The sequence below is a fragment of the Aquarana catesbeiana genome, linkage group LG01, assembly GCF_042186555.1.
Source record: "Aquarana catesbeiana isolate 2022-GZ linkage group LG01, ASM4218655v1, whole genome shotgun sequence".
Classification (NCBI taxonomy): domain Eukaryota; kingdom Metazoa; phylum Chordata; class Amphibia; order Anura; family Ranidae; genus Aquarana; species Aquarana catesbeiana.
Genome location: NC_133324.1, coordinates 832416971 through 832489059, shown reverse-complemented (window position 1 = coordinate 832489059; position 72089 = coordinate 832416971). Strand labels below are relative to the sequence as shown.

At 44.6% G+C, this 72089-nt stretch overlaps 1 long non-coding RNA gene across 1 annotated transcript; it reads right to left on the bottom strand.

The window, feature by feature from the left end:
• Positions 1-58069: 58069 nt before the first annotated feature.
• Positions 58070-69711, bottom strand: LOC141124339 (uncharacterized). The gene is made up of 4 exons (XR_012240881.1): positions 68820-69711; positions 68653-68727; positions 68069-68130; positions 58070-60164 (listed from the first exon to the last, which is right to left on the bottom strand). It is a non-coding gene; the product is annotated as an uncharacterized lncRNA (long non-coding RNA).
• Between the last annotated feature and the right edge of the window lie 2378 nt (positions 69712-72089).

Genomic DNA, 72089 nt, shown 5'->3' with positions numbered 1-72089 from the left:
GGGCCCCTGTTCCTCCCCCGGACCACTCTGTCAGGAGGGTCTCACCACTACTTCACTTCCTCCTCTTGTGCATTTCCACTCCTCCAACGGCACACTCTCCCCCACTCAAAATCCCCCCACTTAGTCCATAATTTCAGTTCAAGCCTCAATAATCTCAGCCTTCAATGATTTTATTCTATTGCTTTTATGGAAGTTTTAGCATGTATACATATACACCAAGAGTCCCGTGAGGGGGAGTTTCCAAATAATTTTAGTATTGTATGACATCACTTACCCTCCTTACTAGATAATAGTGAGCCGAGACCTTACCCTACTGCATGTTGCTTACACGTCTCCTATGGGACTCCTGGGGCTTTCACCTGCTGTTGGAGTTCCAAGTTCCATATTTCACCTGTTGTTCTCTGTTCTCGGCTCCTATCCTATGGCCTCTGCCAGGTCCTCTCAACACTGGCTCGTGTCAGTCTTCCTCTTCCCTCCCTTCCCATGAGCCCCGATGTGCACCTCCAGGGAGGCATGACGCCCCTGACCGAGCTCCAAACAGCAGCGATGACAGGCCGCTATAGGCTCAGTCACGGCGTGCCGCTCCCACCGCCTCCACAGGTGCTGCCGACTCCCGCGATCAGGAGGCTGAATGAGAGGACATCTAGGGCGGATAGCGAAGCTTGGCACTCCGGGGGGGGGCGGCCGGGGGCTAGCGCGCTCCTGGCGTGCATCACAGCAGGAGGGACGCCGACCTACCCAGGTTCAGCCACGGCAGTGAGACCTAGCCCACATCCGGCTCCTCCTTCAACCCGTGGTCTAGTGGCCGTTGACTTTGTTCTTTTTACTTTTATTATTAAACATATGTGATTTAACTGTACTTCTGTCTTGGCCTGATTTAATAGTTTCTGACACTCAGAGAGTTCTTTGCCATGAGGTGCCATGTTGAACTTCCAGTGACCAGTATGAGAGAGTGAGAGCGATAACACCAAATTTTACACACCCGCTCCCCATTTACACCTGAAACCTTGTAACACTAACAAGTCACATGACATCGGGGAGGGACGATGGCTAATTGGGCCCAATTTGCCATTTTCACTTAGGGGTGTACTCTCTTTTGTTGCCAGCGGTTTAGACATTAATTGCTGTGTGTTGAGTAATTTTGAGGGGACAGCAAATTTACACTGGTATACAAGCTGTACACTCACTACTTTACATTGTAGCAAAGTGTCATTCAGTATTGTCTCATGAAAAGATATAATAAAATATTTACAAAAATGTGAGGGGTGTACTTACTTTTGTGAGATACTGTATATATGAACTAGACTGTGTATATATAATATATAGATATATATATGTATTTTAATACACTGCCTGCAAGCCACTAACTGCCTAATCTAGCTCAAGTTATCTATAGCTCTGTCCACTCAAACACACTACATACGGCCTCTGTGTAAGAAGCCTTTTATAGTGTGGGATGTGGACTTAGCCCTCTGAGCCTTGATTGGCTAAAGGCGAACGCCCCATAATATTGGGAATTCGGCGAACGGCGAACACCCGTGGGACCTTCCCTAGTTGCAACTATGCCGTTTAAACAACATGCTAACAGGGAATATCTTTACTGCTCTCCATAGGAGTGTTTTTACAGCATTGTACACATCATTTGTCTAAATGCAAGAAGAATGGGCACTTATCATTATTGGACAGAGATCTGCCTGTCTGTGGATAGTTATGAAAAGTCAGATTAAATGAGGCCCTAGACACCAAAACCTTTAACAGTAATCTTTAGACTTTATTTTTGCTTGCACATTGTCACTGCTTAGAATGAGACACACATAAAGCCTTGTTATAAGAGCTGTGCTGCACTGCTCCAAGTACAGAGCAGTTATCTGGATATACAGCTCCAGAGCCTAGCTGTACCTTTTAAGATTCCCAGTTGGGAAACTGAAATGTGGAACTATTCAGGCAAATGCTGAAGTGCTGATTACATTAGCACAGATGACAAGAATACAGAGGGCATCTTGCAGCAGAGGAGGGCCTGTCTCATTGTAAAATAAAGCAGTTGGTCTGCCTGGTACTCCAGGCTGTTTATTTAATTTCTGCACTGACGATAGCCTCTTAGAAACAACGTGTTTCTCATACTTAGAGGCGATTATACCGTGTTTGGCAGGCAGAGACAATAGACCACACAAAAGTTTAATGGCAAATATTATGCGGTTTCTTCGCTGAAAAACAACTGCTGGGAAAGGTGTAGGGTAAGTATTTATCAGCTTCAAAGCTATTTAATGGCTTTTTTTGACAGTTTCTGACTCATACAGTGTAATATTAAGCTTTATTTAAAGGGTTAGTCTACCCAAAACTAATATTTCACAAATGTCTTTATTAGTTTATTTTTTTTTCCTGGTCCCACCCTCACTGCAATTGTGGTCTAGGTCAGAATGACATGCCCAGGTCCTGCAGCCTCCTGGGATACTCGCATCAAATCTCCCAAGAGGCTTTAGGATCAGACACACAGAGCAGTCAGAGGGTAGGCCATCGATAGCTGCCTGTCTGAACCCAAAAGAGGCAACCAACTGAAGAGGACCAAGATGGTGGCACAGGACCCGGGCTGTCACCCATACAGCGGATCACAGCAGAAAATGCTGAACTTGCTGTGTGGGTAAGTAGGTGTTTTGCAAACAAGCCACCAATGTATAGGGGGAGTTAAGTGGCATATTACAATATATGATTTTGGAAAAACTCTTTTGTGTCGGAACTATTCTGCAGCTAGTAGTGGTACATTTAAAATTTGAAATGCCCCTAGCCAGGAGTGATACATTTCTAGTAACATATTTAGTTTACAGCCCTGGTCAAAAGTTTTGAGAATGGCACAAATATACATTTTCACAAAGTCTGCTGATTCAGTTTTTATTATGGAAATTTGCATATACTCCAGAATGTTATGAAGAGTGATCAGATGAATTGCAATTAATTTAAAAGTCCCTCTTTGCCATGAAAATTAACTTAATCCCCAAATAAAAAACATTTCCACTGCATTTCAACCCTGTCAGTGTTGATGAGGGCAAGGCTGGAAATCAATCTGTAATGCTGATTGAGTTAGAATAACAGACTGGAAGCTTTAAAAGGAGGGTGGTGCTTAAAAACATTGTTCCTGATCCAGGTTACCTGCGAGGATTCACAGGCAAGGATATTGCTGCTACTAAGATTGCACCTAAATCAACTATTTATCGGATCATCAAGAACTTTAAGGAGAGAGGTTCAATTGTCATGAAGAAGGCTTCAGGGCATCCAAGAAAGTCCAGCAAGCACCAAGACCATCTACTACAGTTGATTCAGCTGCATCTGCAAGCACAGTAACTCTCTGACGAATCCCCTTTTTGAATGTCTGGGACATCTGTAAAAAACCTTGTCCAGAGAAGAAAACGTGAGCGCTACTATCAGTCCTGTGTCATGCCAACAGTAAAGTATCCTGAAACCATTCATGTATGTGGTTGCTTTTCAGACAAGGGAGTGGGCTCACAATTTTGCCTAAGAACACCACCATGAATAAAGAATGGCACAAAAACATCCTCCGAGAACTTCTCATAACCATCCAAGAACAATTTGGTGGCGAACAATGCCTTTTCCAGCATGATGGACCTTGCCATAAGGCAAAAGTGATAACTAAGTGGCTTTGGGAACAAAAACATCGAAACCATAGTAACATCTGACAAAAAGATGTAAAAACACTCAGACTTTGTGAAAATTAATATTTGCATCATTCTCAAAACTTTTGGCCATAGGCTGCCTTTATTAATAAAGGCTTCAATCAAATTCATATTTCTTCATCTAGATAAGACACTTGTGAGAGTGGTAAGGGGCTGTAGAACTAAACCTGCACCACAGAAGTCAGTCAGTTTAGTCAACACTTACTTTTAAAAAAAGCTAATGATTTGCAACTCATTGGGGGTTATTTACTAAAGGCAAATCCACTTTGCACTACAGGTGCAAACTACAAGTGCAAAGTGCACTTGAAATTGCACTGAATGTGCACTTGGAAGTGCAGTCGCTGTAGATCCGAGGGGGACATGCAAGGAATATAAAAAACAGCATTTTAGCTTGCACATGATTGGATAATAAAATCAGCAGAGCTTCACCTCATTTCAGATCTACCTCTCAGATTTACAGCGACTGCACTTCCAAGTGCACTTTCAGTGCAATTTCAAGTGCACTTTGCACTTGTAGTTTGCACTTGTAGTGCAAAGTGGATTTGCCTTTCGTAAATAACCCCCACTGAGTATCTGTTTGAGGGGCATACATGTTTTGGAAAATACAGTTATCTGTTATAGTGAAACTTTCCTCCACTCTGTGGTCTTGGCCTGTAAGACCAGCTCATTGGAATATGGGATCGGCAGGTGGGTGATGCTTAGGGTTGTGGGTGCCCCAAATTGAGAAGTGTTAACCTCCATTGCAAAGTAAATAAAAATGACAAGACATAGTACATTGTCATAGGGAGCACTTGTAAATTAAGATAATTGAAATGGAGGACAGGTTCACTGTAATGCAATCTAGAAATTATACATGTCTTTTTAGCGAACTTTGTAGTTGGTAATACCTTGGCAACAAAACTGGGATTAGCCCAATGAAAGTGTTACTATCTAACTTCAGTAATTTATCACTGAGATAATTATGCTATAATTCTGACTTGATGCATAAAAACTAAAGATATCACACTGGTATAGCTTATTTTTAGTAATATCCCTGTGTGATGATGTGAGAAAAATATCCTAACAAAGAAAATAAAAATAGAGGTGCTCATCAGAAGTGTAACTAAAAGCTAGAGGGCCCATTTGCAAATGTAGAATAGGGCCCCTCTTATATTATACAACAACTTTAACTATCCTAACCAGAAAAGATTTCCACATTTCTGTCTTTACTAGGGGCTTAAACATCATCAGATAACAGAAAAGAAGAGGGGTGTGTAGAAATGGAAAATCTGGTTTCTTCTTTACACCACCCAAGCAGTGAAGAAGAAGGTATGATTGGCATTCTGACCTCACAGGTCCCATTATGAAGCTTTAAAACAGTTTTAAACCCAAAAGCAAATATATATTATAATATAGCTTACCAATTCTTAGATGTGATAGCTGTATTTGTTTTTTTTTAAGCTTTTTCTTTATTTTCACATGGTCATCCATCCAGCCAGTAAAAAAAATAAAAAACAAAAACAAAAACATACATACGACAATGTGCTTTAGGACCATGCTCTGTGTTTCGCCAGCTTTGGCACTCTAAAGCCAGAACAGAGCAATGTAACTGACCGAATCTTCTATAAATAAATAAATAAATAAAAAGCTTGGAGTAGAGCCCAGTAATGAGATATATCAAATTCACATGACTGGCCCTCTTTCCATCATAGAGCTCGCTCTGCTCTATGGGGGCCTTTACTGGCTACAAACTGAAGTACAATTTTAATAAATGGGATGGGCCATGATGTGCATAGCACAGCTGTGCATATTGAAGTGGAGATATCAATATCCACTCTCTGTTATAAATGAGCCCCTAAGTGTGTTAAGGTTTGATGGTGTTAGGCCCTGACCTTTGTACAGATTAGTTCTTGCCCACCTATATTAGCTTAGCTCCACCCCGATTACTTACCTCATAATGACAAATACAGCTGTAGCGCTGGTAGATATGCGATCTACCATCTGATAGGTAAATTTAGTAAATTGCTCGTTAGGGGAAGTTAGATTTGCCTCTGTTCCAGCTTGGCTGACGTTGCATGTGTTTCCATACTGGGCCGGTGGGTGTCGTTGTTACTATTGGCTAGTGTTCGAAAGGCAACGTGTCAAAGCGTATGGATGCTCTTGTGTCCCGGAGACAACTCGGTGGAGGTGGTCCTCCGAGTGGGATTCTGGGAGAGGGTATTTATGGGACAGACGCCATGTTTTAGGGTCGTTTTACAGCCACCTGCTGGCCCTCCTGGCCGACAGCTATGCGTTAGAGTGCTACCTCGTGGTCCTCCGTTCCGGAGGCCTGCGTCGCTGTGGCGTATGGGTGGGCCCAGAAGCTTGTCTGGGGCCTACCACAGCAGCCGAGGAATGGTCCTGAGCTGTCTATCCAGAGTGAATAAGCTGGACAACCGTGGAGATCCCAGGGGAGGACCTGTCATGGAAGGATCATGCAGAGTGCTGGTCTGGAGAGGGGCCTGGTGACTCGGTTGGGGGACGTATCCTAAAGTAACTTTACAGCATAGTGTTGCCGGGTTTGGCTTAAAGGTTCAAGCACTGTGACTGACCTTCACCACAAAACCAATACATCCTGCGGCAGAGGATCGTACGGGTTCATCTCAAGCAAGTCTGTGGCAGAGACTTTTGTTCGTGCTACGTACTGGCTGCTAGGCAAGTGAGAGAGGCCTATCCAGGCGAGCAAAGAGTGTGTCCCACGAGGGGAGCGCATTCTACTGAAATATTCAACTCTAAAGGACATTTGTCAAGAATCCTACAGAAAGGTATTTGAGCTTTCCCTGCAGTTTCCCTTCTGCCTCTTTCCTGCTACTTCCTTCGTTAATCGTTCAATAAAGCGTACTCAAGTGTTGGTGCTTGTATCGTCCGGAGGTAAACTCAATGGAACCCTAGACCTGGTGCCGGTGAAACAGAGGGAAGGAGAGTGAAGGTAACAAGCCCGCTTTAGACCAGCAGCCCCGCCAAGAGTTATTGCTACTCAGCATTTGAAGTTTACTTCCTCCTGGCTGAAATCTTCTAGAGATGATAGAGACTGCACAGGAGTGGCAAGCATTGATAAAGAGTTCTGCTCAGAGGAGGTAAACTACAAAGGAGGCTGCAGCTCATGCTATGATAGGGAAAGCTGACTAGGGCCCCCCCCCCCACAGGCACAGCCTGTTTTGAAGAAGACAGGCTGAAACCTATCTGTATTGGGCTCAGAAGCCCTGAATCCATCCAAGCTCAGTGTCAGCGTAAGGTGCGTAGTGTCCCCCCCCCCTCCATGGACGGTTTTAGTCAGTTCCTGCCACATCCCCTACAGCACATTTCCATGATGAAGGATAGGAGACCATTCAAGTTCACGATCCCTCAGGCTTTAGACCCTGTTGGAAAACATTCACCCACTTTCATGAGAGGCAATCCTTAGCTGACAATAGTTCCAGGGCTAGTCCACGGGGCTCTTGCAGACCACCACCAGGCAGGCTGACCCTCCTACAAGGCTTCCAATCAGTCTCAAAGTCCCTGATTCCCAGTATAGGCTTGCCCTTAGATTCTATAAGAATAAAGTTGGCCATAGATGATTTTTTTTCAGCTAGCTGGCTGAACAGAAAAGAATTAACTAATTCCTCAATCCAAACAAGCAAAATGGATTGAAGAACCCCCCCAGCTGGGCCATTTTATTCTGTCAGCAGGACTCTCTACTGTCAGAAAACACTGATCAACAAAAGTTTTCTAACAAAAAATTTTGATTCATCTATGGCCAGCTTAAGAAGAAACTCATTCTGATTACATTACATGTTTACTACAACGTTCATGGCTGTACCAGTGCTGATCCATTGCCCACTATAAGGGTTGTTTATGCCAAGTCCTTTTTCTCTAGACTGTATACAGCTATATCACTCAGAAAAATAAGTTCTGGCTGCCCCCAAAGGGAAGCTGCAGGGAGGCCCTCGCAGACCCCAAACTCCTCTCTCGTTAAGCTTCCTACCCACCATCTCTTTCCTACTGCACCAAAACTATACCTATCCCTCAGTGGCGGCTGGTGCTCCATCGGTTGGGGGTCACTACACAACACTGACCACGTTGCTCCGGGGTGAACAATGTGCAGTGAGGAGCTCGCGGTGCTCATTTGTCTATGGATGGAATGAACAAAGCAGGCTAGGATGACACTCTCTGGATGACAGTGCCTTACTGGCAGGCTCTGGTCTCTCATTCTCCTGTTCAGCTCCTCATCTGGGTTCTGTGCTGGGTTTGCTCTCCACATGTTTGAATCCATTGTTGGCAGCAGCTTCCCCCATCCGCCTCCGTGTCCCAGCCTTCACGTCCCCCCTCCTTCTTCTCCTACCAGCCAATGGGGTCTTCAGACTCCCAGCCAATGGGCTAATTGGCCAGGAGGAGAACAGGAAGACATTAGCAAATATTAATTCACTAATGTTACACAACAGGGTAGGCTCAGGGCACAGTGCTCTGCGCCCCCCGAGCCCACCCTTTTTTGAAGCCAACTAGAGCCAGGCTTCTAAAAAAAAAAAAAAAAATCATTGCAATCCATGCGTCTAGCGCCCCGTGCATGGAGATTAGGGGGCCGGATGCATGGACATGGACGGGCCACCACTGCTATCCCTCCTAGCAATGGCTAAACCTGCCTACTTCTAGCAGGCCTTCCAAGTTGAGCAACACTGACATACTGTATTAATAATTAAACATAACATCATGATCAGTAAAGCATTTCAACTGGGAAGCTCTGGTGATAGAAGGCCAAATAGACATTGTGGAGTTGATTTACTAAAGGCAAATAGACTGTGTACCCTGCAAGAGTAGTTGCTTTCATTTTCCTCAGAACTTAGTAAATGTAGTAAAGCTCTGCAAATTTCTATTATCCAATCATGTGCAAACAAAAATGCATTTTTTAAAATTTTCCTTGCAACTGATTGGGTATTTTTTTCAAAGTGAAGCTTTACCGCATCTACATTTACTAACTAAAATGCACAGTCTATGTGCCTTTAGTACATCCACCACTGTACTACTGCAGTGGCCTCCTTACCACATGAAAAATGAGGCCAGTGATAAGGGTCTCAGTTATTAGAAATTAATTGAAGTATGCATAATTTGGGGCTTTTTCTATTTATAATAACTAGAAGGGCTTTGCAACTGAATTAGGTAAAGGAACAAATAATTGAAAAAAACAGTTAAACATTAGATTATTTTTTCCTTTTGCCTGTTTCCGTTGTTTCTTTATATATATATCACAGAGCTGTGAATATATGGCAGACCACAAATTACACTGCTTCTCATGGAATTCTAATGCAGCCTCTCTCTTTCTCTAGCATTTCTCCTAAGACTGAACAGGATGTATAGAATAACATGTAAAGGACAAGGAATAAGGCTTAGAAACTGATCGTTATTATATGCATGGTTTCCATATTAGCCTGCACTGATCAGCAGATAATAGTGTACTGCCCAAAATATGCCAAGATTAAATAATGAATGAAAAGAGTCAAAGAGAATAGAAGGGATTGCAGCCTCATAGCACAATCCAATTATTTACTCCTTGCTTCACTCAGCTTTATTGGAAACAATCATTTAAATGTACCCAAGTCAACAGTAATTTCTGGAAATGCATTTCAGGTTTAGGACCCGCACATTACGATAATTAAGACCGTGGAAGAGAACAGAGATACATGCTACAATGAAAATATGGCAAGCATACAAAGAGATACTTTCCATTATCAAACCCAGAGGTGAAGCTGGCAGGAAGTGGCAATTTATTTTCATTTCCACTGGCTGGTTTTATATCTCACTGCTGACATTCAAATCAATATAAAAAAAGAAACATTACAAATGGTCTTGTGTTTAAGCAGAGCAGCTAGGAGAATAGGTCAGAGAAAGCCTGGGGCATCCTTTAGTGGTCCAACACCAGATTTAAGGGTTGTAATGCAGGTTGACACTGGAATGCATTTTTCTCTGCATCCTATGGGGTAAGAGCAGACAGCAAGCAATTCACTAAATAGCGCTGAATCAGTTTAACTTAAAAGGAAATTATAAATGTTTTCCAGGTATGGATATTTTATACACAGTTGCAGTGGTCCAACTAGGATCAATATGTCTATGCATATACAATATCTGGCTGATGCTCCTGGAAGCTGGAAATAATTGAAATAGACAACACTTCTCTAATGATCTTACCTTGCTTCCGGGTCCCGAGTGGCGCAGCTGCTATGCTGCATTGTGAAAACAGTAGAGCTGCGGCTTGGTGCAAGTGCCATTGAAAGAATGCACAGCATGCTCTGATTGGATGAGGTGGAGAGTTGGAGTGGTGACGTCACGCTCTTCACCTCATCCAAACACTTTGCATTCATTCAGAAAATGCAAAGCATCCTCTAAATGGCACCCATGTCAAGTGGCTGACCTTCTATGTTCACAATGCAGCCACTCGGCGTGGGACCTGGAAGCAAGTGGTAGTGTCTACTTCACTGATTTCCAGCTTCCAGGGACATTGGTCAGGTATGGTATATGCATAGTTGCACAGGTCCAAGGTAGACCAATGTAGCTATGTATATAAAACATCCATAACAGTAACTCTTCTTTAAACACGTCAACAGTGACTTACCAAATATGGAGTCACACACTGATGTTGCCAAAAGTTTATTCAGCCAGCAGAAACACACCAAGTGTCCCCAACAACAGACTGCCCCACTCTAATATGTTTCTGTTAGAGAATTTAGATTCTTATTTTAAAATCATTTATGTTTATTTGCAAAAGATTGCTTAAAAGTAGTAGAATTTCATATTAACCAATATATGTTATTTCGTAGATATAGAAAGTCTTGAACTTTAGATGACCTCTCTGCTTCATGCTGATATTTTTACTGGGTGAAAGTTCATTAGAATAGATTCAAGTTATATATAATTGTCTCAAGTCCTTGAGATGCATATAAATCAAAGAGATAAGATAAGAACATCTTATACAGGTGGTGTAGAAATAATTATGTGGAATATGGGAAAGTTATCTACAGTACATTAAGTTTGACAGGGTCAAACAAAGGTATGCTTGTGCCCTCATTAAATACAGTACTTTTGCACATAGAATTGTATAGCGAAAAACAATGAGACATATAACACATAAATGTGGGGTTATTGACAGTTCATTCTCCCAAAGTCGCAAATCTGTCTTATCAGGACAAGGAGGGTTTGATTTAACACAGCTGGGTGCCTGTCTCTACACAGGTGTTTTTAATTGGACAAAACCAGTTATAAATCACTTTAATGAACATATAGGAATTCTGGGAATGAATAAGTTTGTCTGGTTGTAGAACAGCTGTCAGATTTATAGTTAGTTACATTGACGTAGATCTTAGCAACCGATCATATCTAGGAGAGATGGCTAAGATAAGGCTTGTAAAAGGATATATAAATGCGAGTTCTGCAATTTTAGACAGACAAGTCAGATAGGAGCTCATAAGGCTGAGCTCTATGTATGCTGCCTTATTGCACGGGTCATAGAGGTCAGAACCAGTGGGCAATTATCTGTTCAGATAGGCGTCTATCAGGCTGACTATTTGTCTATGCAGCCCTATAGCATGGGTGACAGGCAGTCAGAACCAATAGGCAAATATCTGTCCTTTTATTGTAACTTGTCTCCTCGTACAAGTCAAATAAAGAAAACTTCTTAACTTGATCCAGAGTATGGTCTCAGGTGAATTTTGCTCACAGTTTCACATTAAAGTGATACTAAAGGTTTGTTTTTTTTTTTTGTTTTTTTAATTATGTTCCTTTAAGGTAGCGTACTGTTGGTTCACTTACCTTTTCCTTCGTATTACTTTTTAAATGCCTCTTTTTGGTGTGTGATTTTGGAACTTCCTGTTCCTCTTCTATAAGGTTGCCCCCTCATCGAAACCGTTCTGCCTGGGGTTTACTATACGTGTGTGCCCCCTCCCTTGGGACTACATGCCTACGGTGAGATGCTGTCTGCGTTCACAGGCACTAGAGGCAGGGGTGTCTAAGATGCTGTAGCTCCGCCTCCCATGCCATCTTAACTACTATGTGTATGGGTGTGCTGGGGAGACGGGAATGGACGTGGCTGCTTGGAGGTGTCCTGTACACCGAAGGCTGTGATAGACATGAGAACAAGGCTCATTCTAATTCTTTCACACAGTGAAAAAGCGGCACTGTGCATGTGCGATAAGCGTCAAGGGATTTGTAGTTCCCATGAAGACGTGACATTGCGGCAGGGTGCACGCTCCAAAAAACGGAAGCCGAGGATATCATACAGAGAGTCAAGGAGGAAGTGCAGAAAAAGAATACTCATATAACAGGTAAATAAAACAATTCAGGAGAAATAACAGCTAGATTATTGATGTATGCAGCATATAGATATGATATTGATTAAAAAAATTTTTAGCTTTACAACCCCTTTAAGGGCTATGAATCTACAATTAGGCCTTTAAGGGTAAAACACATTTCTGAACCTACAAATAAGGTCAATAGTGAAACACTCTTAAATGGGTCTCTAGTACTAAACCTGGTTTTATTACCTACAGTGCTGTCACCAACTAATTCCCTAAACCATGTCAAGGTAATAAACAGTGTATCTGTGAGTACAATGTCTGCAGCTGAAAGGTCTTTTGCTGTAAAGTGTCCAATAAAGTGAAAATACATTGGTTAAAAATAAACCATTAAAGAAGGCTATAAATGCTGCCCATGCCACCAAACTCTGCTGTGCTGTAAAATCCATTCCCTCTAGAAGTCCACTGGGAAACCAACACTTTCAAATATCGATCCTTAGGGTCCCCTGCAGCTCTCACTGGCTTCTCCTGTTAACTTCTATGTCACTGCAACACACAGCAATGATGTGGAAGAACCATTGAGAGCTGCAGGAGACCCAGAAAATTGACACTTACATAAGTGTCAATTTTCCAGCAGACTTTGGGGGATGATTTCAAATCATGTGGAGTTGGACAGACAGGGAGGTAAGTATTTACAGTTCTGTTACATGTAACCCTTTTTAAGTAATGTATTTTTCATGACAGGATCACTTTAAACATGGCCATACATTGCTGTGACACAGTACACACACCATCACTACTGTGCTATAGAGATCCAGATCAGATGTAATTCAGAAGTATAAAACGCCCTAAGGTTGATTTAATAATTGTAGTTTGGGGCAGTAAAAACAGACGTTTAGATATTGTGTTTTGTAAGCAACTATAATGACCTAAAAAAGCAAATATATACATACAGTGAAACCTCGGATTGCGAGTAAAGGGGTATACGAGCGTTTCGCAATACAAGCTATTTTAAAAAAAAAATCCTGACTCAGTTTGAGTTGTCTCGCAAGACGAGCAGGATTCAAGCCACTGGGGTGGGCAGTACTGCATTTAGCCAGAGGTGCGGGGCGCCGGTGATGCTCGAAAATGCTCGGAGACATTCGGAGATGCTCGGAGACACTCCATTCCCGAGTGTCTCCGAGTGCCCCTGCACCTCTGGCCAAATGCGGTACTGCATACACCAGCAGTGACTGTGGAACTAATTATCTGAGTTTCCATTGATTACTATGGGGAAACTCGCCGTGATATACGAGTGCTTTGGATTACAAGCATGCTTCTGGAACGCATGCTCGTAATCCAAGGTACTACTGTGTGTGTATATATATATATATATATATATATATATATATATATACACACACACACACACACACACACAGTTGTGCTAATAAGTTTACATACCCTGGCAGAATTTATGATTTCTTGGCCCATTTTCAGAGAATATGAATGATAACACAAAAACTTTTCTTTCACTTATGGTTAGTTTGGCTGAAGCCATTTATTATCAATCAACTGTTTAATCCTTTTAAATCATGATAGCAACAAACTACCCAAATGACCCTGATCAAAAGTTTACATACCTCAGTTCTTAATACCGTGTATTGCCCCCTTTAACATCAATGACAACTTGAAGTATTTTGTGGTATTTGTGGATGAGGCTCTTTATCTTCTCAGAGGTTAAAACTGCCCATTCCTCTGCATGAACTGCACGTTTGAGATCTCCCCAGAGTGGCTCAATGATATTGAGGTCAGGAGACTGAGATGGCCACTCCAGAACCTTCTGCTGTAGCCAATGACTAGAGATGAGCTGAACACCCCCCCCCCCCCCCCCGGTTCGGTTCGCACCAGAACCTGCGAACGGACCGAAAATTTGCACGAACGTTAGAACCCCATTGAAGTCTATGGGACTCGAACGTTCAAAATCAAAAGTGCTAATTTTAAAGGCTAATTTGCATTGTATTGTCCTAAAAAGGGTTTGGGGACCTGGGTCCTGCCCCAGGGGACATGTATCAATGCAAAAAAAAGTTTTAAAAACGGCCGTTTTTTCGGGAGCAGTGATTTTAATGATGCTTAAAGTGAAAAAAAACGTGAAATATTCCTTTAAATATCATACCTGGGGGGTGTCTATAGTATGCTGTAAAGTGGCGCGTGTTTCTCGTGCTTAGAACAGTCCCTGCACAAAATGACATTTTTAAAGTAATAAAAGTCATTTAAAACTGCTTACGGCTTTAATGTAATGTCTGGTCCCGGTAATATGGATGAAAATCAGTGAGACAAACGGCATGGGTACCCCCCAGTCCATTACCAGGCCATTTGGGTCTTGTATGGATATTAAGGGGAACCCCGTACCCAGATTAAAAAAAAGGAAAGACGTGGGGCTCCAGGCCCTCTGAACAGCATTATACAGGCGGTGCAAACAAGACAGGGACTGTAGGTTTGTTGTTAAGTAGAATCTGTTTGTAATTTTGAACTGGTACATTTTTAAATTGTAGCTCCAGCTAAAAAAATCTATTTTTAAGCTTTTTGGAAAACATAACGAAGGGTTATCACCCCTGTGACATTTGTTTTGCTGTCTGTGCACCTCTTCAGAAGATTTTACCTCACTTTCTGTCCCAATGACAAATGTTTTTTGACAATTTGGGGTTTTTAGTGAAACAAGGATTGGTGATAAAGCGTCAGTGGAAAGTAGACACATTTTTCCCATATTAACTCTTACAGGAGAGAATTTCCCTTCCTAGGGGTAGATTTCATCTCACTTCCCGTTGTCTCCTTCCGTTTGCAAGTAGGAGTCGTTTGTAAGTTGTATGTTTGAAAGTAGGGAAAGTAGGGACCTGCAGAAATTGGGGCCTTATGTGTTGGTGTTGCCACAACACTGTAAGCCCTCACAGGGCCCTGCTGTGAAATATTAGATCAAGAATTGTAATTACATGCACATGTTGAACAGGGGCAGAAAAATTGGGCCTTTGGTGGTGGTGGTGCTGGTGCCACAACACTGTAAGTCCTCAGAGTTACTCTTGGTGGGCGCAGAACCGGGCCCTGTTGTGAAATATTAGATCAAGAATTGTAATTACATGTCCATGTTGAACAGGGGCAGAAAAATTGGGCCTTAAGCACTGGTGCCACAACACTGCAACCTCTCACAGATACTCTATTTGGAGAGCAGGAATGAGCCCTGCTGCCAAATATTGCATCAAAAATTGTAATTACACGCCCCTGTTAAACAGGGGCTGAAAAATTGGGCCTTAGGCACTGGTGCTGGTGCCACAACACTGCAACCCCTCACAGATATTCTAGTTGAGTGCAGCAACGAACCCTCCTTGCAAGATATTGCATCAAAAATTGTAATTACACGCCCCTGTTAAACAGGGGCTGAAAAATTGGGCCTTAGCCACTGGTGGCGGCGGCCAGAACCAAAAATATTCTTACAGGCTATCAGCATGATCATTGAGGAGGAACAGGATAGTCACTCAGCATCAGCATAGGCAGTCTTGAAGGGATCTGACATTTCAAAAAAAGTTATTCGGTTACAGTCGATCGACCGAGTCGGTGGACAGGCGCACCCTGTGATCGGTTACAAAACCTCCAGCAGCACTGAATGTGCATTCCGAAAGAACGCTGGATGCAGGACAGGCCAGTAGCTCAATTGCATACTGTGCAAGTTCTGGCCAGTGATCCATCCTCAAGACCCAGTAACCCAGAGGATTTTCGGTGGGAAAGGTGTCTAAGTCAGATCTTGCCCCTAGGTATTCCTGCACCATGTAAAACAGACACTGGCGATGGTTGCTGGAACTGATAATACCTTGGGGCTGCGGACTAAAACATTTTCTGAACGTATCGGTCAGACGTACACCTTCTCCACCGCTCCTTCTTTGACTGACCGAAGCGTCAGCAACACGTTGTCCAGGAACAGGAGTTTGTAACCTCCCAGTCTCTGGGAACGCGTTGCACAGATTTTTCTGCAAGGCCTCTCAAAGATGTTTCATCCTCTGCTCCCTCTGCGATGGCAAGATAAGGTCTGCAACCTTGCCCTTGTAACGTGGATCAAGAAGAGTTGCCAGCCAGTATTGATCCCTCTCCTGGATACCACGAATACGAGGATCCTTCTGCAGTCTTTGCAGGATCAGGGAGGCTATGCAACGTAGGTTTGCTGAGGCATTTGGTCCAGAGTCCTCTGGGTCACTAAGGACGACATGATCCGCAGCCACCTCCTCCCAGCCACGTACAAGTCCATGGGTTTCTTGGGACTGTAAATGATCCCTTAAAAACTGCTGCTGATGCTGAGTGCCAGGCTCCACCTTCATGCTGACACAATCCTCCTCTTCCTCCTCCTCCTCTTCCTGTGTGATTGGCGGGCATGCAGGAACACTGTCTGGATAAATGGGGCCTTGAGAGCTAAGGAAGTTCTCCTCTTCCTGCCTCTGTTCTGCCTCAAGTGCCCTGTCCATTATTCCACACAGTGTGTGCTCCAACAGGTGGACAAGGGGGACAGTGTCACTGATGCATGCACTGTCACTGCTCACCATCCTCGTGGCCTCCTCAAATGGTGACAGGACAGTGCATGCATCCCTGATCATGGCCCACTGGCTTGGGGAAAAAAAACAAGCTCCCCTGACCCTGTCCTGGTGCCATAGTTGCACAGGTACTCATTGATGGCCCTCTGCTGCGTGTGCAGCCGCTGCAGCATGGCCAAAGTTAAGTTCCACCAGGTGGGCATGTCACAGATTAGGCGGTTCTTGGGCAGGTTAAATTCCTTTTGGAGGTCAGCCAGCCGAGCACTGGCATTATATGACCTGCGAAAATGTACACAGACTTTCCTGGCCTGCCTCAGGACATCCTGTAAGCCTGGGTACCTGCCCAAGAACCGCTGCACCACCAAGTTAAGGACGTGAGCCAAACAGGGCACATGGGTCAGTTGTCCCTGTCGGAGGGCGGAGAGGAGGTTGGTGCCCTTGTCGCAAACCACCATACCTGCCTTAAGCTGGCGTGGCGTCAACCACCTCTGAACCTGCCACTGCAGAGCTGACAGAATCTCTGCCCCAGTGTGGCTCCTGTCCCCCAAGCACACCAGCTCAAGCACGGCATGGCATCTTTTGGCCTGCGTGCTTGCGTAGCCCCTTGAACGCCTATGGAGCACCACTGGTTCCGAAGTCAAATCAGCACAGGAAGAGGCCATGGAGGAAGAAGAAGAGGAGGGGGTGGAGGAGAGAGGTGTGGCAGAATCACCACTAGTAGTATTTTGGAGGCGTGGTAGCAGAACAACCTCCAACACTACTGCACCCTGTCCTGCATCCTTCCCAGCTGCCAGAAGAGTCACCCAGTGCGCGGTGAAAGATAGGTAACGTCCCTGTCCATGCCTGCTGGACCATGAGTCAGTGGTAATATTCACCTTACTGCTGACCGCCCTGTCCAGCGAGGCCAAGACATTGCCTTCCACATGCTGGTAGAGAGCCAGAATCGCCTTCCGTGAGAAAAAGTGGCGTTTGGGAACCTGCCACTGAGGAACCGCACATTCCACAAAGGGGGGCAGAGTCTACCAACTGAAAAGGCAGCAGTTGAAATGCTAGCAATTTAGGCAAGCTAGCATTCAACCACTGGGCATGTGGATGGCTGGGAGCGAACTTCTTTTGGTGGTGCAGCAGCTGAGGCAGGGAAATTTGCCTGGTACAATCTGACGTTGGTGTACCGATAGCAGATTGTCCCCAAGTACTTGGCTGTGACACACCTAATTCTACACCTTCATTCCTCTCAGTACAGGTCTCAGAGAGGACTGAAGGTATAGTGGGGTTGAAGATCCCAGCTGATGAGGAGCAAGGAGAGGTCCTCTTTGTTCTTTGGTTTGGGTCTTTTAGGTACGCTTGCCAACTAACTGCATGGCAGGTTAACATATGTCTGGTCAAGCATGTGGTGCCCAAGCGGGAGATGTTTTGGCCACGAGAGATACGCTTGAGACATATGTTGCAAATAGCAGCGGTGGGATCTGATGCACTCGTCTCAAAAAAGGCCCACACCAAAGAACTTTTGGAATAAAGCGCAGAGACAGCAGCGCCCTGCACATGCGGAGCTCTACAGTGTCATGCAGTCGGTGTGCTGCCCTTAAGCTGGCCCCTGGAGGGCATCCTGCCTCATTGGTGATGTGCCTCCTCCTCCTCTCTCCTATCAGGCACCCATGTGGAGTCAGTGACCTCATCATCTCCTCCCTCCTCATCACTGGAGCAAAGCTGGCAGTATGCTGCAGCTGGGGGAACGTGACTGCCAGATTGCTGTCCTTCTTGGGCACCCCCTCTCTCTGGGCTCACGTTACTGCCTTCCTCTAGCTGGGTACCATCATCGGAGCCTTCAAAACGCTGGGCATCCTCCTGGAGCATGTACCCAACACTGTGGTCAAACAGTTCGGGGGACTCCTCAGGAGGACATGGTGGGGCTAGGGAAGGAGTGACTGATGCCATTGAGCCGAGGGAAAAGGCTGCGTTGGCAGCTGCTTTGCCAGACAAAGTACCCTGAGCCTTGGTGAGAGAGGATGAGGAGGATGAGGACGGCTTGGTCGTCCACTCTACCAAGTCTTCCTCGTGTTGCGGCTCAACGCGGCCAGCTGCCGAAAAAAAGGACAAGCGTGTTACACGGCCACGTGCTGATGAGGATGCCCCATCTCCACGACCAGCACTGTTGCCTCTAGACACAGAGCCTGCTTGCCCTCTTTTATTGACTTGTGACTGTCTGCCTCTCCTTGTTGGCCTTCCAGACATACTAATAATATATATATATATATATATATATATATATATATACTGATACTGCAGCTAGCAGAATCAACTGCCTGCCTGTAGTATTATTAGTATGAGAACACCAGCAATTGTCTTCAGGTAGCTTTAGGTGCACACTGTGCAGAGGACACAGTACACTAACTGTAAATACTGTAGCTGCCTGCCTGTGGTATTAATAGGAGCAGAACAACAGCAATTGTCTCCAGGTAGCTTTAGATGCACACTGTGCAGAGGACGCACTACACTAACTGTAAATACTGTAGCTGCCTGCCTGTGGTATTAATAGGATCAGAAGAACACCGCTAATTTTCTTCAGGTAGCTTTAGGTGCACACTGTGCAGGGGACGCACTACACTAAATTGTAAATACTGCAGCTGCCTGTGGTACTGTACTAATATGATCAGAAGAACACCACAAATTTTCTTCAGGTAGCTTTAGGTGCACACTGTGCAGAGGACGCACTACACTAACTTGTAAATACTGCAGCTGCCTGCGGTACTCTACTAATAGGATCAGAAGAACACCACTAATTTTGTTTAGGTAGCTTTAGGTGCACACTGTGCAGAGGACGCACTAAACTAACTTGTAAATACTGCAGCTGCCTGCGGTACTGTACTAATAGGATTAGAAGAACACCACTAATTTTCTTCAGGTGGCTTTAGGTGCACACTGTGCAGAGGACGCACTACACTAACTTGTAAATACTGAAGCTGTCTTCGGTACTGTACTAATAGGATCAGAAGAACACCACTAATTTTCTTCAGGTAGCTTTAGGTGCACACTGTGCAGAGGACACACTACACTAACTTGTAAATACTACAGCTGCCTCTGGTACTGTACTAACAGGATCAGAAGAACACCACTAATTTTCTTCAGGTAGCTTTACGTGCACACTGTGCAGAGGACGCACTACACTAACTTGTAAATACTGCAGCTGCCTGTGGTACTGTACTGACAGGATCAGAACACTAATTTTCTTCAGGTAGCTTTAGGTACACACTGTGTAGAGGACACACTACACTAACTGTAAATACTGTATCTAATAGGACTAATAGGATCAGAAGAACACCAGCAATTTTCTTCAGGTAGATGTAAAAACTGTAAAAACACCTGCCTGCCTGTCAGTAGTAGGAAGAGAATAACAGGAACGGATCTAGCTAAATTGAATACAGTGTATATATATTTTTATATATATGTATACACAACACCTAGGATGTATATATATATACACAATACACTGTAAGTGCAGCTAACTGACTCACCTGCCTACTTTATCTACCTTAAATCAAATGACACTGTCTCTCTGTCTATCTCTCTCTCAACGCCGGAACACACTACACAGGGCCTCCGTGCAGGCGGCCTTATATAGTGTGGGGCGTGTACTAAACCTCCTGAGCCATAATTGGCTAAAGCCACCCTGGCTTTGGCCAATTACGGCTCTCTGTACAGACGGCGCTGTGAGTGGCCAAGCATGCGGGTCATAGTGCATGCTTGGCCAATCATCAGCAAGGCAATGCACTGTGATGCCGCAGTGAATTATGGGCTGTAACACGCCACTCGAATTTGGCGCAAACAGCCCATATCGTTCGGAATTCGGCGAACGACCGAACAGGCAATGTTCGAGCCGAACATGCGTGCGATTTGAACACGAAGCTCATCCCTACCAATGACAGGTCAACTTGGCCTTGTATTTTGGATCATTGTCATGTTGGAATGTCCAAGTACGTCCCATGCACAGCTTCCTGTCTGATGAATGCCAATGTTCCTCCAGTATTTTTTGATAACATACTGCATTCATCTTGCCATCAACTTTGACCAAATTTTGACCAAATTTCCTTCGCCTTTGAAGCTCACACATGCCCAAAACATCAGCGATCCACCTGTGTTTTACAATAGGAATGGTGTACCTTTCCTCATAGGCCTTGTTGACTCTCTCCAAATGCTCTCGTTTTCCACTTCTTGATTAGAGTTTGAACACTGCTGTTTGGCATTCTCAATTCCTTGGATATCTTTTTATATCCCTTTCCTGTTTTATACAGCTCAACTACCTTTTCCCACAGATCTTTGACAACTCTTTTGCCTTCCCCATGACTCAGAATCCAAAAACGTCAGTGCGGCACTGGATGAAAGATGCAAGGGTCTGTCAGGAGTCTAGAAACTCATTGACCTTTTATACACAGCACACTAATTACAAGCAAACAGATCACAGGTGAGGATGGTTACCATTAAGCCATTCAAACCCCTTTGTTTCAACCTGTGTTGAAAGGCCAAAATCACCAGGGTATGTAAACTTTTGATCAGGGTCATTTGGGTAGTTTCTGTTGCCATTATGATTTAAAAAGAGTAAACACAGTTGATTGATAATAGATGGCTTCAGCCAAACACTAACCATGAGTGAAAGAAATGTTTTTGTGTTATCATTCATATTCTCTGAAAAATGGCCAAGAAATCATAATTAAACTTATGAGCACAACTGTGTGTGTGTGTGTATGTATGTATAATATATATATATATATATATATATATATATATATATATATATATATATATATATATATATATATATATATATATATATATTTAAACTGTGTGCAAATACGTATAAGAAAACAGCAGCTGAGCTGAACACCCAATTATAATCCCACGTGTGTACTAATACAATGATGATGAATAAGAAGTGCAGCGCTTATTCTAATCACTTAATAATTATGCACATCTCCCTGAGGAAGTCACATAATCTAATGACGAAACACATAGGGATGGGGCTGGATGACGTCACGATGCATATATTAACCGGTAAAAACTATCCATAGAGATCACAGTGGTTGGAGTTTGCATTGCTGTATATGTATAAGACAGACTTCTGCATTATGGCTGACTATACTATGCAGTTTAAGCACCTTGTAAATGTTAGAGTATATCGTTTATGTTTTTAAAGGATAAAGCACTGTGTTGTTTTTCTTTCTACTATATGCATTGCTGAGAAGGTGGAGTAGACTGGAGGGTGCTCTTAAAGGGACAGAGTCCTGATTCAATTGAAGGTGGCTGTTTCTTATTACCATGAAAGAAGAAATAAAGTCACATACAGTACTAATGGATCCAATGGGATATTAAATAGTTCACAGAGAAGTACAAAAGCGTTTTTTACCCTACATAGTTTATAAGGTCATTAAGTCAAGGTGAGTGCACAACTGGTGTTGGCCACATGGATTGATAGTGCACAGTGGTGAAGGCATGCAAGACATGGAATAATCACAAACAGACTGCTTGTTATTTATATAGACTATATTGCCAAAAGTATTGGAAAACCTACCTTTACACGCACATGAACTTTAATGGAATTCCAGTCTTTGTCCGCAGGGTTCAATATTGAGTTGGCCCACCCTTTGCAGCTATAACAGCTTCAACTCTTCTGGGAATGCTGTCCACAAGGTTTAGGAGTGTGCCTATGGGAACGTTTGACCGTTCGTCCAAAAGTGCTTTTGTGAGGTCAGGCACTGATGTGGATGAGAAGGCCTGGCTCGCAGACTCTGCTCTAATTTATCCCAAAGGTGCTCTATCAGGTTGAGGTCAGGACTCTGTGCAGGCTAGTCAAGTTCCTCCACCCCAAACTCTCTCATCCATGTCTTTATGGACCTTGCCTTGTGCACTGAGCACTTGTCCACAAAGTTGGGAGCATGAAATTGTCCAAAATGTCCTGGTATGCTGACTCCTAAAGAGTTCCCTTCACTGGAACTAAGGGGCCAAGCCCAACCCCTGGAGAAACAATCCCACACCATAATCCCCCCTCCACCAAATGATTTGGACCAGTGCACAAAGCAAGGTGTATAAAGACATGGATGAGCGAGTTTGGGGTGGAGAAACTTGACTTGTCTGAACAGAGTCCTGAACTCAACCCAATAGAATACCTTTAGGATGAATTAGAGTGGAGACTGTGAACCAGACCTTCTTGTCCAACATCAGTGCCAGACCTCACAAATGCGCTTCTGGATGTATGGTGAAACATTCCCATAAACACAATCCTAAATCTTGTGGGCAGCCTTCCCAGAAGAGTTGAAGCTGTTATAGTTGCAAAGGGTGGGCCAACCCAATATTGAACCCTACGGACTAAGACTGGGATGCCATTAAAGTTTATGTGCATGTAAAGGCAGGTGTGTCAGGGCTGGGCTCAGTCCTTCCTTCTCTGAGCTGGCCGCTCACCTGTCGGCTAATTGCCAGCTCCTTTCTCTCCACAGTGACTCAGCTGTTGATGATCTGCTCGTCAGTCCTGCCTACTTAAAGCCGTCCAGCTCACTTCATCTCTGCCTTCGCCTTTGGTCACATCTCTGAGACTTTCTCCTGCGTTCCTGTTGAAGACTCTACTCGGCTGACGTCCCTTCTGGCTCCTGATCCTGCTTGCTGTACTACTACGTTGATCTCTGGCTCTTTGACAGTGGCATTGGCTGACTAAACGATCTGGTTACTGAACTCTGGCTATGTATTGACTACGCTTACTCTGTTTACCTTTTTATTATTATTAAACAAGTGTGATTAACTGTACTTCTGTCTTGGTCTTGGGAAGACTGCATATAATTCATCATTTAGATATAATAATATATTATATAATTTAGATATCATGAAATGCATGATTTCATGATATCCAAGTTGTTTTTGATATCACTATTTGGTTGTCTTTGGTGTAGACGATTGCAAGTTAAGCTGATTAGAATAAGCGCTGCACTTTTTATTTGTTTATTATTATCATCAGTCAAAACAGATGGTTGAGCCTCATTTTTACCATCCTCCGACCATTCCCTTTATGCAAAGGTAGTTGGATGGGGTTGTATACTTGCCATGGCCACAAAGCTTTGCTTCATGGCGTGGCAAGAACTGTACTCTCTATCGCATATGGCAGGTGGTACCACCCACCAGATACAACTCATTTAAGTGATTTGGGCTGCGTTGCAACCACATGTAATGCAGTTGTGCAGGCTTTTAGGGGGTTAAAGCACCAACTGTCAAACACCCTCTGAAAAGTAATCCACTGTAAACTGATCGTCAGAGGGCAAGGGTAATGTAAACAAGCCTATAGTGGCCTCCTTCTGAAAGCGCTAGTTGGCTGGCACTGTTGCTTGTCTTTTGAGAATTCCCAGTCACTGATGCAGAACAAGCATCCAGCAAGTGAAGCATGCTTGCCAACAGTCCCGATTTCCCAGGACATTCATGGTATTCAGACCGAAATCCCGGTCTTACCATGTCCAGGAAAAATTCACGGGAAATTGGCTTTGTCCCGGTGTCCATGATGAATCGTCTGTCGCCGCCACTAGAGGTCGCCTCCATTTTTGTGAAGAGCAGCTCTCGTGGAGGCTGAGGCAGGGAAGAAACAAGAGGCGGAGCCCGGGTTGGCGGCAGCTCCATTTCTATTGGCAGCCGCTTTCATTGCCACCCGGGCTCCGCCTCTTGTTTGTTCCCCTCGGCAAGGGGGCCTCCACAAGAGCTACTCTTTGCAAAAATGGCGGCGGAGACAATATCACCAGTGCTGACCCCAGACCTCTAGTGACAAGCTGCATCTCTGGTGGCAAGTAAGCAGCATCTCTGGCGGCAAGTAAGCTGCATCTCTGGCGGCAAGTAAGCTGTATCTCTGGCGGCAAGTAAGCTGCACCTCTGGCGGCAAGTAAGCTGCACCTCTGGCGGCAAGTAAGCTGCACCTCTGGCGGCAAGTAAGCTGCACCTCTGGCGGCAAGTAAGCTGCACCTCTGGTAACAAGTAAGCTGCACCTCTGGTGGCAAGTAAGCTGCATCTTGGTGACAAGTAAGCTGCACCTCTGGTGACAAGTAAGCTGCACCTCTGGTGGCAAGTAAGCTGCACCTCTGGTGACAAGTAAGCTGCATCTCTGGTGACAAGTAAGCTGTATCTCTGGTGACAAGTGAGCTGTATCTCTGGTGACAAGTAAGCTGCATCTCTGGTGACAAGTAAGCTGCATCTCTGGTGACAAGTAAGCTGCATCTCTGGTGACAAGTAAGCTGCATCTCTGGTGACAAGTAAGCTGCATCTCTGGTGACAAGTAAGCTGCATCTCTGGTGACAAGTAAGCTGCATCTCTGGTGGCAAGTAAGCTGCATCTCTGGTGGCAAGGAAGCTGCATCTTGGTGGCAAGTACCAAGCTGCATCTCTGGTGACAAGTAAGCTGCATCTCTGATGACAAGTAAGCTGCATCTCTGGTGACAAGTGAGTGCTGCATCTCTGGTGGCAAGTACCAAGCTGCATCTTTCTTTCTCTCTCTTTCTTCTTTCTCCCTTGCCAAATATTTAGTTTAAACCACGGCCATTTTTGGTCACGGATCACGTTGGGCGCTGCATCCCCCCCCCCCTCGCTATGTCAAGCCGACAACAAATGCCCCGCCCCTAATTAAAATAAGACTCCGCCTACAGACAAAAAATTGTCCCTATACATTTTTTGATAATGTTGGTAACTATGGTGAAGTCATAAATGTATATTTGTTAGCCATGTTTTTCCACCATTGAAGAAGATTGTTGGTAAATAGAATATTTATTTATATAAATAAAATAGAATAAGCCTCGGTTCACACCAGAGGCGGCACGACTTGCAGGTCGCCTCACCGAGGCGACCTGCACACGACTGCCCGGGCGACTTGCAAAACGACTTCTGTATAGAAGTCTATGCAAGTCACCCCAAGTCGCCCCCAAAGTTGTACAGGAACCTTTTTCTAAGTCGGAGCGACTTGCGTCGCTCCCCTTAGAACGGTTCCATAACACAGAACGGGAGGCGACTTGTCAGGCGATTAGGTTGCCTGACAAGTCGTCCCTGTGTGAACCGAGTCTAAGTGTGTTTCTGACAAACAAGGGACAAGGTATTATAAAATCGGAATAGTGTCTTTTAATTATTAATTCAAGTAAATTAGAATTAATGTACCTACAATTATCATCTTTTTTTAATTACAGACAGATGGTAATGCACGCAACTAATTAGTAAGTCATGAGTCTAAAATCTTTTGTGTCATTGATACAGGAGAAAATGTGTAGGCGGGTATACAGCAGCTAATCAGGCAGTAAATCCAGAGTAAAAGAAACTGTTATGCTGGATTCTAAAAATGTATTAGTGTCACTCCACACATATCAATAAGAGAACGCTCGCTTGGCTTCAGCTGGCAATACAAAGGAAGTGTAAACATAAATAATTGTCATTCAGAGGTCATGTTCGAAGGCTTCATCCAAGAAAAAGAACTGTGGGAAGAATTTGGAAAAATGTATTCTGGTGATTACTGCTGGTTTTGGGAAGTTTGGTTGTTAACAGGTTACAGAAGTAAAACAAAGTTTATTTGGAAACGCAGTGGACGGTGGGGGGTACGGGGGTAGGGTGCTGGGGTGGTCATCACATCCTCTATGTTTTCCCTCCTCAGGCACCAAGCAAGAGTCACAAGAGGCCTGACCTGTGGTGGGTTCTTCTGGGCTACATTGGGCACTTTGTACGGGGTCACTGGCATACATATGGGGTACCTTTACTTGAGCCATGCTCGCGACCTGGACAGATGACAAACGTGAACGAACTCTTGTAAACTCTCTTGATGTACTGTATTAAGCATCACCATGGATACTTGAGCATTTAGGAGGGATACGCAGAGCCAATGCTCTCTCCATCTGTCTTGGGCATCACCACTACCTCACTCCCAGTAACATTATAGGGTCTCGCCATGCACCTACATGGACTCTGTGCATGCACTTCACTTCAAGTGGTTGTAAGGGGTCAAAGTTTTTTACCTTCATGCATTGTATGCATGAAGGTAAAAAACCTTCTGTGTGTAGTAGCCCCCCAATACTTACCTGAGCCCCCCTCTCGATCCAGTGATGTCCACGAGAGCCTCGGCTCTCAGGGGACTCTCACTACTAATTGGCTGAGGCAGCAGTGGGAGCCATTGGCTCTCACTGCTCTGAATCACAGCCAGTGAGCCAATCAAGAAAGGGTGGGGGCGGGGTGAGGCCGAGCCGCAGCTCTGTGTGTGAATCAACACACAGAGCGGTGGCTCGGGAGCACATCTGCTTACATGCACTCAGCAGGAGAGAGGGGCCAGGAGCGCCAGTGGTGGACCCAAGAAGAGGAGGATCCGGATCTGTGCAAAACAATTGCACAGAACAGGTAAGTATAACATATTTGTTATTTACAAAAAAAAAAGACTTTAATATCACTTTAACTCTTTCTCTTCTGTACCTGTGTACAGACTGAGGACCTCTGCTTCTGTTGCTATGGGAGACGGATTGTGGCTGAGGGAGTGCCTACAACATCTCCCTCACTGCAAGAGGCTATCTCACCTGCCACATGTATACGCTTAACGACAGACTGCTAGAGAAACCTTTATTACTTTTGGTAACCACTTGTGTCTTCACACTGGATTAAAGGGGTTGTAAAGGTAATTTTTTTTTTTTTTTTAAATAACAAACATATCATACTTACCTTCACTGTGCAGCTCGTTCTGCACAGAGTGGCCCCGAACCTGGTCTTCTGCGGCTGTTTCAGCTCCTCCCCGCAAGCATTTACCACCTTAATGCGAGCTCCCTCGCATGGTGGTGAGTGCTTGCGGGCGCGCTCCCGCGATACAGCCGGCGGCTATAGCCGCTCGCTGTATCACTCGGCCCCGCCCCCCGGCGCGCCGCGTCATCGGATGTGATTGACAGCAGCGCGAGCCAATGGCTGCGCTGCTTTCAATCCATCCACTGCAGCCAATCAGCGACCAGGCTGAGCTGCAATGAGGACGAGCAGCGAAGATTCGAGGCGTCAGGTAAGTAAAACGGGGGGCCTGGGGGCGGCGGTACTGTCAAAAGTTTTTTCACCTTAATGCATAGAATGCATTGAGGTGAAAAAATGTTTATCTTTACAACCCCTTTAAATGTGTGCTACTGTGTGGCAGTTACTTGCATTGCGCCCCTTTAGTAACTTCAGACCAGGCAAAGGCAATATTTCAAAAACGTTTTTAAAAAACTTTACTTGGTTAACTTGATGACAATCACAGGTAACAGTTCAGAATAAAGTGCAGACATTCCCTAGCATCTCTAGTCCTTAACTCAGACTTGTGGCTGCCCCAGCATACCTACAAAGGAAATAGTTCATCTCTTCAGAGTCCATACTTACATACATACATCTTGCTGGCTGTTTGTGTTTTTCCTCCCATATAGACTGTGTGTGTGACTTCTCTCCCACCGCCATCACCCCCAGGCTGGCTCTGAGCCCTCTGACACTTTTTATAGCACATAGGAGAGACAAAACCAAGAAAAACCAGCCAAAACAGAAAACCCGGGAATGCAGGTAACCCCAAACTTCCCACTGGGGCAGCGGTACCCTCTGCCTGCCTACAAATGTACTAGAAAACTGTGTCTATTTGTTGAACAAAAGTGTGCATCATTGCAGTGTTGGTGAGTGCCAAAATGCACATAGTGGCAGTATTGTCTAGGGCAAAAAAGTGCACTGCTTTAGTGTTGGCAAGTGCAGAAGTGCACTTAAAGGGTTTGTAAACCCTCGTGTTTTTTCACCTTAATGCATCCTATGCATTAAGGTGAAAAAAACACCTGGCAGTCACCGGCCCCCCAGCCCCCCAGCCCCCCCGTTTTACTTACCTGAGCCCCTTCATCTCTTCGGCGGGGACGCGCTGTCCCTCTCTCCACGGGTGTCAGGGCTGGCTCAGCCCTTCCTTCTCTGAGCTGGCCGCTCAGCTGTCGGCTAATTGCCAGCTCTCATCTCTCTCCACAGTTCACCAGCTGTTGGGGATCTGCTAGCCAGTCCCGCCTACTTAAAGATCTCCAGCTCACTTCATTCCTGTCTTTGCCTTGGTCACATCACAAGAAACCATCTCCTGCTTTCCTGTTTAAAGACTGGCTTTGATGACATCCCTTCTGGGTCCTTATCCTGCTTGCTGTTCTTCTACTTGGATCCCTGTCTTCTGGCCTGGCTGATTACCCGATCTGGTTACTGAACTCTGGCTTTGCTGACTACCCGATCCGGTTACTGGACTCTGGCTACGCTTTGACTATGCTTACTCTATTTACCTTTTAATTTTTATTAATAAACAAGTGTGATTTTACTGTACTTCTGTCTCGGTCTGGTTCATGGTTTCTGACAACAGGATCCCGGTTCTTGATTGGATAGATTGAAAGTAGTGCAGTCATTGGCTCCCGATGCTGTCAATCAAATCCAATGACACGGGCGCCGGGGGGTGGGGCCAAGTCCGGCATTCATGTCTGTGGATGCAAATGCTGGACTCGGGAGCACGCTCGCAAGGTAATCCCCTCGGGAGAGCGCTCCTAGGGGGTTATCTGATGCGGGGATGAGCCGCGAGAGCCGCCAGGGGGACCCCAGAAGAGGATATTCTGGGCCACTCTGTGCAAAACGAACTGCACAGTGGAGGCAAGTATAACATGTTTGTTTTTAAAAAAAAAAAACCCCAAAAAAACGATCCTTTACAATCACTTTAATTGTGATACTGGTAAGTGTAAATGCTTGTTGTTGCAGTGTTAGTGAGTGCAAAAGAGGCACATCTTGCAGTGTGACAAGTGTAGAAGTCGCTGGTGTAGTGTCAGCAAATGTGCACGAAGCTGTGGTGTTGGCTAGTGCAGAAATGTGTGGATATGTGGTGTTAGCAAATGTAGAAGTGAATGTTATTGTGGGTATAATGTTGGCGGTGCAGAAGTGCTTGAAGATGTTGGCAAGTGAAAAGGGGCTCATACTGCATTGTCAGTAGGTGCAAAATTGAACATTAGTGTAGGTAAGTAAAAAAGTGGGTATAGATGTGCAGTCAACAAGGACAAATGTATGCTCAGTATTTTGTCAGCGAGTGAAGTGTGCGATGGTGCAGCATCAGCTAGTGCAGAGTGTGATAAGAGTCTTGCTTGTGAGGTGCAGTGGTGATGACTGATAAACAGAGCTGATGCTGTGGTGGTGGGAAGGGGGGTAAAAACTGATCCTTTAGGCTCCCTTCATACTACCCCTTCACAATATCCCATTTCAATGCAGTGCATTGATGTGATGCATTTCATGCATTACTATGATTAGAATAAAAGGTATGCACAGCAATTGAGGAGAAAATGGCTCATTACCTAATGCAGCACACTACAACACACAGCATATACATTGTGGTGCACTGCAATGCTGTTCCATTAAACTGTATTGTATTTGTGAGTAGGGGTGCCATTCTAAATTTATGGCACTGCACAGATTTTACTGTGTGTTATGCAATGCATAGCTATGAAGCAAGGCTTCATTTTTTTATGTGTTGTATATAGATTGCTTTTTCTATAGCTTCAGAGGCTATGGCACTGTGAAACTGGGGAAACATAATACTTTTTTTTTTTAAATTTAATTGCAATTATTACTATTTGCTCTACAGTAGTAATTTTTTCTGTTTATTCAAGATCATTCTCAATATAATATGTGTAATGGGAGTATCTGTATACTACTAAATTCCATTACCAAACAGCAAAGCAACCTAATCTGTATTATTGTGAAAAAATCTCTTAAAGACAGTCACCATGATTATAGTTTAAAGAGACTTAATAAAACATCTTGATATGTAGAAATAAATCAGCTGTTCAAATAAAATGATGTTTTATGCATATACATGAACAAATAATGATGTTTTCCCAATGCAATTTTATGTGTAGAATAATTGCCATGTATACCTATAAGGACTTTATGCTTTCCAGCAGAGAAAGCAACAACTAAAAACAATTCCATTTTTTCCCAGCGCTGTTCTATAATCAAGTGTAGCACCCTCTACCAGAAGGTAGGTGAAAGTAAGGGTTATTTTACTAGGTTGTTCAGCACAGGCAAATTTAGGCAAGCCTATGCTGCAAGCTAGGCCTGTCTGTTTTGATCTGGGGTCTGGGAGTGGTTAGAGTAGCAGTGGCTGTGATCACCTGTGCTCCAGTTCTGTGGCGCCTCCCTGGCTTCCAGGGAGAATGTTCTGGAGGAGAGGCTGGGCCTAGAGCTGGAGTGGCAGGCAGCACATGTGGGTGCCCTGACCAATCCCTAACTGGTGTTGGCAGGGGGCGGGCCCTCCTATATGACCTGAGATCACATGCTGCTGGGGAGGAGTAGTCGGTTGGGTGGCGTGAGGAATGAAGTGCTAGACAGCCGCAGAAAGGCACCCCCATCTGGGGGGGGGGGTGTATCGATTGCAGGAGGAGGCCCGGGAGAACTGGGAGGGAACATTGCCTCTACACGGTCATTGGCAATGTCTCTGTCATCACACGGTCGGTGGCAGGGAACTCCTGGAGCAGAGGGGCAGGAGAAGCTGTTGGAAAGCATGGTCCGGACAAGTTCCTCACCAAGGACTTAGGGCTGGAAGGTTGGTGAGTGTTACCACAGTGGATGGCTGGAGATGTCAGGGAATCTGTGAGGGAACTCTGCTTCTACACGGTCACTAGCAGAGTCTTTATCATGTGGATGGTGAGGAGTCCTGCATCAGAGAAGAAACTGTGGGGATCTGTGTCAAATCAGTGTGGCCGGCTGGCACATGGTTTGCAAGTTGGCCTAGCTGGGAGCAGTAGTCCATTTCCTAGAAGATAGACTTTAACCTGCTAGGCCTCTGGGGAGAGGTTCTGCAGGCCTCAGGCCTAGTAGCAGCGAGTCACCAGAGCCAGTAGAGGGGCTTATTCAGAGTGAGTTCATACTACCCAATAGAAGAGGATGTGTCATACTTTAATTAGCAACTACAAGATTGGGCAGGTGGTGAAAAGATCTAAGACCATTGCTTTTACACAGTCAAAAGTGATGTTTCTGTCCCTCACATGGTGACGGATGGAGAACTCTTAGGAACAGTAGCTTGCATGGAGATGCAGGGAGCAACAGTCTGCATGGAGATGCAGAGGGAGTAACAGTCTGCAGGGAGCCGCAGGAGAAGATTTATACTTAGTCAAACATGCACATTCAATCTTCAGGCTCTAACTTTGTTCAAAGTTTATTGATTTCTTTAAATATGATGGCACTGATTAATTCCATGGGCATCCCATATCCCTATCCAAGTTGTACCCCCCAGTGTTGCCAACCCCCTGAAGTGAAATTTACTGGCAGGATGACAAAATTTACAAACGGCACCACTTTTTTACTGGCAAAAATCATGAAAATTACTGGCAGATCTGCATTTTTTACTGGCACTGCAAAAAAGTACCTAAAATTACTATTTTCAGTGCTAAACAGTGCAAGGATACATATTTGAACTATAAACATATAGCTAGTGCTGTTAGCAATGTGTTTAAGCTAAACAAAAGTCAAAAAACATATTTCTCCATTGACATGAAGGTCAGGTTACTATAACCCGGCTAGCACTAGGTTCCCTCCTAACATCAGAGTCTGTAGGGATCCCCCTTACAGTGAAAGGGAATTCTTATGTAAAGGGGAACGCTGCAGATCATGATCTATGGGGGGAACTCTGATGTAGAGGGGGGCTCTGGTGACCAGAGACCACCTTATATAAGAGTCCACTGTGTTCCCTTTACATCAGAGTTCCCAATTACATCAGAGTCCGCAGATTGAGTTCCCCTTTGCACTGTAAGGGGCAATCCTGCAGACTCTGATGTAAAGGGGAACGCCAGAAACTCTGATGTGGGGGGCACTCTGGTGACCAGAGACCACCTTCCGCATAGTGAATACACTAAGGTAAGGGGAGTTACTAATTTAGGGGGAAACCTTTATATCAGTGCCCCATACATTATTGTATTCACTCCCCCTTACATCAGCAACCCCCCTAGACTGACTTGTCGGTGCTGTCACTGACCTCCTCTCAGGTGCATCGTGCAGGGCTCAGTCAGATGGCTCCAGCTTGGTGGTTCTGGTTTTCCTATGGTCTCCTCTCCACAGTCCACACACGTCTGACTTCTCCCGTGACCCCATGATCCCGGCGGTGCTCCCACTCTTGACTCCTTTCCCGACTCCCCCTCAGAGACTGCAGACATGATGTAGGAATAGGTCAGAGGCTGCGGACAGGAGATGGTCAGAGGCTGCGGGCACACGAGATGGTCAGAGGCTGCGGGCACACGAGATGGTCAGAGGCTGCGGGCACACGAGATGGTCAGAGGCTGCGGGCACACGAGATGGTCAGAGGCTGAGGGCACACGAGATGGTCAGAGGCTGAGGGCACACGAGATGGTCAGAGGCTGAGGGCACACGAGATGGTCAGAGGCTGAGGGCACACGAGATGGTCAGAGGCTGCGGGCACACGAGATGGTCAGAGGCTGCGGGCACACGAGATGGTCAGAGGCTGCGGGCACACGAGATGGTCAGAGGCTGAGGGCACACGAGATGGTCAGAGGCTGAGGGCACACGAGATGGTCAGAGGCTGCGGGCACACGAGATGGTCAGAGGCTGCGGGCACACGAGATGGTCAGAGGCTGCGGGCACACGAGATGGTCAGAGGCTGCGGGCACACGAGATGGTCAGAGGCTGCGGGCACACGAGATGGTCAGAGGCTGAGGGCACACGAGATGGTCAGAGGCTGAGGGCACACGAGATGGTCAGAGGCTGCGGGCACACGAGATGGTCAGAGGCTGCGGGCACACGAGATGGTCAGAGGCTGCGGGCACACGAGATGGTCAGAGGCTGAGGGCACAGGAGATGGTCAGAGGCTGTCACTCACTGTGATACACACACAGACACATTATATATATATATACACACACACACACACACACACACACACACACACACACACACACACATCTCCATGCACAGTGACAGCCATGAGCACACACACAAGGATCCCGTTATCAGAGTAACTTCATCACAATGCACAGTGTGCTCTGCAGACATGAACACCGCACAGCCCCGGTCATCCCCGGCACACATCGGTCACCCCAGCCCCGGCCACCCAGTGGGGAACGTCGCACTGGTTCGGACTGCAGGCATGGCTGGCAGAACAAAAGGCAGCAGCAGACATGGGCAGTGCCAGGTGCCCACCTGATAGTGGGTAACCCCGCAGAGAGTGAGAGAGAGAGCGCCGGAGACAAAGCTGGCAGGCTGGGACGTACTCACCGGAGACGGAGAGTGGAATCCGGGTGATCGGTGTACTGTATATGGTAATGGAAGTTGGAACCAGCTGCCAGCAGAAGAAGAGCTTCGGGGGGGAGAGCATCCTGGGAGAGGGGAGGAGAGAGTGACTGTTACCTTCCCTGCCGTGGCCGGGCCCGGTAACATGGCTCCTCCTGCTCCCCCCGCTGAACCGCCGAGAACTGAAGATCGAGCGGCGGCTGGCGCCCGGTGGCTTCTGTTCAAAAATGGCGCCAGGCGGCGTCATTACATTACTGCGCATGCGCCGGCCTGCCGAGCTTGTACGATCTTTCCCGAGTCCTGCAGGCTTCGGAACGGCGCATGCGCAGTTGCATGGCCGGCCCGCAGCCATCTTTTTTACGGGCACCGGCTGCCCGTAACGGGCATTCACGGACGCCCCGAAAATGGGGTGATTTTTACGGGCTGCCCGTAAATTAACGGGCGGTTGGCAACACTGGTACCCCCCAATAAAACAACAAAAACAAAGCTTGCAAAAGACTGTTCGCTGTCTCTGGAAAGAATGCATGAAGTCTGGCAATGGGGTGATTTGATGATCGTTTGTCAGTAGTGCTAACACCATGGCTACACAATAATATTTACCAAACCATATTGGTGAAATTTTAAACAGTTTGAGTTGTTGCAGAACACATTCATATATCTCCCAACTTATTGAGATGTGGATGAGTTATGTGACCAGTGAGACCCACAAGTTAATTTTTTCCACCACTACGGTTTCTTTTTTAATGTTTTTTTTTTTCAAATGCCTCTTTATGCATTGATATACCCCCTTAGACCCAGCCTATCCAGACAGCAAGGTTGCTATTGGAAATCACAGGGCCCCGTACAACCAACCTGACGCTCCCGCCCCCCAAAAAAATATAAAAAAACAATAGTTTCACAAAAAATATACTAAGATCATAAATACAACATGACTTACAACTTTCCTACTAAACCTAAAAGATAAAACTGTATTCAGTTAATAAATAAACCTCTGTGTATGAATGAGCTCCTGGGACCTCACTGGGGCGCATTCACATGGGTGCTATTGCCTGTACAGTGTGAAAAAGCATTTTTAAATGTGGCTGAAGCTGTGTGCAGGCAGCCTATATTAGGCTATGGGAATGCAGCAACTGTATGAACACATTTGGGTACAGGTGTACAGCCCTGAACACAGACAGTGTGCATTTGGGGCCACTCACTTGCACCTGCACACCTGTCATAATTAAGACCTGCAGCTGTGTTCGTACAGCCCCTGTGTCCCCATGGAGTAACAGGTAGCTCCAGCTGCACAAACAAACCGCTCATTCACACTGTATGGGCTAGAGAACCTGTGTGAATGAGCCCTTAATTACGTGTTTTTTTATATTTATTTATTTTACAATTGTAAAGAACACAGTCCTCAATCTCTATCTTTGCAGCCACAGCTGCACAGAATAAATGAACAGGAAGAGCTCTGCACAGTCTTCCTGTTTATTCACAAACTGAAGCATAATAAACACAGTCTACTATGCCTAAGTTATGAATGAACACCATGAGTGATCAGTACTGATCACTCAGTGTTCATTCAGAAAAGGAAGGGGCCGGTAAATATTAGAAAAGAAAGGGGCTGGCATATTTAACGCTCTCCATCCTGAAAGGATCCCCTGTAGCAGCCAATGGAAAGGAGAGGAGGGGAATCTGGCAGCACTTTGGGGGGAAGGGGGGGGGGCACCAGTGGGTCTCAGGCAGCAGAAGGAAGGGGAGCCTAGACAGGAAGGGCAGCGGGGATGGCATTTACTGGAATTGATTGCCTGTAGTTCCCTCCTGCAGCAGCTGAAAGCCGAAGGGAGGGAAAGGAGAAGAAGCCAGCTTTTAGCTGCTGCAGGGAGGAACTACAGGGGATCAGTTCCAGTAAATGTCTTCCCTCCGGTCCAGGTTCCCCTTCTTTCTGCTTGTCAACTGCCTGGGCCCCCCTTTTGAACTGATGGGGCCCGGACCACGTACAGGAGGACTGGTACCCCTTATAAGTGGCCCTACCTCACAGTATGGCATACCTCCTAACTTTTTTACATGGGAAAGAGGGACCCCTATTAGCAAACAATATGTAGGCAATGGACACAGACCTGCTGCACCCACTACATGTAGAATTAATTCACACACACAAAAAAAATGACTGGTTAAAACCATAAGTGTTGTTTTTGTTACCACTACTACTCCTTTATAAAGTAAAATCTTGCGAGTAACTCGGTCTGCAAGTGTTTTACAAGACGAGCAACATTTTTTTATAAATTATAACTTGATAAACGAGCGAGATCTTGCAATACAAGTAGGGTCACGTCCCATTTTAGTCAATGAGAGCTGTCTTAATTAGCACTACTGAAGTCGCCCCGACTTTAGAAAAGTTTCCTGTACTATATCAAGTCGTAAGTGCCCATAGACTTTAAGGAGGCTGTGTGAAAAAATGCTTATGCTCAAAACAGCTCAAAGAAGCTTGAAGAAGCTCAATAGAAACGTGCACACGTGCATGAGCCCTAATTCGGATCCTTATCTTAAAGCGCAGTTCCAAAAATGGAACTTCCGCTTTAAGTACTCGTGACCCCCTGGCATGCCACATTTGGCATGTCATTTTTTTTGGGGGGGGGGGAGCGGGTACCTCGTTTTCACAGGTAGCCAGCTCCCGCTTCCTTTTCTGGCGCCGGAATGAAGGTCACCTCTCCCCTCCCCCTCCCTGCAATCTTCTGGGACACGTCACAGATCCCAGAAGATTGCTCGGCCATTCATAACGCGCAGCACGGCTCGCACACTTGCATTGCTGGCACCGCAGAGAGGAGGGTGAGCGAATCGAGGCTTCGAGTGGCCGCATCGCTGGACCGTGGGACAGGTGAGTGTTTGTTTATTAAAAGTCAGCAGCTACACTTTTTATAGCTGCTGATTTTTAAATGGGTGGAACTCCGCTTTAATTGATGTGATTTAGATCCAACATTAGAGGACGATGACCCAAGCATTCCCTGAAGTTGGCTCGAAGTTGCCTTGAAGTCACATTGCTATAATCTTTTTGTATAGATTGTAGACTGAACGACTTATGATTAAATGGTCATCTGAGTTTCCATTATTTCTTATGAGGAAATTCGCTTTGATATACAGTATGAGTGCTTTGGATTACAAGCACAGTTCCGGAACAAATTATGCTTGCAATCCAAAGTTTTACTGTACATGCTTTTGAATGTTACAGATACAGCAGTTGAGAAATTGAAAGGTACAGTATTATATAACACTTTTTGATAGATAAATACTGCATTTATCAGTCAAAAAATGGTGGTCAAATGAGGAGGAAAGAAAGACAGGGGGCTTTGTTCCAAAAGATGGACAGTCCCTCCAAATCAGGGACAGTTCGGAGCTATAAGTATGGTCACCTACCAATTTCGCACCATCCACAGGCAGCTTATGGAGAAGTACTGTACAGCCAAAGCTGGTTTGGCTGTACTTCTCCTTTAGGATCACAGGAGTGCAGTTCGTTCCGCACTCCTGTGACCCGTTTTTAGCTGACAGCGAGGATTATAAGTGTGGCTGTGAACGTTGTCCTTGTTGCCCACATTTGCGTAAGGAAGACAGGTTTTCTTCAACAAGTAATACGGAAGAGTTTCAAATAAGATTTTATATAATAATTAATGATTAATGATTTTTAAAAATGTATTTATTACTTGTAATCCTTGTGCTATCATTTACTTGATTACTTGTAGGATTTGTCAGTGTCAATATGTGGGTCGCATAACCAGAAGGCTGTGGGACTGCCTCCACAACCATATATTGTATATAATATTGAAAAAACATGCAACCAATGTTGTGAAACATTTCAATGAGGTCCATTGCAGTGACTCTGGCCTTACAGATTCAGAGCATGGAAAAAATTGTAACCCCTAGGAGGGGAGGTGATATGTTTTTATTATTGTGTAAGTGGGAAGTTTTCTGGATATTCCACTTACAGAAAAGGACTCCAGTTGGTTTTAATTTTGAGTGGGATCTCACTCAATTCTATGAGTAGGAATGTGGACAGTTTTTTGTCTGTTCTCTGGCTCCTGGTTGTGAGTGACTCCCACTGTAAACACTATGTGCAGCTCCTATGTCTTGAGAATTGTGTATTGTTGTTGCTTTAACCACGCCCCATAGAAGACGATTTGCGGGTGCTGGGCAACGGACGTTTGTCGGCACCCGCCGATCGTCGGGCAGAGACACAGGTCAGAGCTCTGCCTATGTAAACAAGGCAGTGCTCCATTCTGACAGGGGGAAAATGATGGATTTTTTGTCCCTGCAAAGCAGGGAATAAAACCCAGTGGCCTCATCCCCACAACCCTGGGCGGTGGTTGTGGGGGTCTGCGGGCAGGGGGTTTATCAGAATCTGGAAGCCCCCTTTAACAAGGCGGCCCCCAGATCCCACCCCCCTATGTAAAGGAGTATGGGATACATTGTACCCCTACTCATTCACCCCAAAAAAGTGTCAAAATACATAAAAACAGTACACAGGTTTTTGACAAAGTCTTTTATTAAAATCAAAGAATGTCCCCTCATGTGTCTTTTTCTCCGGTGATGCCTTCTCCCTCCGATTCTTCTCCCTTCACGGATGTCTTTTTTCTTAGGTTCTTCTGCCAATTCTTCTCCCTCCTCTGATGTCTTCATCCTCTGATTCTTCTGCCGGTTCTTCTCCCTCCGCTCATGTCTTCTCCCGATGCTAGCTCCCGCTGTTGTTTCGGCTCCTGCTGTCTGCCATTTCTTATATATCTATGGGGCATGGCCATCCGGTGATGACCAATGAGACCCTGTCCCTTGTAAAGTCACCGCTCAGGGCCTTTCCTGACCTGCTGGACTGCGTGCTCAGATAAGGGTCTGGTATGGATTTTGAGGGGACGACCCTCAAAATCCATACCAGACTCAATGGGCCTGGTATAGTCAGATCAAAGTCAGATCCTGTTCATTGAAGTCACTTGGAAGTCAGAAATGAAGTCGTAGGGCAAAGTAGGAAGGTATACCCAGATAGCAAGGATAACTTGCCACACATTTGTGGCAGTATTGAATTGTAAGTCTTGTGAACTTGCTGCACATCTTCCCTGGCTAGTTGTACACTTGCAGAGCACTTGAAGCACAAGTTCTAGTTGACGCTTTTCCAATTTGTAGCAAATGTGCATGGCAAGTCTCTAGCAAGAGCAAATTTGCAGTGGTGAGTCTACAGCAAGAGCCTTGCAAGCCCCAGCAAGAGCCCCGCAAGTCTATAGTAAGAGCCCCGCAAGTCTATAGCACGAGCCCCGCAAGTCTACAGCACGAGCCCCGCAAGTCTACAGCACGAGCCCCGCAAGTCTACAGCACGAGCCCCGCAAGTCTACAGCACGAGCCCCGCAAGTCTACAGCACGAGCCCCGCAAGTCTACAGCACGAGCCCCGCAAGTCTACAGCACGAGCCCCGCAAGTCTACAGCACGAGCCCCGCAAGTCTATAGCACAAGCCCCGCAAATCTACAGCACAAGCAGGGCCGTCTTTAATATTGATTGGACCCTTGGCAAAAATTTTCTAGGGCCCCCCACAATGCAATTTCACTCTCCACCTGCTCTGAGACATACAATAAATAGCAACCAGACTTAAAATCAGTTTACTGTATCAGATCAGGCAGCAATTGCGATTGGTTGCCAGCGGTTACAGAATATCATTACTGCTTACTGACTGTTTGCTAGAGGTTACAGCACACCTTATGGCTCACTGATTAGTTGATAGAGGTTACAGCAAATGATCTCTGCTTGTTAATTGGTTGCTAGAGATTACTGTACAGTATTACTGCTCACTGATTGGTTGCTAGAGGTTACAGCACATCATCTCCTCACTACAGGGAGGCATGATCTACATATGAATGCCGCCTTTATTTACATATCAATCCTGCCAGCCGCAGCTATTTACTTATGAATGCTGATGCTATTTACATATGAATGCCGGTTATTTTTCATGTAAACACAGGAGCTGCAGGTGAGTCATCTGTACACAACAATAAGGCAGAGCTGGGCAGCATTAGTACCACCACTTCACAATGAGATATTGGGACACAGCACATTACTAAAACTTCAAAGGACAAGGGAATCTAAACTTGGATAGTTGGCAAGTATGAGGCAGCTCATACTTGACAGAGCCCAGAGCAGCTGCCCCTTTTGCCCTGCCTTAAATACGGCCCTAAGCACAAGCCCTGCAAGTCTATAGCATGAGCCCCGCAAATCTACAGCACGAGCCCTGCAAATCTACAGCACGAGCCCTGCAAATCTACAGCACGAGCCCTGCAAATCTACAGCACGAGCCCTGCAAATCTATAGCACGAGCCCTGCAAATCTATAGCACGAGCCCTGCAAATCTACAGCACTAGCTCTGCAAGTCTATAGCCAGAGTTATGCAAGTCTCCATTTTTGGCAAGAAAAAAGAAGCAAGCAGTGCAAATCTATAATTCCACAATCTGATGATAGTGAAGCCACTGCTATTCACCTAATCCCTTACTGTACACGTGTGAAATACATTCAATCCATTGCATAAAATAATTCATCTATCATACAAAAAATATTTGTTTCTATGAAAACAATTAAAGTGCAAATTATGTTAAAATAAGTGCAAAAGAAAAAACGGTGTGCTGACACAGTGAACAAAAAGTGCTTAGTGCAAGAACACATTACTCATTAGTAAAATGCATGCATCAAAAATTCATATGTGTTCAAAATATTTAGTACTTTTCCTGAGATTGCAAAATGGACTGCAAATATTTTGAACACATATGAATCTTTGATGTATGCACTTTACTAATGAATAATATTTTCTTGCACTAAGCACTTTTTGTTCACTGTGTCAGCACACCATTTTTTCTTTTGCGCTTCTTTTAACATTTTTGTATGATAGATGCATTTTATGCAATGGATTGAATGTATTTTACATGTGTACAGTAAGGGATTAGGTTAATAGCAGTGGGTTCACTATCACCAGATTGTGGGATTATAGATTTGCGCTGCTTGCTTCTTTTTTCTTGCCAATTAACTGGTGATCATAGGCATGCGCAGAGGTCTGGGCACACCCTAATCACCCAAGCACATTAGCATTATCACTCTGTGTGCAGGCAAGGAGATAGGAAATATCTCCCTCTGATCAGTTCTGCCATTCATGAAGTGCTACCGTACTTCTCTTTCACTGTGTATATATATATATATATATATATATATATATATATACACACACACACACACACACACACACACACACACACACAATGGGGACGGAAAGTATTCAGACCCCCTTTAAATTTTTCACTCTTTGTTATATTGCAGCCATTTGCTAAAATCATTTAAGTTCATTTTTTTTCCTCATTAATGTACACACAGCACCCCGTATTGACAGAAAAACACAGAATTGTTGACATTTTTGCCGATTTATTAAAAAAGAAAAACTGAAATATCACATGGTCCTAAGTATTCAGACCCTTTGCTCGGTATTTAGTAGAAGCACCCTTTTGATCTAATACAGCCATGAGTCTTTTTGGGAAAGATGCAACAAGTTTTTCACACCTGGATTTGGGGATCCTCTGCCATTCCTCCTTGCAGATCCTTTACAGTTCTGTCAGGTTGGATGGTAAACGTTGGTGGACAGTCATTTTTAGGTCTCTCCAGAGATGCTCAATTGGGTTTAAGTCAGGGCTCTGGCTGGGCCATTCAAGAACAGTCACGAAGTTGTTGTGAAGCCACTCCTTCGTTATTTTAGCTGTGTGCTTAGGGTCATTGTCTTGTTGGAAGGTAAACCTTTGGCCCAGTCTGAGGTTCTGAGCACTCTGGAGAAGGTTTTCGTCCAGGATATCCCTGTACTTGGCCGCATTCATCTTTCCCTCGATTGCAACCAGTCGTCCTGTCCCTGCAGCTGAAAAACACCCCCACAGCATGATGCTGTCGCCACCATGCTTCACTGTTGGGACTGTATTGGACAGGTGATGAGCAGTGATAACAAGAAAGAAAAATAAATCAGCGCGAAGTGGTATATACGTAATGCAGCAGCTGAACACTAGGGTCAAAATTCAAATCCCTTAATAAAATCAGAACAACAGACAGTGCAGCGCTAAAACCAAATACAGACAGGAGAAAACACAATAAAATCCACCACAGTGTAAAATCAATGAGTCCATAGGAGTAATCCTGATATCATCTTCAATTCTAAGCAGAACACATGCTTTGCAGAGAGGTGATTCAAAAATCCCACCACCAAGGTAAAAGATGGCCTCTCACCTGATGGCGTGGACCCTTTAATTACAGAGGGTCAGAGAGAGCCTTTTCATATAACCAAATGGTGTACAGCATACAGCGGCTACCGTCAGGGACTCAGTATAGGACACTCCGGTTTGGCCATATATAAAATAAGAATTGCAGAAAAATAGTGCTCTCCGTAATATAACTCTTTATTAAATATTAAAAGTAATGACACTCACATGTGAAGCACTTGATAAGTGCACGAAAACAAACAGAAGCGGTGAAGATCTTCCAAACAGCGATGCGGATGCGCAGTGGCCGCGGGTGACGTCGCGGCGTATCCTCATTCTGGACGCGTTGCGTCCCAGTGGGCAGGGACTTCATCAGCAGATGAGGATACGACGTGGGCACCCACGCTATATACCAGGTGAGTAACCATGACAACGCAGAACGCAGCATGATCAACCTCACGCGAACCCGGAAGTCAATCCGGATATGACCCCTTGGAGTAAAATGTGTAATAAACGGAAGCATCTAATCCAATGCACATAAAACCACCGAGGGGGAACTACAATAAAAATGCATCAATCCTGAAAAAAAAAAAACAAGTGCATAAGTCCTAAAAAGGAAATGTAAACTAAAACGAAAACCATTAGAAATGTTTTGCAATCATTTCAAAATGATAAAAATAATATTAATAAAATTTCTTTTAAAATATTACTATTTAAAATGTAACCTATTAAGAAATATGTGAGTCATCCGCGGCCACTGTCACCCTCTAAATACAGTATCATGACAACCAAATAAAACAATTACCGATCAGATATAAAGCAATTTGTGTCGAAATCCACGTTTAACCCTTCAGGGCAGAGAACCCTGGTTTCAAAGATCCAATATGATTCTCTTTTACTCAGTTGTCTTATAAAGTTACCACCCCTCCAGTGCCTAGTGACCCTCTCTATACCCCAAAATCTCAAAGTTTTTGGATTCTGATGGTGATGGAGTTTGAAGTGTCTGGAGACATTGTGGGTTTTCAGGCCTTTTTTAATATTATTAACATGCTCTGTGAGCCTCACGTGTAGGGGTCTGGATGTCCTACCAATATACTGGAGCCCGCACCCGCACTCCAGCATATACACGACCCCTACCGTGTCACAGGTGATCAACTGTTTAATTTCATATTCCTTATTGGTAGCAGAGGCCAAAAACGTCTTCCTTTTCTTTATATTCCCCTTAGCATGCTTGCACTGAATGCATTTACCACATGCATAGAAACCACCCAAAAAGGAGAACAGCCTGTCAGAGGTGGGGACAGGGGGGTTCAAAACACTAGGGGCCAAACGGTCCCTTAATGATGGAGCCTTCTTATAAATGAACTGGGGACGGTCGGGAAGCACAGGGCCTAAAATTGTATCCTGTTTTAGGATGGGCCAGTTCTTAAGAACTACTTTCTCAAAGGTACGATATTGCACATTATAATCAAGTACCATCTTAAAGTTATGATTATCTTTGGGAGTATCCCTAACAGTATCGGAGACCAGTGTGCTTCTGTCTAAACTTTTGACTTAGATAACCTCCTCCTCTAACCTGGAACGATCATACCCTTTTTTTTCAAACCTTGATGTCAGGATTTGTGACTGTGCAATAAAATCCTCATCAGAGGTACAATTCCTCCGCAACCTGATATACTGACCCCTGGGGATGTTACACAACCACGAATGGTGATGACAACTCCCCAGGGGTATGTATGAATTGCGGTCAGTGGGTTTGAAGTGATTGGTCATCGTGAAATGGTCGTATGTGATGCTGATGGTTAAATCCAAAAACACAACCTTTTCTGAGTCAATGGTCCACGTAAGAACAATGTTCTTTTGGTTGTTATTGAGAGTTTCAATAAACAAGTCAAGTTTATCCCTGTCCCCTCTCAATATCAGGATAAGGTCGTCAATAAATCTACGGTAACATATAAGCTCTGGGGGTCTATTAGAAAAAACAGCCTCTTCCTCCCAGTGGGCCATAAAAATATTAGCCACACTGGGAGCAAAGCGAGCCCCCATAGCAACTCCCCTCTTCTGCAAATAAAAATCCCTATTATACCAAAAATAGTTCTTAAACAGAAATTCAAACAACTCAACAGGAATTCCTGATGTCTCCCTGACAATGATGAAGAAGATAAAGCCCATTCAACAGATGACATATCATCTCTGTGACCAATAATGGTATACAGAGAACTAACGTCCGCTGTTACCAAAAAGGTGGGTGATGAGCACTCGAGATTTTCCAAGATCTGAATAACGTGCTTGGTATCTTTTAAGAATGCAGGGGTTTTAGTCACAAGCGGTTGCAAAAAAAAGTCAATATATTGCCCAAGCCGTGCTGACACTGAGTCGATCCCATTAACAATGGGTCGACCTGGGGGGGTTAGTGATGTCTTTATGGATCTTGGGCAGGAAATAGATAATGGGGGTTCTACAAAATAAAGGGTCTAAGTACATGGCTTCTTTTTATTTAGGATTTTCTGATCCTTACCATCCTCTATAATCGCATGTAATTCATCCTTATATGTTAACACAGGATTTTTGCTAAGAATACTATAAGTATCCTGGTCAGAGAGCAAATGACTCATTTCTGATTGATAATAGTCCTTACTTAAAATAACCAGACCGCCCCCCTTATCAGCGGGGCGGATAACAATATCTTTCCGCTCAGCTAGCGATTGGATCCCACGCTTAATGTATAAAGGATCAAAAATTTTCTTAACTTTTAACTGGTTCAAGTCGTGGGAGACCATGTTTTTAAACACTTCTAAATACTTATTATCAGCATTCTGTGGGTTGAACGTGGATTTATTTAGTAAAGAAGAGTGTTGGGAAATAGATGATCTAGTTCCCTGATATGACTGAGCCAGGAAGTATTTTTTTATATTAAGGGTCCTGACATATTTTTGGATATTGACATAAGTGTCGAATTTATTAAGGTTTTTGATGGGAGCAAATTTTAAACCTCGATCCAAAACCTTAATTTCATCGTCACTCAGAGTAACTTGGCTCAGATTATATATTATGTCCCCACCTCTGACAGGCTGTTCTCCTTTTTGGGTGGTTTCTATGCATGTGGTAAATGCATTCCGTGCAAGCATGCTAAGGGGAATATAAAGAAAAGGAAAAAGTTTTTGGCCTCTGCTACCAATAAGGAATATGAAATTAAACAGTTGATCACCTGTGACACGGTAGGGGTCGTGTATATGCTGGAGTGCGGGTGCGGGCTCCAGTATATTGGTAGAACATCCAGACCCCTACACGTGAGGCTCGCAGAGCATGTTAATAATATTAAAAAAGGCCTGAAAACCCACAATGTCTCCAGACACTTCAAACTCTATCACCATCAGAATCCAAAAAGTTTGAGATTTTGGGGTATAGAGAGGGTCACTAGGCACTGGAGGGGTGGTAACTTTATAAGACAACTGAGTAAAAGAGAATCATATTGGATCTTTGAAACCAGGGTTCTCTGCCCTGAAGGGTTAAACGTGGATTTCGACACAAATTGCTTTATATCTGATCGGTAATTGTTTTATTTGGTTGTCATGATACTGTATTTATAGGGTGACAGTGGCCGCGGATGACTCACATATATCTTAATAGGTTACATTTTAAATAGTAATATTTTAAAAGAAATATTTTAAATCATTTTGAAATGATTGCAAAACATCTCTAATGGTTTTCGTTTTAGATTACATTTCCTTTTTAGGACTTATGCACATGTTTTTTTTTTTTTCAGGATTGATGCATTTTTATTGTAGTTCCCCCTCAGTGGTTTTATGTGCATTGGATTAGATGCTTCCGTTTATTACACATTTTACTCCAAGGGGTCATATCCGGATTGACTTCCGGGTTCGCGTGAGGTTGATCATGCTGCGTTCTGCGTTGTCATGGTTACTCACCTGGTATATAGCGCGGGTGCCCACGTCGTATCCTCATCTGCTGATGAAGTCCCCGCCCACTGGGACGCAACACGTCCAGAACGAGGATACGCCGTGACGTCACCCGCGGCCACTGCGCATCCGCATCGCTGTTTGGAAGATCTTCACCGCTTCTGTTTGTTTTCGTGCACTTATCAAGTGCTTCACATGTGAGTGTCACTACTTTTAATATTTAATAAAGAGTTATATTACGGAGAGCACTATTTTTCTGCAATTCTTATTTTATATATTGCCAAACCGGAGTGTCCTATACCGAGTCCCTGACGGTAGCCGCTGTATGCTGTACACCATTTGGTTATATGAAAAGGCTCTCTCTGACCCTCTGTAATTAAAGGGTCCACGCCATCAGGTGAGAGGCCATCTTTTACCTTGGTGGTGGGATTTTTGAATCACCTCTCTGCAAAGCATGTGTTCTGCTCAGAATTGAAGATCATATCAGGATTACTCCTATGGACTCATTGATTTTACACTGTGGTGGATTTTATTGTGTTTTCTCCTGTCGGTATTTGGTTTTAGCGCTGCACTGTCTGTTGTTCAGGTGATGAGCAGTGCCTGGTTTTCTCCACACATACCGCTTAGAATTAAGGCCAAAAAGTTGGTCTCATCAGACCAAAGAATCTTATTTCTCACCATCTTGGAGTCCTTCAGGTGTTTTTTAGCAAACTCCATGCGGGCTTTTATGTGTCTTGCACTAAGGAGAGGCTTCCGTCGGGCCACTCTGCCATAAAACCCCGACTGGTGGAGGACTGCAGTGATGATTGACTTTCTACAACTTTCTCCCATCTTCCGACTGCATCTCTGGAGCTCAGCCACAGTGATCTTTGGGTTCTTCTTTAACTCTCTCACCAAGGCTCTTCTCCCCCGATAGCTCAGTTTGGCCGGACGGCCAGCTCTAGGAAGGGTTCTGATCGTCCCAAATGTCTTCTATTTAAGGATTATGGAGGCCACTGTGCTCTTAGGAACCTTAAGTGCAGAAGAATTTTTTTGTAACCTTGGCCAGATCTGTGCCTTGCCACAATTCTGTCTCTGAGCTCTTCAGGCAGTTCCTTTGACCTCATGATTCTCATTTTCTCTGACATGCACTGTGAGCTGTGAGGTCTTATATAGACAGGTGTGTGGCTTTCCTAATCAAGTCCAATCAGTATAATCAAACACAGCTGAACTCAAATGAAGGTGTAGAACCATCTCAAGGATGATCAGAAGAAATGGACAGCACCTGAGTTAAATATATGAGTGTCACAGCAAAGGGTCTGAATACTTAGGAGCATGTGATATTTCAGTTTTTCTTTTTTAATAAATCTGCAAAAATGTCAAGAATTCTGTGTTTTTCTGTCAATATGGGGTGCTGTGTGTAAATTAATGAGGAAAAAAAATGAACTGAAATGATTTTACCAAATGGCTGCAATATAACAGAGTGAAAAGTTTAAGGGGGTCTGAATACTTTCCGCCCCCCCCTGTATGTATGTATATATATATATATATATATATATATATATATATATATATCACACACACACACACGCGTATGTTTAATCTTTGGTGTGCACACCCTAATGTAATAGGCTACACACACCTATGCTGGTGATTCACTGGTACTTAGGTGGCAGCAATCTTATTTAATCCCTCAATCTTCCACTAATATCTTTGGCACTAGTTTTTCTTGTTGTTTGTTTTTATCGGGTTAGTCACTAATAAGTGAAGAGAAGTGAATTGTCAGAAAAATCAAAGCCAAAGTAGCTAAAGTAAAAAAAAAAAAAAAAAAAAAAAAGCTTTCATTGAAATATTTTTAGTTCAGCTTTTTTGGCCTATATTTTACCATTTCCCTAAAAAAATGTACCTCAGTTCACTGAATAGTGCATTAATACAAAACTGATCTTTATAAAAACATTTATTAAAATATTTGAAAAAATCAATACAACACTGGATTATATCTTAGTTTTTTTTTTTAGGGTGAACATTTAACAAAACATAAAAAAGAACATTCTCAAAAACAATAAAAATGATACAATAAAAAAACAAAAAAAAAAAAACAAAACAAAAATTGCAGTAATATGCGATACTATGGGGGTGATTTATTAAATCTGTGCGCCATCAGTAGAGGCGGACGGCGATGCACATTTCCTTATTTACGACATGGTGCTTGAATCCTCCATTTACTATAGCTATAAAGAAATAGTGTCGCCCCTGTATGAAATTAAATTGTTAGTTTTTTTTGAAGGTTAGATTGTCAGTACAATTCCTTAGATACTGGCTAAAGGGAATAGATGCTACCAATGCCTTGGGATGAAAGCTACTGGCATGCAGTATGGTGTTGCCGGAGCTTGGTTTTCTATAGAGACTGCTACTAATGCAACACGTTTCATCTTTATGGATCGTGACATCCAAAAAGGTTATAGAAGATCTGTTCAATGTCATTGTGAATGTTAGGTTAAAATTATTCCTATTGAGTTGTTTCAGAAACAATTCCAACTGGTCATGCGGGCCTTCCCATATGAGAAAAACGGCGTTGATAAATCTGTACCAAAGACCGATATTCCTCACAAAAGGGGCCATTGCCTCGGATTGGCCAATCATCAGCTCCCACTCCCCCAGGTACAGATTGGCGTACGACGGGGCACACGAAATCCCCATCGCAACGCCCTGTACCTGGAGGAAGTGGGAACCGTTGAAAGTGAAGTGATTGTGTTGAAGAATGAAATCAAGGGAACCCAACAAAAACTCACTAGTTTTCTGATCGAACTTACTATCCTGAGAGATAATGTGTCTAATACAAGTTAGGCCCTTATCGTGAGGTATGGAACTATATAATGCCTCCACATCGATGGCCACCAAGATCGACATGGAGGAAACACATAAACCATCCAAAATCTGCAATAGATGAAGAGTGTCCCGAAGATAACTTGGGAGATTGATCACATATGGGCGCAAATACCCATCAATGAAAGTGCTAAGATTCTCGGTTAGCGACCCATTTCCAGATACAATGGCTCTGCCCGAGGGAAATTTCATGCATTTATGCAGTTTTGGCAGTGCGTAGAACGTTGGAATTTTGGGTTGTTTCGTTCTAATAAACTCCGATTCGGGCTTTGTAATGATATTTTGTTCAAGTGCAGAGTCAACCAAGGAATAAAACTCCTGGTTGAATTTGGAGATTTTGTTTGCATTGATTTTGCAATACCATTTATGTGCTCTAACCTTAGACTTAAACTTCATCGTGACCAAACCTACTACCCCTGAAGAAGAGGTTTACCTTCAAATACCTCAAAACGTTGGGTTATTTCTATTGTGTATCACATTTTCCTTAATAGAATTGGTTAATGTCTCATGTTTAAATCCAACATCCTTCAATGTACATCCATTTTTAGATGTGTTAATCTGGTATATGTCATAGCTATCAATCTCTGCGATCTCAGCGCATGGGAGAATGCAATCTGTGCGCCACTATGGACATGGCGCACGGCATCTCCAATTCAATATTAACAGAAGTTGGAGGTGCCAATATTATGGGGTGATGTAAGGAAGTTTAGTAACAACTGCCCAAGTAATAAATATGCCCAAAATAGAATGAGAAAGTAACTTTTTTCAGAGAAAGCCTGCTGTGCCCGCAAATACGTTTAGAACTGCGTGAGATCAATGTAAGCAGTGCGCATGCGCAAGTGGCTCTTGCGCTAGTTCACATGAGCTGGTTCATTGCGCGACCAAAATCTTAGTAAGTGTTAAGCAACGTACATGCAATTGCGTGGGTTGAACAGGCGCACCTCTAATCTTGACAATTTTTTTTTAAGCTGGTTCACCTTTTTGTTTTGTTTTTTGAGATTTGCACACAGGTCACACGAGCATGTTACGTTGCCAACATGTGACATGTACCTTGTTACAATTATGTAAAAAGACTCTTGCTCCTCTAGCTCCTTTTTTAACCCCCCTGGCGGTATTCCCGAGTCTGGCTCGGGGTGGATTTTTAATACCAAAAGCGGTATCCCCGAGCCAGACACGGGATCGCATCGCAGGATCCAGGAAGAGTTTACTTACCTTGTCCCCTGGTTCCTGCGATGCCTCTCCGCTATGATCAGCGAGCCGCTGTGTCTCGCTCGATTCACAGTGCCGAGCTCCGTTCCCTGCGAGCGTTGCGACGCACGGGGATGGAGTTCGGCGGCAAATTCAAAAAGTGAAACACACAGTACAGATACAGTATACTGTAATCTTACAGATTACAGTACTGTATCAAATAATTACACACCCCCTTTGTCCCTAGTGGTCTGTCCAGTGTCCTGCATGCAGTTTTATATTGTAAATACTGTTCTTTCTGCCTGGAAACTGGAGATTGTCCATAGCAACCAAAACTGTCCTTTTACATCAAGAGTGGCTTTAGACCAGCTAGAAAACAGCGATAATAAATTAGAATCACTCGCAGAATTGAGCGATAGTGATTTGTGGGGAAATCCGTCATCAAACACTAAAAGTAACGAAAGCGACAATTCTGCAACTGAGCAAATTTCAGTGTTTTTGATTTGATTACATTATTGAATAATTTTTATTATTATTATATTATTATTTGTTATTATTATTTATAGTTACTTATTATATTATAATTTTTTATTTAGTTTTTCAAACTTTATCATACCCGGGATGTCAACTAGACTCTTGTTTGGACATATTTAAGTGAATTATTCCTAAGAATTACAGGCCTACAATATAAAACGTCAAATTTATGTGCAAAATAATGGTACCGCTTTCAGCACCTAAAATCTGAAATAATCATACCGCCAGGGAGGTTAAAGCATAAAAGGGCATTTAACCTTCCCCCTCTAATGCATATGATTTTCCTTGGGCATGCTCAGGGACTTTGGTTTATTTTTTGTGCTTTTTGTGTGTGAAAAGCACTTGGATTTTTCTGGGCATGCTCAGGCAGAGTGCATTTGGTTTCACTCCACCTGTGACAGGAGCCGGCGTTATACAGTAAGCAACAACTTATGGAGCTCTGCTCCTCAGCCACTTGCTTCCTCTACCGCCAGCTTCATTCACAACGCTGATTCTGTGTGATAGAGGGGTGGCAACCCAAGATCTGGCCTTGCCGATCCGCCATCCCAGAGCAGGAAGTTGGGGCACACATTATAAGGCTCCGTGGGCCACTGGTTTGCCACCCCTGGTTTAGACCTTGTCCAAAGTGAGCAACATTTTGCAAAATCCAGCCTGCTTTAAAAAAAGGCTAAGTTGCTCAGCATCGGTCCAGGAAGAATTAGAGGAACCCATCACCTTAGAAGAATTGGGTGTAGCATTGGCGAACTCAAAACCTAAGAAAGCCCCAGGCCCAGACGGGTTTACTCCGACGTACTATAAGACATTCTTTGAGACACTTTCTAAACCCCTGATATCTGCACTCAATTCGATCACTAAGGGCAACTCTTTTCCCATTGACACCCTAAGAGCCTATATTTCCCTTATCCCCAAAGAGGGGAAGGACCCCTTGTGGTGTGGAAGCTACCGGCCGATAGCTCTCCTGAACACTGACCTGAAATTGTTTGCCAAGATACTGGCCAATAGGCTAATTTTGCATATGCCAAGCCTGATTCATAAGGACCAGACAGGTTTTGTGCCACTGCGAGAACCCCGCGATAACACCATCAGGGTAATCAATCTGATTCACGCAGCCAGGACATCACGGCGACCCCTTCTCCTGCTGTCTACGGACGCGGAGAAGGCTTTCGACCGTGTAGATTGGTCCTTCATACAGGCCACCTTGGAGCATATCGGTCTCCGCTCATCAATGCTCAGCTGGATACTGTCCCTCTACTCTCATCCCACAGCAGCAGTTAAGGTAAACGAAACAAGGTCGAGCTACTTTACCATACGCAATGGCACCCGACAGGGTTGTCCTCTGTCTCCACTAATCTTTATACTCACGTTGGAGCCCTTCCTATGCAGGATAAGGGCGAACTCGGGCATCATCGGTTACCACAAATCCTCTGGGTCACATAAGGTGGCCGCTTTCGCCGACGACCTCATCTTTTTCCTGTCGGACCCAATGGCCTCACTCCCCACTTTACTCCACTCCCTCCGAATCTATGGAGATCTCTCCCAGTTCAGAATTAACTTAACAAAATCCTCCTTACTTAATATCACGGTGGACACAGACATAGTACGCCGTTTGCGCGCAGAGTACCAGCTACATTGGGCAACTGATGCTATCCCATATTTGGGAGTGGACATTACCCCCGACCCTGCCAACCTATATCAGGCGAATTTTGCTCCTCTACTCCTCCGTCTTAAGACGGACTTGCTCCACTGGCATTCCCTGACCTTGACATGGTTTGGTCGATGTAATGCCATCAAGATGACAGCCATGCCAAGGGTGCTTTATCTACTACAGGCCCTCCCCATTCGTCTCCCTCCCCCCTTCTTCAAACGGATCCACGCAATGTTTCGCGACTTTCTCTGGTCGCACCGAAAGCCACGCATTAAACTGCAACTTCTCCACATGGCAAAACACAGAGGTGGGATCGCTCTCCCTGATGTGAAAGCGTACTATAGGGCAACTCACCTCACCAGGGTAGTAGATTGGCACTGTCATGCGGAGGCAAAGCAGTGGGTGACGATGGAGTTCGAGGATTCCGAGGGCACGGCCAAGTGCTGGCCTTGGACTACCACTCCCTTACCGAGGGCCATCGCCGCCCACCCCACTCTAGGAAGCACGATTCAGGTGGCGAGAGATGCTTTCAAACATTCCTCGATATCCCCTATACCCTCACCTATGGTGCCGATCCCGAGCAACCCTGATTTTCCACCTGGTTGCGGGGGCCCTGTATTCCGTCACTTGACGAGGGAGGGTAGTTGGCCGCACCTCCACGATTTTCTAGGCCCGACTGGCCAGCTTACGGCGGACGCCGGGTTGGCAGGTTCTGACCCTCCATTGGACTTTTTGAGCGGCCTCCAACTTCGCAATTTCCTACGCCGTTGTGCACGGACTCCGGGCATATCGCGCCAGCTCATAGAGCTGGAACAAATCTGCCATCGTAAAGAACCGACCCGCCACTGTCTGTCACTGATTTATTCCTCACTGATATCACCAGCAGAAGGATTCGTACCCCCCTTTCTCTCTAAGTGGGAAGAAGAACTAGGCGTACAATTCACCGACTCGCAAAGAGAAAAATTCCTACATTTTGCTCAGAAATCATCCCTGGCCACCAGGATTCAAGAGACGTGCTATAAGTTTGTGACTAGATGGTACAGAGTACCTTCTACTCTACACCGGTTTTTCCCACAGGTCTCTAGCTCATGTTGGCGTTGCGGGGAGGGAGAGGGAACGATGCTCCACGTTTTCTGGGACTGTCCCAAAATCAAACCTTACTGGTTGGAGGTGGCACGCACAGTTGAACACTTGACTGGAGTTGCTTTGGTGGGGGACCCTGGGGCCTGTTTGCTGCATCTATCTAAACGTCCGATCAAGAAATACAAAGCCTCTCTAACCATCCAATTATTGAATGCAGCCAAGGCATGCATACCCTTATGTTGGAGATCGGAGTTCCCACCTACTAAAACGCAGTGGTATGCTAAAGTGAACGAACTTCGAGACATGGAGGATCTAACTGCCACGCTGTACGGCAGGGAGGAGGCCTTTCGGGAGACCTGGAGACCTTGGCAACACTTCATTTACTCTGACTCATACCTCCAGGAGATGGCCCAGGCTGAATGATTCCGGGGACCTGGGCGGCCTGCCTGGCTGGGGGGCGCCACCGCCGCTGTAATCTCTTCCTTTTCTTTCTTACCTCCTCTGTTCCCTCTCTACCCCTTCCCTCTGTCACCCCTTCAATCCCCTCCAGTTGTGGGGAAAGTTTGGTCAGATAGTGAGAATATCTTGATACACATTGCCTATCTGTGCTCCCACGACTGGACCCAGCTGGTCGCCTGGGAGGTTTCCCTTCCGGCCAGCTGGGAAATTTATAATCTTATTATCACTAGTCAGTCTTGGTTGCTATGTAGATTTGAACGGGTTATCAGGTTGATACTTGAGAAACTCCTGTTTCTTTTTGTTTATCACAGGCTGGGCTTTCAGACTACCCCACCATAAGGTTATAACTCTCTATACACTACACTGAACGTGTAATTAAGGGGTCTGTTTGATTGCCATCTCTGATTCGGACTATAACCCTTTGCGTGACATGCCTATGACTTAATCATCTCTGTATATGCTGTCATTTGCTACATCTGTATCTGTCAATTAACATGTGATTTCTTTGAAAGAAATAAAAGAATTACAAAAAAAAGTTGCTCAGCATGGTTCAAGAAGAGATGTATGGCTGTTTTGAGTGCTTTTGCTTACTGTCTTTTTGGCACAGAGAGCAGTCATTTTAATTGGGGCCAGTCTGCAAAGCAGGTCCGCTAAGTAACCCCCCCCCCCCCCCCCAAACAAAAATAAAAAAAAAAAAACTAAAAAAAAACTAAAACACATCTTACACTTGATGTGTAGATTATTTTCACTTCTTGGGAACATGGAGGAAAGCACATTCCCTGCCAGTGTTATTGGTCTAGGTAAAGTGTATGGTATAGAGGGTTATTTACTAAAACTGGCAAGTGCAAAATCTGGTGCCAATCAGCTTCTAACTTCAGCTTTTTCATTTAAGCTCAGACAATAAAATCTGGAAGCTGATTTCTATGTACAGCTGCACATATGAGAGATGTCTCATTTAGTATTTGGTAAAACAGGGCCAGATCGTGGACGTTTGTTAAATACACTACACCAGCTACAATAAAAATTGGTCATCACCAACTTATTTACTAAAGGCAAATCCACTTTGCACTACAAGTGCACTGCAAGTGCACTTGAAAGTGCACTTGGAAGTGCAGTCACTGTAAATCCGAGGGGGACAAGCAAGGTAAATAAAAAGCAGCATTTTAGTTTGCACATGATTGGATGATAAAATCAGCAGAGCTTCCCCTCATTTCAGATCTACCCCTCAGATTTACAGCGACTGCACTTCCAAGTGCACTTTCAGGTGCACTTGCAGTGCACTTGTAGTGCAAAGTGGATTTGCCTTTCATAAATAACCTCCATTGTGTTTTTCCGCAAAGTTGAACATATTTTGAGTTGAGCAAGGAGTCCTTTTCTCCTTTTCTTTTTTACCTAATTTACAAGGTATATGCAAGGAGGACCAATCTTTGCCAATGTGATTCTGAAGAAGCATTCACTTATTCACACACTTACTACTTTGATGTACAGCTTTCACAGAGACTGTTTTTTATGGCAGTCCCTCGATTCTATTTCTCCTTTACTAGATTTAAAATGCCTTTTTGGGGAACATGTATTTGGAGGCCAGGAAATGTCCAAACACTTCTATTGTGAACAGTGGCGGAACTACTGCCATAGCGACACATGCGGGCGCTATGGGGCCCGCAGCCAAGTGGGGCCCGGTGGGGACAGGTGGCTCCGCGGGTGAGAGCGGGCAGGCCCGCGGGTGAGAGCGGGCGGCTCCGTGTATGAGAGTGGGCGGCTCCGTGTCGGAGCTCCGAGGGCTCACTTGTTGAGACAGCTGGGCGGCTCATGTGTGAGTGGGCTGGCCAATCAGGGAGCTGGCAGGCGGGGGCGCATAGAGATGACATCATCTCTCACCGCCCGGCGCCCTCCCTGCATCCCTGCAGTGCAGTTCCCCCTTCACTGTGCAGGCAGCTTCGGGAAGCAGAGAGATGACATTATCTCTCTGCTGCCTGATTGATAATCTGCTGCCTGACACAGCAGGAAAGTGACACAGCAAGTGACAATCCGTAATGTGTGGCAAGTGACAATCCGTGATGTGGCAAGTGACAATCCGTAATGTGTGGCAAGTGACAATCCGTGACGTGGAAAGTGACAATCCGTAATGTGTGGCAAGTGACAATCTGTGACGTGGAAAGTGACAATCCGTAATGTCTGGCAGGTGACGTGGCAAGTGACAATCTGGGACGTGGCAAGTGACAATCCGTAATGTGTGGCAAGTGACAATCCGTAATTGCGGCAGGTGACGTGGCAAGTGACAGTCTGGGACGTGGCAAGTGACAATCCGTAATGTGTGGCAGGTGACGTGGCAAGTGACAATCTGGGACGTGGCAAGTGACAATCTGTAATGTGTGGCAAGTGACAATCCGTAATTGCGGCAGGTGACGTGGCAAGTGACAATCTGTGACGTGGAAAGTGACAATCCGTAATGTGTGGCAGGTGACGTGGCAAGTGACAATCTGGGACATGGCAAGTGACAATCCGTAATGTGTGGCAGGTGACGTGGCAAGTGACAATCCGGGACGTGGCAAGTGGACAATCGGCAACATGTGGCAGGTGGCATTCTACAACGTGTGACAAGTGACAATCTGCATCTGGTGGCAGGCGACATGGCAAGTGGACAATACGCAACGTGTGGCAGGTGATGTGGCAAGTGACATTCCGTGACAAGTTGCATCTGGTGGCAGGCGACGGTGGCAAGTGACACGCTCAGGGCTCCCACTGATTCTGCATTATGGTGAGTTGAACTATTTAATTTTATAGAACAGAAATTGGTTAGAAGGCTGGAGGTCAGCAATGTGTGTCCTTCAGGGGCTGCATACTTTGTTGTTCAAATTTAATATAAGCTGTTGCCTGGGTACTGTGCCACATGGGTGTGGTAATCTGTTTTTCAATGGCATTGGTTAATTTTATTTGTGGGGGGGGGCTGTTTGCAGGGGGGGGCCCATACAACATTTTGCTATGGGGCCCTGTGATTTCTAGTTACGCCCCTGATTGTGAACACAAAAGAGGTATCCTTGTAACCCACCTTGACATGTGAATGTCAGCAATTTAGTCATCCAACTTCCAGGCAGACTACTTTGGCCATTAAATTAACATGTTAAGTGAATAATTTGTGTAATCCAGGTGTCAAGTTATTAGCTCACAACAACACTGGATCCTTAAATTGTTCAAAAATACCCACAGAGACACAATTCATGTTTTCGATTATTTGCCACAAATGAGATTCAGGATTGAAGACTTTTTTTTTTTTCACAGACCCCACTCAACATGACATGAAGGTGGTGGTGGTGAGCTGGCTGCACCATCGATTTCAATATGTGGAGGAGCTGATGGGCTTGCCACCATCTGATGATCAGCCACCGGAGTTATTATTCTCTAATTTTTATTTTGCATATCTTTATTTCTTCTGTTTTGTTTTTCATAGTTTTATTTTCCTAAAGTTTTTAAAAAATGTTTGAGAAAAAATAAATAAAACAAAAAGGTATACAACCCCGCACTACCTGGTCAAATGTCCTTTCCTATTTTTCATTTGAACACAAAACCCTGCAGTTACAGAACACATACATATCTGCCAAAGTCTGATCAAGACTCTTCTACCTTGAGGCACAATGGGCAGATTTGCCCAATCCAGCTGCAGTGCTAAAGATTCTCTCAGGTGATTAGGTAAAAACTGAAGGATGTGTGGCAGTTGTCAATAGAAAATAACCACTTTCAACTTCAACTATTACCTTTAAAGTTGTGGATTTTCGAGGTTTGAAGATTATTGTTTGCCATGGATTGCAGCTCATACAATATTTAGTTTGGGGATTCTTCTTTTTCAAAATGTAAAACATGGAAACCACTTCTGTCTTCTTGTAAATTTGCCATGGAACAAGTTAGCTAAAAATCACGAACAAACTCTATTTTTTGTGGTGGCAAATTTGAGAAGACTCCTCAGTGGTCAAAGTCTCAAGTTTGGATGTGACGTTTGGTCCACCTGGAAGTAGTTTCCCTTTGTAACAGCCTGGTTGGCGAAAGAGAAGGCAGCAGCCAATGGAGTTAAAATATGCCTTGTTTACGACTTGGAGCTAGGCAAAAAAACACTTGTGTGCACTGTTGCAAACCAGTCAAGGTGACAACTGTGGATGTAGCTAATCATTATTGTCCATAGTCTCCAGCCATCACCAGTATGTTCTTTCATGTTTCAGTGGAATGGTAATGGTAGGTGGGGCAAGCTGGCGAGATGAAGTGCAGAGAGACACAAATGGCCACTAATTCTTCATATATGGACTAACTAATGTTGGCCCTTAGATTTGTCTTGACCACAAATCTGTTAGACTAAAGTCCACGATGTCGAAAACAAACGTACACAGACATATGTATTGATTATAGGATATGGCAAGTCAGCTACTATATACCAGTTTCTGGGAGATGTTCCTGAATGTCAAGCAAACCTTTTCCAGTAACAATATGTGTCTGCTGTAATAGTTACTTGCATGAAACCAAACGCATTTCATTTTGTAGTGCTTCCTTAGCGTAAAATTACAAAGTTTCATGTCAGTTGTTTGCCTATTTCCAACATAATGCATTTATTAAGATGAGTGCCAAAGGGTCAGTTAGCCTACTGTAGTGTTCTGCTCAATGTGTGCATAGCTGTCACAATCTCCTCCCCCCCTCCTGAACACTCCAGCGATGGCAAACTTAGGCCCCATACACACTATTAGATTTTCTGCAGATTTTTGTCTTCAGGTTTACCAAAACCATGTAGTACAAGGGCCTGCCTGATTGCATACAAATTGAAGCTCTTAAAGTTTGAGCTCATATTTATATGGTTTTGGTAAATCTGAAGACAAAAAGCTGCCAAAAATATAATAGTATGTATGGGGCCTTAATTTACAGAGTAAAATATCTCTTTTTAAGACACAATAAAGGGAAGCCTCTTAGACAAACGTAAAATGTATTGTACAATACCTTAAAACATAATCAAGTTTTTTTTTGGCTTGAAATTGGCCCAAAAAAATTAAGGATAACAAAAAAAATATATTACACTATCAAAAAGGAGCCCTACTGCTGAGGTAGCAGGGGTTGCGTTTGCTGGTCAAGCTGCTGTGGTTGTTGTGTGCCCATCTGCTGCTGTGGTTGTTGTGTGCCCATCTGCTGCTGTGGTTGTTGTGTGCTCATCTGCTGATGCAGCTGGCCCATGTGCTGCAACTCCTGGCCCATGTGCTGCTGTGGTTGTTGTGCACCCATCTGCTGCTGCAGCTGGCTCATGTGCTGCAACTGCTGGCCCATGTGCTGCTGTGTGCCCATCTGCTGCTGCAGCTGGCCCATGTGCTGCTGTGGTTGTTGGCCCATGTTCTACTGTGGTTTTTGGCCCATGTGCTGCTGCAGCTGGCCCATCTGATGCTGCTGCTGCTGGCCCATCATCAGCTGCTAGTAGAGTGGGATACTGGACAGGGGTTGTGCTTGAGGGATGGGGAAGGTATAAGAGGATGTTTGGGGCAAGTATGTATTTAAATTTGTGAAAGTGGGCAGACTAGATGTGTTAGTGAAACTTTGGGGGGCAGGGTTGATAGGGAAGTTTGAAAGGGGTAAACTAGAGGAGCACATTACAAATCATGGAGGGATTGTAATTAGGGGCTTGAAATGAAGATTTGGAAATTGGGACTTTGATGAAGAGGGGTAGTGAGAGTTGAATAGACAGGGGCGATGTCAGGTTGATAGTGTCCAGAGGAGGTATATGTGGCAGAGGGCAAGGAGGTATATGGAGTTGAAGTAGGGGCAATGTGAGATGACATGGGCTGGTCAGGTGGGGGCATATTTGCAATTTGGGAATGGAGAGATGCTGTGTGTTGACGTGAAGTTTGTGACTGCTGGTTTGAATCACTAGGGACAGATTGTGTTTTGGTGTTTGGGTCTGTGGAGGCATGTGAGGAAGTGGGGATAATAACCAATTGTGAGGGAGGGTCCACCAGGGGTAAATCAGGATCAGCCACACCCTGGCCTTCAGTCCCTGGCCTTTCAACATGCACATCTTGTTGTTGCAACACAACAATTTGCTCTTCACTGCTACTGCCCCTGCGGTGAGATCGTCTGGCGATTGTTGCATTCAGTTGCTGTACCGCTAAACACAGGGCTCAAATGTATTCACCACTTTGCAGCAGGACTACAGTCTGATTGTTGATGGCTGTAGTCAGTATTTGAAGTAGTGAAGCCTGATTCTGGCCCATACGCTGCAATTCTTCTTTTAACTGCTGGCAGTCATGAGCTTGTTGGCCCGAGTCTTGCTGTAAGAGCTGCAGTGTACTTCCTATATAATTCATTTGTGTAGAAGGCCTCCCTTGCTCCCAAAATCTAAACCTGGGCAGCCAACCTTTCACCAACTTCAATAAGTTGGCTTTGTCCAGGTGGCAGGGGTGCTGATCCTGCTGCATCCAATGTGGGCTGGAAAGCAAAAAAAAAAATAGTATACAATTTGAAAAACAGTGTTTGCATGGCTGAACGCACAAACAGTAGTAGAAGTGGGTGCCATTTGCGAAAGTACTAGAACATGTTCATGTTGTCAAGGCTGGGTTACTTAGCACAGGAGACTTCAACATAACATTTTAAGTCAACTTGGAAAGATAGCTGAAATATGGACACACCATCCAATTTTGGTACACAATCACACACACAAACAATATGCAGCTTACGCAGTTTGAAGGCTGAGTTCACACCTATGCAAATTGGATGCAGGTTTCCCCGCATACAATTTGCATGACATGAGAGTGTGACCGCCTCTCTATGGAGCCATTTCACATAGCTCTGAGGCAGCTGCATAGTGTCTTGCAGTGGTCCTGTGCATCTTGTAGCATTGCGGTAACCAGTGCAATTGCAGCACCGGCTCCCATATCGCATCTCTCTCACAGGCCGTTCACGCTGCCTTCTGTGAACCACTGCAGGTGTCAATACAAAGTTAATGACACCTCCAGATAAGTTCACAGTGCAAACTGTATTTGGCCAGAAATATAATTGCATGGGTGAGAACACCCATGCGATCTAATTCCAGTGCAGGAAAACTAAAGTTCCTGCACCTTTTTTATACAAATCCAATGCAAGTTCAGCCATACAGTTTGTATGCCTGAACTTGCATTGCACAGACATCGCATGTGCTTGGCACAGCAGTGTGCGCAAATCACATGCAATGTGTGTGTTTGCTATCGTGTGAACCCGGGCTGGGCAGAATTCATGCAAAAATTCTGCCGATTTGTCCATGGGAATGGAAAATTGAATTCAAATACTTACCATAATTTTCCTTTCCTGATGAGCTCCAAGGCAGCACAGCTGGGTATAGGCTCCACCCCCCCATGCCTCCAGGACTTAACTCATATAATTTGAGCCCACCTACAGCCTCGCCGTTCTGTAACTAGTCCTACCAAGCTGGGTGGGATCTGTGCTGCCATGGAGCTCGTCAGGAAAGGAAAATTACGGTAAGTATTTGAATTCAATTTTCCATTTTCCTGATGGCTCCATGTCAGCACAGCTGGGAACTAAGTAGCCAAAGCAGGGGAGGAATAATGCTACACACTCCTCAATTCTGACTTAAAAAACAGAAGCCAGGATGCCTCTACCAAACTCAACTGTCATTAAGCCATGAATATGAATATTTTGGTGCCTACGTAGCTGCCTTGCAGATAGTTTCAGACACTTGGCCTGCTGCCACTCTCAAGGTCGAGACCCTTCTAGTGAGGGGTGCCGTGATTCTCCTGGCACAGCCAACCCTTTCAACTTGTAGGCCAAGGAGATGAGCTTTACCAACCAAGAGGCAATAATCTTACCGGAAGCCATAAAATCATTATGTGTTCCACCTGGAATGACAAACAGATGCTCAGACTTCCTGATGGCAGAAGTCGCTTTGATTAAACATTTTAAAGCTTGGCCCACCCTGTCTGGAAGTACGCGAGTATGGGTTCTTTAAACCCCAAGGCCACCAATGCTGACTCTTCTGGCTGATGTTATTGCCACCAGTAAAGCAGTTTTCAGTGAGAGGTATCACAGGGTGATTGAAGGCATCTGATTCAATAACGCCCAACAGCAATGGGCGATCCCATTTCGGAAACAACAATTCAAGGTTTCAACCAAATTGCATCTTGATAAACAGTATACCGGTAATTAAGTGTTGGATGCCCACTGTATGACGGTGAAGGCAAAGATAGCCAAAATGTGTGCCTATAGCATACTTACGCATAGACCTAAATCAAGCCACGCCTGCAGGCATTTCAGAACAAACTTCTGAAGAGTGCAGCATAAAATATTGATCAGCAATAATACTGGGAATTTATGCCATATTCTACTATAGGCACAGTTAGCGCTGTCCTTTCTTGTTTTCGTAATAGTATTTACAATCTTCACAGAGCATTCAAAATCCATTAGCCTCTGCCTCTCTAGACCCAGGCCATCAGCCTGAGTCCTGTCAGATGCTGGATGAATGGGACTTTGGAGAAGATTTGATCTTACAGAGGGAGTCAATGCTTGACACTTATAAGGATGAGCAAAGGGTACCAAGGCCCCTTTGGCCAATCTGGCACTATCACCAGAACTGTCACCTTCCCCCGCCACAGCCTCAGCTGGAAGCTGAGAATCAGAGGGAGCAGCAGAAAGGCATAAGCTGTCTTGGAGATCCACTCTGCAGTCAGCACCTCCACCCCGATTGTTTGCGGATTCTGGGCCCTGGAATGGAACTTCAGCAACTTGGTGTTGACTGGGGATGTGAGCGGTCTACCTCTGCAAGAAAAATACCAAGCTCTGTTAGTTCTCGAAAGATTCGCAGTAGTCTGGACCATTCATTGTCATCCAGACTTGTCCTGGACAAATAGTTTGCCTGAAGAGTCTTCTGACCAGGCATATAGGCCACAGATAGCTGCAGAAGACTGACTTGGGCAGATTCTAGAATTAGAGAAACCTCCTTCAGAAGGGAGATACTGAGCCTTGTTTCTAGATGTAGGCCACAGTCTTGCACTGTCCAACTTTACCAGGACAGGCTTACCCCGGAACATTGCAGACGATTTAGTTTCTTCAACCACAAGTTTAGGCCACTGGTCCCGAAACCCAACTTGAATGGGAGCGAGAGTTAAACCAAGCCTACCTGAGCTGCTGGAGTGAGGCGATTTTTATGGCTCAATCTGAGAAGGATGAAAGATCTCCAAATATGGCCTAAAATGCTTGCCTTAATGGACCATGTGCCAATCACCGAAGCCATACCGATGTCCACAGAGGAGCCACATAGTGCCCCTAAGGCATGTATTTGGGAGGCACAATCCCAAAATAACAGAAAGCATCCTGACATGGAACTCTTTACTGACTTACTGCGTTAGCTTCCCAGTTTTTCCTGGACTCCCAGCCAGAAATGCAGAAGCTAACCTCTCTGGAGTGAGAGTGAGCATGGAAACTGACTCTTGAGTTTTTCGGTCTCCTTTAACTGAACAGACATTCACCTTGAGGCAGGAGGCCAAACTGACCATTATTAAATTTAGGCTTGACCTTCTACGATCAAGAAAAATGCAGTGATAATGTTTGTCCTTGAAGGCCACAACATCTTCTCATGGTAAGGACATATATATGACCAATCCCACAAGGGACACACACTGACCAGAGGAGTGATCCCAACCCCTGGACATCTTTCATTTCAAAAGGGCATAACTTTCACATCCTGCTGTGAAAACATACTCCAATCTTGTAGAACGAGCACTTGATCCATCCAACATAAGAGAATTGTCAAGCTGTCCTCTGGAAGTACTTCAAATACTTTCAAAGCTTCACTTCTATTTAAAAGCATTTCACCAACCTTACCAATCTGGACAAAGGTCATCCTCCTCTTCCTGTTCAGAAGAGACTGAAGAAGATTGATTGGCTTGAGAAGGCCCTGAATAGAAGACTGGACATTGCCAGAATAGATGGACCATGCAGAAGATTAATTCAGCAATTCCTTTAGAGTGTCTTGACCATATGCTTAATTTTGACAACTTGGTCACCATCATTTTAATCACAGCCTGCCTGAACAAAGTAGGAATCACATATTCATTCCCCTCTACTTGGGAAGAAGCTGACAAGGGTTAATTTGCCTGAGGAGGTTCTGAGACTACTCATTGGCACCATATATTACCCAGTCACAGAGTAAGTGGAAATGACTCCTTTAGAATATATTGACCACATACTTAATGAATGTGACAACCGGATAGGTGTTGTCGTCATCTTTATCCTTGGTTGCTTGAACAAGGCAACATTCTTGCAGTCATGCTTGTCTGTCTTCTCTTTGGAAGAATCTGAAGCAGATTGCTTGCCCGGGAAGACTTGAGACTGCTCGGTGACCCTTTCACAGGGTGAGTGGAAACACTCCTTTAGAGTATATTGACCACAGGCTTAATAAATATGACAACCTAGGTGTTGTCATCCTTATTCTTGGTTGCTTGAGCAAAGCAGAATTATGCAGTCATGTCCATCCTGAAATTCGGCAGCTTCTCATTGCCAGAGCAGATAACCATTTCAAAGGGTGAGCAGAAACACTCCTCTAGAGTGTATTGACAATGCGTTTATTGAATGTGAGATCCTATTAGGTTTCATCCTTATCCCTGGCTGCTTGAGCCAGTGGGATACATACTGTCATGTCCATCCTGAATTTCAGAAAATGGGCTGTTTCACCTGATATGGCTAGGCAGCTTCTCATTGCCAGAGCAGGTAACCCTCTCAAAGGGTGAGTAGAAAACACTCCTTCAGAGTGTATTGACAATGTGTTTATTGAATGTGACATCCTATTAGGTGTCATCCTTATCCCTGGCTGCTTGAGCCAGTGGGATATATACTGTCATGCCCATCTGTGTATTCCTCTTAGAGTCTGAAGAGGGATGTTTTGCTTGGAAAAGCTGTGAGACTGCTCCTTGCCAGAGAATTCAACCCCTTCACAGGGTAAGTGGGAATAACTCATTTGAGTGTATTGGCCACTTGTTTAATAAATAAGACAACCTGTTAGGTACCATCATCCTCATTTCTGGTTGCTTAATCAAAGCAAAATTCACACAGTCATGTTTCTCCACATCTTCCCCTTTGGAAAAGGCTGATTTGCCTGGGAGGCTATTAGACTGGTCATTGCCATAACACATAACCATATAAAAGCAAGACTCATGCAGCCATGTTCATCCACATCTTCTTTATTGAAGAGCCTGAAGAGGGCTGTTTTGCTCTGAGACTGGCAACTACAAATAGATAAACTTTCCACAGGGTTTTGCATGCCATTTAACAAACCAGCCCATAAAAATAATTAAATGCAGTAACATACCTCCCAACATTTTGAGATGGGAATGAGGGACACCTACTAACAAATGCATGTAGGCATAGGACATGCCCCCTGCCACACCCCCTCAAGGGAGAATTAACCAAAAAAAGGTTAATTAAAAGGACTTTTTTGCCACTACTATTCCTTTATACTTTCTTTTAAAATGTACAAATGCAGCAATGTAGAAATTGGATGAAAGGTTTAGCGTTGGGAAACACTTTTTGAAAGATTAAAAGTGCATTTTATATACAACTATATAGATCAGACCAAAATGATGGACAAATGAGGAGGAAAGAGGGACAGAGGGACATTGTTCCAAATCAGGGACAGTCCCTTGAAATCAGGGACAGTTGGGAGCTATGCAGTAAACTAGTTTGCTTAGTAAAAAAACCCTAAAGGGTTAACCACTGCTAGAGGGAGACTGAAGCCTCCATCTACAGCCTTGATTCAACAGGTGGTTCATGAGCTAAACCTTGCCCTGCCAAGAATCAGGACATAATGAAAAAGTTTGTTCAAAACAGTGACAAAAAAAATTTCAACAGAATTACAATAATATTCTGCAATGTACACAAACCAAGGGAATTGTAGACATCATAAACATGCTTCTCTCCATTTTTTTTTTTTTTTGTGTGAAAAACCAGAGCACACATAGATATATAAAAGGATATCCCATATCTCAACAGGCCAAGGCTGGCTCCAGTAGTCATCCACAGGTGACTCCTTTACCTTCTCTGGAAATGCTGGTCTTTTGAAGGGGTCGGCATAATGGCACAACAGTAAAGCAAAAATGAGAAGCCACCAACAGGTTATTGCCATGTGTGAACAAAGATTTACTTTGTGTACCTGTTATGCAGAGTAAAAAATAAATGGTAGTACCAAGTATTACCAGGAAGGTGGATTTTAAAGGCTAAGAAACAACGGAGAGGAGACAGTATAACATTTTCAAATGTATTAAGGTTTAACAATTACATAGAAAAAATATATAAAATGTGTAACATTTATGTATCCATGTATAATGTGCAGTGAGCCCTTGTATGTCTACGTGTTTCACCGCTAGGCTTCCTCAGGACACAGCCAAGGTTCACAAGAGCAACAGATAAGAGAATATATTTCTCTATCTTAGTTTTGAAGTTCAATGTCACATATAGTCATGGTAAGGTAAATGATGCATTTAGAAGCTAAAAAAATGGATTAAATATGGCTGAATGTATAGGCAGGGGCATATGAGTAATAGGTTGTTATTCCTGAAAGGCCAAAGGAGAAGGGGGGCCCAGAGGTTTCCAAAAAGGAGTCCTTCATAGGAATTCAGCTGTGCTGATGGCTATATATAGCCTAGCAGTATGTTGCTATATATTCAGTTTGAATATACCAGTATGCCCCTGGGAGACAGCAATCCACTGCACATGTTTAGTGAAAACTAAGATAGAGAAATATATGTGTCCTGAGGAAGCCTAGCAGCGAAACGCGTAGACATACAAGGGCTCACTGCACATTATATATGGATACATAAATGTTACACATTTTATATATTTTTTCTATATAATTGTTAAAACTTAATAATTTTAAAAATTTTATATTGTCTCCTCTCCATTGTTTCTTAGCCTTTAAAATCCACCTTCCTGGTAATACTTGGTACTACCATTTACTTTTTCCTTAATTATTTACGGATGTGGCTATTTCTGATGCACTTCCCTTTTTTGTTATGCAGAGTACTCCCTGTGGAGGAGCTCAGGCTATGTATAGAGGCTGCAGGGAGCAAGGCACCACAATACCCAGCAATGCAGCATTCATTTGGATACAAAGCATTTTTCAAATTTAGCTCACCCATCCTCAGCCTTCCGACCGTAAACACTGGCACAGTGCAGGTGCATAGGGGAGACCCTGCCAACACTGCTGCCCACTTTACATAGACCCAGTGGACCCCAGACAAGGCTGTTAGCCTTGACAAAAGCCGCCCCGAGGACCAGCAGCGGGGCTCCCAGGATTATGGGTCATTTAGCCGAGACACCATGGACCACGTCCAGTCTAATCCACACATGGACAGACGGACAGCCATTTAGAGGAGCATACCTAGGTCCTGCGCATAGGAGGAAAAAAGAATGCAGAGGCTGTAGGTGGGCTCAAATTTCTATGAGTTAAGTCCTGGAGGCATGGGGGGCAGAGCCTATACCCAGCTGTGCTGACATGGAGCCATCAGGAAACAGAGACTCACCAGACCCCCTGCTGCGAGCTACTCTGAACAGAGGTGCGAACCTAGCCTTAGACCCCTTTCACACCGGGGAATTTTTCAGGCGCTTTAGCGTTAAAAAAAAGCACCTGTAAAGCACCTGAAAGAAGCCTCATCTGCAATCCCAATGTGAAAGCCTGAGCCCTTTCACACTGCCAGAGCTCGAAAAACGCTGGTAAAGCGCCGCTTGAGACCCCTTTCACACTGGGGCGTTTTTCAGGCGCTGGCAGTGTGAAAGGGCTCGGGCTTTCACACTGCCATCGGCGCACCCAGCCCGGTGGCAAAAACATGAAAGGGCTGCAAAGAAGCTGCTTGCAGGACTTTTTTTGACGCCCTGCCAGCGCAGCGCCCCAGCGTGAAAGCACTCGGGATTTCACATTGGGATTGCAGATGAGGCTTCTTTCAGGCGCTTTACAGGCGCTTTTTTTTAACGCTAAAGCGCCTGAAAAACGCCCCAGTGTGAAAGGGGTCTTAGGGTTTTAATTTCCTACAACTAGTGATTGCAAAATATGGTGCAGCTCTGCATAGAAAACAAAACTTCTAGTTTTTTGCCTCCAAGTTTTTTTTAACAAGATGAAGTTAGAATATGATTGACTAACATGCCCATGCCCAGCTGCACCAGATTTGACACTCTCCAGTTTAAGTAAATCAACCCCTTTTCATGGCTATGGTAACCCTTCGTTGTTTTAAGGAACAAAAACTTAAAAGCAACTTGATGGATCAATTGACAAGGTATATTTGTGGGAAAGCACAAAAGATGAAGATTGTGTGCAAACACTTGTGGCAAAGAAGATCACAATTCTTTTAACTTACCAGATGCAGAGGCAACTCAGTAGGAGCTGCGGAAGGGGGCAAAGATGGAGCAGCTGCATTGTCTGAAAAATAACACAAATGTATGGCATGACACCAAGTACATAAGACTCCTTTCAGACTCCTTTTGCCCAGTTTGGATACTTGAAACATGTGGCCAAACAGTTGAATTTGACCTAGCTTGGCAGAGGTTTAAAATGCAAACGGTGTCAATGGCAAACCATCACAAACAAACCAGTGTAGTGGTAAAGAGGCCTTTGCCCTCAATATCTGTGAGTGCGTGCTTTGCCATGGAGGTCTTGCTAGCAGGACACCCTATTGTACAAGCTATGTAATCTATTCTGGACCTTAAGTAGGAGCACCCACCTAACTCCCCCCCACCAAATTTGTGAAAATCTACAAGCATATGGGGCGTTGCCAGTTAACATTATGTGGCTGATGTATTTGTGCATGATTGGGCATTTGTTGGCCTACCACAAACCACTATGGTCTTCTTATTTTAATTATGCCTACACTGTTTTCTGTTCCTGTCCTTTTCCCATAGAAAGATGTTTGTCCCAAATATAGCCAGCTTTAAAACATCCTACCTAGATCTTCCTCCTGGCTTCTCTGCAGTGGGATGGTGCTTGGTGCCACTGCGTCCTCCTCCTGCTGGTGTGTTGCTGTGAAGATATATTTGGAAAGTTAATTTTAGTTTCCTCTTACTATTGTATTTTTGGCAAAGAAACAAAGCAGAGCTCATTTGATTACTTACCAGGAGGGACCCGAGATTCCACATCAGCATGTTTGTGGGCCTCTTCAGCATGTTGCTGATGGCCAGAGGGGCTGGCAGGGGTAGATGACCCAGGACCTGCTGAAGGGGCTACAATTCAAGTACGTAAAAAAAGTTTTGTGAATTTCCTCATCAAGACACACTTTACATAAAGCATTAAACAGGAACAAGCAACCTCCCTCCCATGTAAAATGGTACATGTGATTTTTACTTACCATGCTGGATAGCATCAGTGCCATCCCAAGAATCCACACCAACAACAATATCCAGACTGATGATATCCAGCAGTGCCACCATTGATAATCTTTCAGTTTCCCAGGTGAGATGGAGCCACACCCAGCTTGGTCACATACCTATCGTGAGCCCAGCAACTTCTTGGTCCGCCCCACCAGGTCATTCACATGCTTCTGTACTTTCTCAGCAGTACAGCGAGCACAGCCTCCCACTGCATTTACTGTCACAGCGATCTCCTCTCACAGGAGGTCTCTTTGAGGAGCCCCTGTGCGGGAGGTGCCCAGGCCCCGGATTTGGGAGTAGTTCTCCAAATGTTTGGAGACCAGGACCCGATTTTCCTCACAGGAGAACTGTGGCAAACGGATTTGCGGCCTCCCAGCCTGCCTTGATGAACCCTCCCCTGGTTAGTCCAGGCATGGGGACATCTGTGAGGCTGGAAGTGTCTGCGCCCCAGCCACCTGCCGTGCTCGGGAGGAAGATTCACCCCTCCCGCCTATAGCTGGAGTCCTAACCGCATCACGGCCAGACAACCATGAACCCCTGGGCCTTTTGGTGGGGACCATGGCAAAACCAGAAAAGGAGGCAGGAGGTCTGGATAGTGGTAATCAGCAGCAAGCAGGTAAGAAGAACACAGCAACAGGCAAGTCCTGTTGGGGTGTATTAAACCAAGAGGCAAAACGAGGGAATCTAAAAAGAGAAAAATAAAATAAGGAAACATGGTTATAAGGAAAGGGAGTCCCCAACACAACATGCCAGGTTGGAGAGGGAATCAGGAAATACTCACTTTGGGCACAAAATGGAGCTGCCAAGCAAGGGAAAGGCCACAATCTGGTGTGCCGCCCCAGACAAACAAGATTCTGCAATGAAAAAACAACAAAGAGGGCAACAATGGATCCCTACAAATGTAACCTGCCACCAGGGGGGGGGGGATACTTTTAAAAACGAAAAGGGAGCCACCAATAAAGGGGAACGGAGAAATTAGGAGGGGGGAAACCAAACAAGATTGTACATTTTAACAAAAGGGTTTCGCCAGGTGTTGGCCCCAACAAACACCCTGCAATACACTAAGCGGTGCACAGTGCATTCTGTGCCCTGATTGTGCTAAGCAATCAGGGCGCAGTGTAAGCTGGTTGTTAAGGGACAGGGCCAGGAAGATGGCCACCACATCCGTAACAACTGATGAGTCATTAGCCGTCAATGTGTTTTCTCCCTGACAGCTGACTAAAAAAAAAAAAAAAAAAACAACTGCCCTTCAAAAAATGTTTGAAAAAAATTGCATGGGCTCACCCCCAAAATCCATACCAGACCCTTATCCAAGCATGCAGCCCAGCAGACCAGGGAAGGGGAAGGGATGAGCAAGTGCCCCCCCCCCCCACTGAACTATACCAGGCCACATGACGTCAACATGGGGGGTGGGTGCTTTGTGGCAGGGGGGCCCTGCACCCCCCCACCCCAAAGCACCTTATCACCATGTTGATAGGGACAAGGGCCTCTTTCGGACAACCCTGGGCTGGGGTTGTGGAGGTCTGTGGGTGGAGGGCTTCTCAGAATCTTTAAACACCCTTTATCAAGGGGGGCTTCCAGATACTGCCCCCCCCCCCCCATGTGAATGGGTATCGGGCACATCATACCCATACACCTTCACCAAAAAAAGTGTCCAATTTTAAAAAACAACAAAACATTGTCCCTTAATGTTAATCCACTAACATGCCTTGTATGGACTGGGGGGGCTCCATGCCCTTTTTTTCTTGTGGTTTTAATTGCTGGCTGCATCCAATTCGCAGGACATTTCAAAATACATTAATTTTAATGAGGCTGGTTCACATACCTGCGGTGCATTCGCACTCCGCATTGCACAAAAAACTTTTTTTAGGCAATGCGGTCCAGCTCAGGGGCGAATTCAGGCCCATTATCTTCTATGGGCATGCATCTGATTCACAGATGTGTTCCGTTGTGAACAGGATAAAATACTGATGCAATCCTGACCTGATACTGAAGCAATCCTGAGCTGATACTGATCAAAAACTGACATGAAACGCTAAACAACTGGGTTTTCTCTTCGCAGGGAAACCTGAGCTTCACATTGCACCGCACATGTGTGAACCCAGCCTTAATCTAGCCATGCATGTATTATGTCATCAAGTATGTGAAAGGGTGTGCCTGGTAGTTGCACCCTAACAGCAACAATTTCTAGTAGGGATTATTCCAGCTAGTGACAAGCCAAGAAACCAAGATGGTATGCACTACTGGACTAGTGTATATATATATATATATATATGTAAATAAATATGCATAGCCATTAATATCATAGATAAAGTGTAATAAAGTGATTTGTGCAACAACAGGTACTGCTTTTAAGTAGAAGTAGTACCTGCTGTTGCACAAATCACTTTATTTAGGATAATGGCTATGCATATTTATTTAATCCATATTCAGCACTATATTTGATTGGCTGCCTGCTTCTCTTTGGCAGTTGGCAGTGGGATGGAATCCAAGCACATGATGATGATGATCAAGATCAGTACCTGCTAGGCTGCAGTGCTAATCCTTGCTGCTGCCTGGGGGTTCTCTGTCATCCATTCTTTTTCATTAGTCTCTCATGACTCGTTTCTTCTCCTCCTCACTTCACATGACGTCACAGATCACGCTCTGGGGAGAAGATGATTTATTTTTTTTCATGCGTGGGGCGGCTTTTTTACCGCCCCCTCCCATGGCACTTGCCATGGCTGCCATACCTTACGCCACTGCTAATCTGTGATGTATGAAAAAAAGCACAGGCTTGAAAAATAATGGTCTAGCATGTCTTGAAGGCTAGCCATGTATCTGGAAAAAGGTGTTTCCTCATGTGCCTTTTATAATGGACCAAAAATATTGTTTGGAACATACAAGTGGGTCATGGCACATCTACAGTGGGGACGGAAAGTATTCAGACCCCCTTACATTTTTAACTCTTTGTTATATTGCAGCCATTTGCTAAAATCATTTAAGTTAATTTTTTCCTCATTAATGTACACACAG